The sequence below is a fragment of the Cygnus atratus genome, chromosome 3, assembly GCF_013377495.2.
Source record: "Cygnus atratus isolate AKBS03 ecotype Queensland, Australia chromosome 3, CAtr_DNAZoo_HiC_assembly, whole genome shotgun sequence".
Lineage (NCBI taxonomy): Eukaryota > Metazoa > Chordata > Aves > Anseriformes > Anatidae > Cygnus > Cygnus atratus.
Window position 1 is genome coordinate 60295971 of NC_066364.1, and position 72089 is coordinate 60368059.

At 42.5% G+C, this 72089-nt stretch overlaps 1 protein-coding gene and 1 long non-coding RNA gene across 4 annotated transcripts; one reads left to right on the top strand and one right to left on the bottom strand.

Moving 5' to 3' along the window:
- Positions 1 to 18770: 18770 nt before the first annotated feature.
- Positions 18771 to 25752, bottom strand: SGK1 (serum/glucocorticoid regulated kinase 1). 2 transcript variants are annotated; one of them, XM_035538603.1, is made up of 12 exons: positions 25433 to 25752; positions 24001 to 24076; positions 23489 to 23564; positions 22936 to 23040; positions 22382 to 22465; positions 22143 to 22274; positions 21752 to 21864; positions 21404 to 21527; positions 21004 to 21099; positions 20720 to 20875; positions 20521 to 20610; positions 18771 to 20006 (listed from the first exon to the last, which is right to left on the bottom strand). In XM_035538603.1, exons 1-12 carry the CDS (start codon positions 25464 to 25466, stop codon positions 19839 to 19841), a joined length of 1254 nt encoding a protein of 417 aa, XP_035394496.1. In that variant the 5' UTR covers positions 25467 to 25752; the 3' UTR covers positions 18771 to 19838. The 2 variants fall into 2 exon arrangements, with proteins under 2 accessions (XP_035394496.1, XP_035394494.1); XM_035538601.2 differs by lacking the exon at positions 25433 to 25752 and adding an exon at positions 24211 to 24371.
- Positions 25753 to 26032: 280 nt separating this feature from the next.
- On the top strand, positions 26033 to 34796 carry LOC118243958 (uncharacterized). 2 transcript variants are annotated; one of them, XR_004777400.1, is made up of 3 exons: positions 26033 to 27277; positions 34373 to 34529; positions 34684 to 34796. It is a non-coding gene; the product is annotated as an uncharacterized LOC118243958 (long non-coding RNA). The 2 variants fall into 2 exon arrangements; XR_004777401.1 differs by having other exon boundaries at positions 26033 to 27115.
- The last annotated feature ends 37293 nt before the right edge of the window (positions 34797 to 72089 follow it).

Here is a 72089-nt window from a genome sequence, read left to right on the forward strand (position 1 = left end):
ACTCAGTGAAAATCCTCCCTACCAAGTGACACGCATACAGCTGCAGCAGTGCACACAGCTTCAGCAGCGTCACCCTGAGCTGATCTCCAACATGTATCTCTCTTAAGCTGCTAAGAGGCATTGGGAGCTCAGGACAAGAGCTACCTTCACCATCAAAGTTTGTCAGATCTGGCTTTGTCTCAGATAACTGGTGAGAAAAGCGAGTGGTATTTGGAGGCAGCTTCCTGGAGAAAAAGCAGTTGAGCTACACTGTACTGTTTTGCACTGCATGGTAACTGCAGCTGGCCAGGTGCAATGCATGAGCTTGCAGGTGGTATTAACCAGGCTCTACTTTAGCTGAAGAGACTGCACAGGCCCTCAGATTTGCCATGGCTGCTTTCAGAGACCTCCTGCATCATTCCATCCCTCCGCTTCATCCCTGAGTGACTATGGGTCAAACAGAGGTTTGATAGCTGTAGGCTGCTGTGAGGTTCTGAAAGGAGAGATCTCTGGGTGGCCCCAGACATGGACGTGGCTCCTGCCCAGGCTGAATAGCCCTGTGCACCCTGTCTCCTGCCCTGGGAGATGGGGAACATGGAAAGCAATCTTACAGCCGCCTCAGCAACAGTTGTGTTGTGCCCCTCTTTGGCCCCCTTCAACTGTGCAGGAGAAGGAAGCAAATATCTGTTGAGGCTGAGTCTCCTGATGTCAAGATAGGTCCCTCTCAATGAATCTTATATTTGTGTTTTTTACATTTGAGTACTGCATAGGTTTATTTCATGCTCAAGGACACCTAGAAAGACTGTTATAAAAGGCAGTTATGCAGAAGTGGGGAAAACCCAAGGACAGAGACTATTCATGCCTCTGTAACTCAGCTTTTTTGTGTATATGTACAATACATTGTTTAATACCATTATTGCATACAGTTTCTTTCACACGCCCTCACCTTGTTCAGTACATAGAGCAGATAACATTTAGCTAATAATCATTTGGTGGTCTGTGTTACATCAGAGCTCAGACTGCAAAACCATTGAGCTTGCTGCTACCCTTATAACCTACAGTGTTATTCAGTATTTTGATTTTATTTGTTTTGTTCCAGTCTGTGGTTCAAAGCTTGTAAATGGAGATAAGCCATCACGATGATATGGTAAACTTCTTCCCTATAAAATCCTAGATGGTACTGTAATATATGTAAAAAATTCAAAAGCCTGAATTAACCTATCTTCAAAGCATGTTAATAAGATGAGTAGATAGCATTATCTCTGTGTTGGGGTTGGGGAACTGAGATATATTATTCAGAGTTCAAAAAATCTCTCTTAAATTCAAGTGCCCAGTCTGAGAAACCTAAGATCTACCCTTGTCATTTAGCATTAAACAAGTCTTAATACACACAAAGGCAGTTTCCACTGACTTTGTTTGCACTTGGGAGTCTTGAACAAAGCTGAAAATAAAGTTTCAGGATCCCAGCTCATGAAAAGTGAAAAGATAAGTCTGACAGCATCCTCTGTAGGCCATCTAGTCCATCTTCCTGCCTTAAGAAAAGGTCAGCTATATCAGTCTTCCCTGGATATCTCTCTAGTTAAATTGTTCCTGTCTAACCTGTTCTTAAAAATCCCTAAAAATAGAGATTTCACAGTCTACTCAGGCAGGTCATTTCCAGTGCCTAATTATGCTCCTTGTTAGACTGATGTTTAGACTGTGCTATAGCTAGTCCATCTTTTATCTTTCTGTCCGCAAGGGACACGAAGAACTGCGTGTTCCTCTGCTCTTCGAAGACACTGACTATCTGCTGCTGGCCCCTGGAGTCCTCGCTGGCTCACACTTCTCTTTGGGGAACGCTGCCCAGAGCTGGACACAAGACGCCAGCTGGGGCCTCAGGGGTGCTGAGTAAGGCAGAAAGATTTCTTCACGCCTCTTATGTGTTGCTTTTCTGTTTATATGTCCCAGATGTGATCCTCACATTTCTTTCAACAGTGCCAGTGTCACTGCTCGTGAATAACTTGGGGTACAGTACTACCCCTCGTTCCTTATCTGCAGAACTATTATCCAGCCCATCAAGTCCCATTTTGTAAATTTGTAATCAATTATTCTTACTTAAATGTAAACTTTTGCAGTCCTCCTAACTGAATTATTTCCCACTTTCTTTTCAACTCACTACCCTAACTTTACTCCTGCCCTTCCACATGCCTGCAGCTACCCTACCAGCTGTGTTGTTTGTCGTCTCCCACACAAATTTAATATGCACATCCCTAATGACATAAGTGGTGGAACAGAAAGCAGAAAAGAGAAGCAGATCCAGGAAAGACCATTTTGGAAGCAACAGCAGATTTTTGTCCATTTTGACAATGATTTGTTGGTATTTCCTCAAGTAGAGTTCCTACTGTAATTATTATCTGTGCATTTAAGAAATGAGACATCTACAAACATGCAAACTCCCGCAGAAAGCCTGGCATAAATGACTTCCCCAGCATCACATTGCAGCTCCGTGCTGCAGGCTGGGGCTGGAGGTTGTCTTTTATCTACCTCCAGGCTGCGACATTTCTTTGGTCCTGTCTGTGGGGCAGCAGGATGGGGGCAGCTCTCCCCTCCTAACAGGGACAAGGGCAAGGTCTCAGCCTCCAAACACCAGGAGCTGGGAAGGGAGGACGCATGCATTTGCTGAGGACAGCACCTTGAAAGACTTCAGCTTTTAAGCTCTAGCATGCCTATACATGTCTGAAGTCCTTATTTAAACAAACCTAGGCAGGTTTTTGCAGGAACAGGAAAACATACATTCTTGATACAAAGGTTACCCTTGCTAAATTTCAAGCCATTGGTAGGAGGCAGAATGGGGGAGGAGGACGTGCCAGTAATACTTTTGCAAGTAGATATATTTTCTATCATTGGCAAAATCAGATTTTTTTTTCCTAGCATTGTTTGTGGAGAGAACACTGTTTACACTGAGATTTGCTGCAAGCAGATCTTAAATGCAGTGGACCTACTGCTCACAAGGCTGTGGCTGAGCAGGGTTTTCAAAGCCATGACAAAGAGAGGCCAGGGGCTGCAGAGGTCGGGTGCTGCACCAGGCTGCCACTCTGTCCGGGAAACATCAAAAAGACCCGGGCAGGCTACCAGGGAGCCTAGGACAGGATGCTCAGCCAGAGAAGGAAAGAGCAGGAACTGACAGTCAGTGCTCAAAAGGCCTCAAAAAAACAAGGCATAGCTGTACAGTTACAGCCCAATTACATTTGTTATAGCCATGGGCAGCTACTGAGATTGCCTCGTGTACCTATGAATAGAGGGAAAAAGGCAATCCCTAATCCCTGTCTCTCCTGCTAAGTATATTAACCAGGTTGTCATGTATTTAGTCATCAGAAACCCTGTCCACAGCCAGCTGCAGAGTGGGTACTCGCAGCAGCTGTCCCCACAGGACAATTTTTTTTTATTTTTTTTTTCCCCAACCAAATCTGTTTAAATTTAGTAAACTGGCAAGATCCAGGAAGCAAAGCACCTAGCACCAAAAATCGGGCAGCTGTATTAATACAAAGTGCCACTTGATGTGCCTCAGCTGAAGGCCTGTCTGAGAGAAACCCCGAGTTCTCCACCCTCTGGCCATAGGGAAGAACAACAACGGCAAACACGGGGATTCAGATGTTTTGAAGGAATCATCCACTACGGGTTCCTTCCTTTTATCCACACTCCACGGTTAAATGTGCTATATAAATGTCACGTACCTCCGTTGTGTTAATAATGAGATCATAATCTTCATGCTTACATGCATCCATCCGTACTGGGAGCTCCCAGAAGCAGGTTTCACAGTGTTGGTTTGTGTTTCTTGAGTACAGTCAAGCAAAATAAGTTTCCATTTTATGGGGTTCAGATTAATACAGTTTGAAAGAAAAAAAAATCCATTCCTTTTAATGGGGATTTTTTGGATCTGTCTTAAAAGAACAAAAGATGTCCATTTTTATTCCACTAGATGTCACCAGCACAATATTTTTATACAGATGACTGTGGGAAAGCAGAACTATTCCAGTTCAAGAAGTTCACTTAAGACTTACCAGTATGATGACTTTGGTCAACTAATCATTCTGGAATAACTGGTCATACCAAACTGCATTGGAAAAAAAAAAAATCACACTGATTTCTGTTTTGGAAGATGAGTATTTTTTCTGGGGGAAAGAATAAAAGTCAAAAACAAAACCTTTAAGTCATCACTTTAAGGTTGAGAAAGTTGGAGTTATTTAGCCTGGAGAAGAGAAGGCTCCTGGGAGACCTTATAGCAGCCTTCCAGTACCTAAAGGGGGCCTACAGGAAAGCTGGTGAGTGTTGTGATAAGGCAAGGGGTAACTAAAACAGAGGAGATCTAGATTAGATATCGTAGGGTGGTGAGGCCCTGGCACAGGTTGCCCAGAAAAGCCGTGGATGCCCCATCCCTGGAGGTGTTCAAGGCCAGGCTGGATGGGGCTTTGAGCAACCTGGTCTGGTGGGAGGTGTCCCAGCCCATGGCAGGGAGTTGGAACTGAATGGTCTTTAAGGTCCCTTCCAACCCAAACCATTCTGTGGTTCTGTGATTCTAATTCTGTAACAGTGTTCATGCCATAAAGGATAACTTAGAAAGCTGGATCACACCAAAAAAAAATAAAAAATAAAAAAATTACACACTGAGCATTTATTTTGAAGTAGCTAGGCCACAATTAAAAAATGAAATATCCACTAATAAGAAAGCAAATCAAAATAAGGATTTGAATTTAGATTCTTCACCCCTTCTTCCCTGCTGTCATCTTAGTAAATGAGGACCAGAGAGGATGTTTTGTGGCAAGATCCATTAACACAGATTTGGGATTAGCTCTATAGCCACTTCGAAGTCTGTAACAGTTTTTGGTAGGCTGGCAGATGCCCTTGCCTGCAGTGCCTCTGCTATATCCTCAGGGCAGCAGTGTGGGGATGCAGGCTGTGACTGCAGCAACAGCTTAAACCCTTAGGGACACAGTCAGGCACCGCTTTCCCTGTAGTGCCCATTCACTGGGGCTTGGAGGCTGTGCTCCAGCTAGTGGTTGTCACATCCTAATTGCTGGTGGCATTGCAGCTGGCTAACATCAAATTTACTGTGGTACGCTATGCAACACATAGGCGATCAGAGCCAGGGATGGCAACAGCGGTTGCTAAATCAGCTCCATGTCCCCAGCACATCTAGTGACAGGAGCATCCCAAAGGGAGCACCGAAACTGCCTTTTCCCTACAGCAGTCTGAGGCCTCCCCCAGCTCCCTTCCTGCAGCACCACAGCAATGTTGCAGCCCACTTTTCTTCCCCTGGGGCTGCACTGTGCAGTTACCTCTCTCTGTGTCGCAACAGTGTCAGGTTCAAGCCTTATTAAACCCCTTATCTCAAGGTCTTAGCATGGCCTTGCCTTGACACCTCATCCTATAATAGGACTAGGCCATTACTCAGAGCCAAAGGCTGCGTATATTGGTTCAGTTGCTCGAAGGCTGTATTTTTCCATGAATAATGAAATTTCAGGCTTCTGCGTGCTTTTCCAGAGGGGAACAAGGCCACCACACATCCTGCTGCTCCAGGAGATAAGGGCACACAATAGCCCGCAGCCCTGCCACACGGCCCCGAGCACACCACAGGGAGCTCCACCTTTGCTGCCGGAACAGGTCAGGGGCCAGGCAACGGGAAACAAAATGAGTCTCTTCCCAGAAAGTCATCCATTGCTCGTGAATCACCTGATATCAACGGTAAATGCAGCTGCCAAACTTTGTACAGCTCCAAGCTTTGCACATGAGCAATGGCTTGCATAAACCGTTTAATTTCATGGGCATCTTTGCAGATATTTCCCTCCTCCGTGTTCTGCCCCCAACTCTTTGAAAACCCTAACCCCATTTTTCTTTCTATTCTTTAGTCCGTTTTGGGGTCTACCCACATTCCCAACTTCATCTACTCTATGGCTGTGCTCCACCAAGGAGGTCAGGAGACAAGGGGCCATGTGCTTGCCTGAATCTAGGGCCCACTACAGCCCCCGTAGCTACGGGGCAGTTCAGCTTCTGCCTGCAAGAGAGCAGCGAGAGGTGTCAGGTAGCAAGTGAGTCATAATGCCACACCAAATGTGCTGACTACATTGCCTCTGAGTAAGCTGTTTGCCAAAAAGTAACAAATCTCACTCCTTGCAATGTCCAACTGTGAGGAGAACATGGCAGCGAGCTAGAGAAGGTGGCTACAAGACTTCCAAACATTTATGGTAGCGAGCAATGGGTTCAGCCATCAGGGACAGCAAAATCCCCCACATGCTTAGCTGGGCCAGTCACATGTGGGATGGCTCAAACAGAAATTGAAGCAGACTCTTCCCAGTGCTCCGCTATGCACCACATTTTCAGAAGGAACAGCTAAGCCACTGTATATGTGAATAATTTTGTTCTTCACAGCACTTGACAGGTATCAGTTACCTTTAATCTGTGGCAGCTAGCACCTCTCAGCAGCAGTATCACTGCAATGAAGTCTATGTAGTTTAGGAAGAACCTGATAACGAGCACGATGCTCCTCCAGTTCTCCTCTCAGTCCTTGCCAGCATCATTTTTGCCCTTGTTCAGAGGCCAAAAAAACAGTGTACGTGGCTTAAGTAAGATTCTGGGATGGAGAAAAATTGGCCTTTCACTAAACTGTGGATGTTCACCCTCTTGGTAATTGTTTTTGCTCACCTTTAGCTGCTTGCCTATAAATCACAAGTGGCATGGAGAGGGTGAGCAGGGAGCAATCATTCACTGTTGCCTTGATACAGTAATTCTAATGTCATCAACACGAGAGACAGAAGGGAGATCTGGGAGCAGACAAAGTCTGTGGCCGTAGCCAAGCACCCACGCCATCCTCCCATGGCAAGAAGACATAGCCTGTGGTGTGTGACCTGGCACCCATTTTTCTTGTGAATCAGCAAAGAAGGTGAGAAGTCTGTTGCCAGCAGAAGGTATGATGACAGGCCAGGGAAATGTACTTGGTCAATACTTCATCTAGCGAGCCGGAATATAAACAGTAGTGAAGAACACTGTTCACGCGTGTTGTTTCTGCATAGGCTCACTACTGAAGTGAGCACCCCATGTCCCCTGTAGGTTTGCTGAGCCTAGACTGAAAGCCAGGCTGTCACACCTTGCTTGCTGCTGCAGTCAGAGTTAACTAGGATAAGCACTGATCAAGCTAGTGATGATCCTGCAGCGAAATTTAATGTAGATTGCCAAACCCAGCTCAGAAACAGAACACGTATTTGACCAGCCATGCAGCCTGGCAGCAGCCCCCTGCGAAGGGCTGGGGATGTTCCCATCAGCTTTTTCAGGGAGAGCAGCCTGCAGGCACCTTAAATCTAGCTCAAGGATGCCTGTGCACTCATGCAGTCACATGTCAGCTGCAGAGTGCGCATCCTCCCAGGGTCAGGCTCAAATTAGGGGTTAGGAAATAGGATTTTTTACTTCTAAAACATAATACTACGCCTCCTCCTAAATTAATAGCTGGTAGTTTTGTCATGTGGCTTTGCATGAATCCACAAGGTAAGAGCTTCTTATATCAATTACCTGGAGTGGAGAAAAGTTGTCCAGTTGTGCAGCTCTGAGCATGGTTGAGGCAAAAAGGCTGAAGACAAAAGTACTATGCTCAGAGTGAGAAAATATCAGAGTACACCTCTGCTAATTTCAAAATGCACCTGCAATTAGTGTTTGGTGTCCATTTGATGGTTTTTTTTTGTTTGTTTGTTTGCTTGTTGGGTGTTTTTTTTTGGTTTGGTTTGGTTTGGTTTTGTGTCTACAAAATCTCTTTTATTCTGCTACGAGCATAAATTAATTTATCACATAAATCATTATGGAGATGTCATTAATGGGCTTAGATTTGGGGAAATCAGTATTTATTTAATATAATTCAATAGTTTATATAATCTATTTAATAATTTAATAATTTATTTAATCATAAAATTTGTATTTAAAAGAAATGGATTTAAAATTATTTTCTGATGAAGAATTTATAGTGTGAAAAAAACTATAATCCTCACTCTGAAATATATTTGCAAGCTGAAACTATATGCAAAGCAAGGATGGAGCAAGCTTTGCATTTGATGTAATCAGGTAGCTTCTGAAGTGACTCTTCAGTTTAGGAACTGTCCTTTTCCAGCTGCCTTTTCAGAGTGCAGTTTACAGTAATAAATCAAAAACAAGGCACACTGTACACAGCTAAGCTTCTTGGAAATACCACTTTTGTACTCACAAGATTCTTAACATCCTTTTTATATCCTGATCATGTAATCCATGTATTTTTGTCTTTAGCCACTGAGTAATTTAGCATTAGCACCTCACTGTATTTAGGGGTGTTGCAAAAGACTCCCGATCTATGGCAAACGTTAAGAGGAGACTCTGAACCTGTAAAGACAGATATTCTAAATTTAGGAAGGATAATGGAAAGCATTGTGCTTAGAGCTAAAAACAAAAACAGACAGCATTGTGGGAAGAGATTGCTGTCAATCTAGTTTGCTCTTTAGCGGGGCTCGCCTATTAAGTAGTAATAACCATGATGGCCAAATTGTGCTTTCAGTTTTAACTATGTGAACCCAGGTAAGCTCTGATGACTCATTGGACTCACTGTAATTTATGTGACCGTAAATAACTGAAGATTTTTTCTTTTTTTTTTTTTTTTTGGTCAATCTTACCCTTTTTGAAAAATGGCTATTTTAAAAATGACTGAAAAAAAGTTTGCAGTCTTTCAAATAGGAATAAATTCCTGTTTTGATTTAGAGTCTCCAGGACAAATGTGGAACATAATGATTCTGCAGTGTGTATCTTCTGAGTCTGTAAAATCCACATTTCAGATAGGATAAAAGCTTTCCTATAAATTAAAAGTAGAAGATGGATGTAGGAAAGCGAATGTGGGATGTATGGGTCCCTACTTTTTACATCTGATAGCATATTGTTAGAGATGCTGTCTGCAATTAAAAAAAAAAAATGGGGCAGGCTGTTAGGGCTTGCTATGCCATGATCAGTGCAGGACCTGAATCAAAAGATCCAGAAATAAAGCTGCCTACAATACACTTCAGTGCCTTGTATAATACACTAAGGCACTGTATATGGTAGGAAAAGAGAAGACATGAGATTTCCCGGCACCACAGAAAATACCCTTGTCTGAATCTGAGAGGGACACAGAGACAGGGATGTGACAAACAGCAGATTATATAGAGAGGGTCACCGGCAACTGGGACAATGGGTTTGTAGTCGTAATCTTTGTGAAACCAAATTGCAATTGCAATCTCGTAGAATCATAGAATTGTATGCTACTCGGTGATGGATAAATAGAGAGGTAAAACAGGCCCTATTTTTATTATGTGATTACATAGATTGCTGTTGGATTTTAAACTATATGCAATGTGTATTTTATCTCCACGTGTAATGGCTTTGGGTACTGCATGTGCCCGGGTGACTAACACAGTATACGTAAGTGTCATCCATCAGCAATGAGCACTGTGCCAGCAGTACAAGAGCATGGAAAATTGAGTTCTTGAAGTCTCATCCAGGGTAAGGTATTGATCTCTATTTTTAAATGGCCTCTTCAGAAAGGCAATTCTGGGACCTATGCAGACTTTTTTTTATTATTATTTTTTATTTTTTTACCTGAAGAGAACTTACAAGATGACATGATAATATAAAGGTGTATTTGCTGCAACAGATGAAAGAGCTTAAGCGAAATGACAAAACGGATAGAGAATATATACTTGGCTACACGTGAGAAAAATATCTACTGCTTGGTTCATATGCACTCATAAAATATCAGGGGATAGATACAAATACTTTGTTTGCAATTCCTCACAATTTGTAGATGTTCAGGTTTTGTCTCATTTAAAACTATCATTAGTCACATAAAACTGTCCCCAGCAGAAAAAGGTAAGCATATATTGTCAAAAATTATTCTCACTGTAACAACCGGCATGTAATTTTAAAAGAGTTGCAGGCCTAATTGTTTTTTAATTGCACAGCAGAATCTCAGATTAGTTTCAGTACAGTCAACCTTGCTGTGCCAGAATCAAACTGTTGGAGAGGGGAGAATCAAGCTCACTCTCTTTTTTTTTTTTTTTTTCTTGCTTCAAAATCAATGATATTCACAAAATAATCTTAGCAAATTAAATTTATCAAATTAAAATGTGGGAGGTGCATTCAAACACTTATTTTGAGCATTCCTAGATTTCTGAAGTGACTTCAGACTCGACTACGTAATGGGAAGAAGAAAAATCCTGATGCACGAACATACTTCAGATTATCTGGATTCAATTTCTGCTTATTTGGAAGATCACACTGTTTCCCTCAGAACCTTCATGTGAGCACTATACCTCAAACACAGGAACCCTTTAGAAATGTAGCAGAGTTTGTGAACGTCACAAGAATGTTCTGCAACACTGCTATTGTGGTCCACAACCCTGGGCCCCAGTACGTGAGGTTATACACAGGCAAATCAAGGATGGGCCAGTTGTCTACAGCTAACAGCCACCTGCAGCCTCTGGTCACCAGTTATAATCTCCAGTTACAGTCATTTAGCTCAAAGGGATCAATTTTCTATAGCACAACTGAGTGACCATCAGTGGCTCTGGCATGTCCATGAGAATGGTGACACTCCCATTTTAGTTAAATGAACTGCTAACGAACCCTGTAAGTTTTACCGTGCAGCTTCTGGCAAGGATAGAGGGTAGTCACCACTACTGAGCTGATGGGCAACGGCTTATTAAGGCAAAGTAATTGCAAGCTCTGTCACCAGTTTCTTATTAGGCAGCTCCAGCCAAGGTGACATATGAAAACCAACAGTTGTCTGGCCTATCCATTGCCATGCATCTTGCATAGCTGAACCAGAACGAAGGAGAACAGTGAATCATTAAAAAAAATGCTCATCTGAATGCATCAGCAAGAGCTATCACAATTATTGTATCAGAGTGACTACTGTGTGTGTGTGGTATATTGGAAGCCTCTATAGTCTGGCTCACAGTGATTAACCAAAATATTCTATTATGAACAGTTGGTGAATTATTTTTTACCCAGATGGCAACACACCGTCATCAAATGTTTGGTTTGATTTGTGTTAGCTGTATGGCTTTACTAACAGTGCTCTCACATTGTATGAAAAAATGCCAGAATCATTGAATCATTCAACCATACAGTCATTAAGGTTGGAAAAGACCTCCAAGATCATCTGGTCCAACTACCCCCCTACCACCAATATTACCCACTAAATCATGTCCTTAAGTACCATGTCCAACCTTTTCTTAAACACCCGCAGTGACGGTGACTCCACCATCTCCCTGGGCAACCCGTTCCAATGCCTGACTGCTCTTTCTGAGAAGAAATTTCTCCTATCTCCAATCTAGACCTCTCCTGGCACAACTTGAGGCCATTCCCTCTAGTCCTGTCACTAGTTACCTGTGAGAAGAGGCCGACCCCCAGCTCCCCACACCTTCGTTTCGGGTAGTTGTAGAGAGCAATAAGGTCTCCCTGACCCTCCTCTTCTCCAGACCAAACAACCCCAGTTCCCTCAGCTGCTCCTCACAGGACTTGTGTTCCAGGCCCTTCACCAGCTTTGTAGCCCTTCTCTGGACATGCTCCAGGGCCTCAATGTCTTTCTTGTAGTGAGGGGCCCAAAGCTGAACACAGCACTCGAGGTGCGGCCTCACCAGAGCTGAGTAAAGAGGGAAGATCATCTCCCTGGTCCTGCAGACTATACTATTCCTGATACAAGCCAGGATGCCATTGGCCTTCTTGGTCACCTGGGGCATAGGCCAGCTCATGTTCAGGTGAGCATCGATCAACACTCCCAGATCCTTTTCCTCTGGACAGCTTTCCAGCCACTCTGCCCCAAGCCTGTAGCGCTGCATGGGGTTGTTGTGACCAAAGTGCAGGACCTGGCACTTAGCCATGTTGAACCTCATCCCATTGGCCTCTGCCCAATGACCCAACCTGTCCAGGTCCCTCTGCAGGGCCTTCCTACCCTCTGGAAGATCGACACTTCCCCCCAACTTGGTGTCATCTGCAAACTTACTGAGGGTGCACTCAATTCCCTCATCCCAATCATCAATGAAGATATTAAAGAGGATGGGCCCCAACACTGACCCCTGGGGAACACCACTGGTGACCGGTCGCCAGCTGGATTTCACTCTGTTCACCACCACTCTCTGGACCTAGCCATCCAGCCAGTTTTTAACCTAGCAAAGAGTGTACCTGTCCAAGCCATGGGCTGCCAGCTTCTCCAGGAGAATACTGTGGGAGACCGTGTCAAAGGCCTTGCTGAAATCTAGGTAGACTACATCAACAGCCTTTCCCTCATCCACCAGGCAGGTCACCCAGTCATAGAAGGAGATGAGGTTGGTCAGGCAGGACTTGCCTTTCATGAACCCACGCTGGCTGGGCCTGATCCCCTGGTTGTCTTGCACACGCTGTGTGATTGCACATGAGATGATCTGTTCCATAATCTCCCCGAGCACCGAGGTCAGGCTGACAGGCCTGTAGTTCCCTGGATCCTCCTTATGACCCTTCTTATAGTTGGGCATCTATAAGATAGCATGTCTATAGATGGGTGCCAGGAAGAGGTTTAAAAATTTACATGATTTAGTACAACTCTATGCAGATTTTGACATTATTTCATACAAGAATTACTCCTCTGTGGAAAGTTCTGCAAATGATTTTCTAACGTAGTTAGCATCTTATTTATTTCCAGCATCTTATTTATTTCCAGCACCTTATCTAGTTCCAGGTCTCCACCATTACCTGTCACAATATTTTGCATGATGGCAATGTGCCAAGAGATGCAATGTCACGTTATTAATTTTTAATATATCATGTATATTTCAAGGCAGGCAGCCAAGGTTATAGGTGCTTTAGAAATTGAAAATTTATATATTTTTCTCCTTTTTTTTTCATATTTCTTGTTCTCCAGCACTTTTCATTTTATAGGATGCTTGTTCTTGTTTTCTCCTTATTCTCAATTGCTGATATTTCTTTTTAGTGACTACAAAATAAGGAGTAATATATCACTAGTTATCTGTAAATGATAATTTTGAAATCCATGCTTTGGAAGTATATTAATAGTCACATCTGATAAGCCTTCTACTGGCTTGCAGTGACAGTCGAAACAAATACAGATTTTATTTATTTATTTATTTATTTTGTTTATTTAAGTTTTAATTGATTGCAAGATATATCTGCATCTGCAAAGGTGAAATACTTCAACTCTCTAGTGAGCTGCATGATTTCCAGTTAGTTCTACATCCTTTTATATCAATCCCATGTGCCTAAGATGTGACTCGCTAAATATACATGTATGTTGAACAAAATGTGTACATACTGAATGATCATTTGGGGAGGCGGGAGAGGTTATCTGTTTTCACTGACTGCATTTAACAGTCAGGGAACAGTTGATCTCCCTGGTTGCCTGTTTCTCTCTGTAAACTGTAAAGGGAGACTGGGCAACTGGCTCAGGTCTGACTCACAAAGTGATATGATTTAATTAATTTAGCCATACGCTGTTAACTGAAGTGTGGCTCAATGCCGCAGTGAGATAATATTCTGTATTCAGGGTTGAATAAAATAGTAGTTGGATAATTACTTATTAAGCAGAAATGTTTCTTATAAGGTTTAGTCCAAGTCTACACATATATTTTTAAAATACATCAGTAAATTATAACTTTACAACCAAGCTATGAAAATACATCAATAAATTATAACTTTATAAACAGCTTGATGGACGAATTGCTTGTACCTACACCACCATCCTCTGGTTCTTGAGTTTAAGTATGACATCTAGCCCAGGTTATGTAGTGTGATCCCAACCCTGAAGGCAAGTGACCTGGAGCACTGAGAAACTTTGGACCCAAATCTGGAAATAAAATCACATCTGAGACCCCCTTTGCCATTATCCAATGAAGTCTTGCCCATGGGTTGTTGTGTGGTTGTCACTTAAAAGAAATCAATGCATTATTTTGTGCCTTCAGAAAAGCTAGGTCCCTGTATACACACACATCATCTCTATGTCTTATTTTGGTGTACCTCAGCTCAGTCAATCATTAACTACAGTTGTATTGCATCTATTAACTCTGTTCAAATCCACATAAAGGCTATTTTGAGCATATATAGCTGAATCGATAAAGCACAGTTCTTAGCAGGAAACTTCACTGAATGGCATATACTTTGTATTTGGAGAGAGGCTAGCTGCACAGCTGTCTTCAGAGTGGTGTGTTCATTTACCTGAATTAATGAATTGATTTCCCTGGGAACAGCAAAAAATGATAACTGACTTACAATATATTTTTGAAACTATTTGGTCTTTGTACTATATCTCTACTTCAGTATACTAAAATGAAGTTTGTTTTCTAACTTAAAAATATACCAGTGTAGAAAATCTCAGTATCACGCCACCTGGGAACAGTCATTAGGACAGACTCTAAAGAATGGGAGAGATGTTTACGAGTACTGAAAAAGAGGGATGAAGTCTAAGAAGGCTTAGGCCTTATCCTATAAACCACTTATTTGTGTGCTTCACATGCTACATTCATAAGAGATGGCCTGAACTGTGGGATATCTTTTCTGCATAAATGAGAGACCTTTCACAAACCACTGCATTCCTCACATCCTTGTGCGTCGTGGAGAGAGCTGATTCAGTGAACAGACCCTGACTGAACAAATTGGCCTAGGCTGTAGCCCATTTTCTAAACTGTTTGATCTTCCAAAATCAGGAGCTATGGAAGGAGCCCATGAGCATGCTGCATGTTGCTCTTGCCCGTTGCAGCTTAGGCCTACTCGCTAGAGGACAGGGAAGGAGGCTGCAGGTGAACACTGGTTTTGTAGCAGTTGGCAGTGTGTGCACCAAAACACTAAAATGTAGGGAAATCTTGTGTTTAATGAAATGAAGGAAACTCTTGGGTCAGCTCAAAGTCTGGTGGATCCAGAGAGAGTGATCTTTCAGAGGAGACTTCGCCTGACTGAAGGAAGGGTTTGTCAAGGCTAGCTGAGGCCTACACAGCTTGGGGAAAGAAAACCACCTGTCACCAGGAGGCGAAGCCTGTGAGGAACAGGAACGGGAGTTATGAGATCACTCCTGTGCCTTACTTAATAATATGTTAAAGCAATTGATAACCCAGGTGTAGAAGGACACTGTTTCCCAGCTCCACAAGCAACAGGCCCTTTCGGCTACTGAGCGTTCATGGCCGCTCAGGCGTCCTTGTCCTCGGGAGCGCTGCACGGCCGTGACCACACGGTGTCACTCTTAGTCCAGGTGGACTTTCAGAGCCAGGGCACCTGCTGCCATGGGACCCGAAAGGGGATAAAGCCGGGGAGCAGAGGGCTCCAGCTGGGCGGCGTGGCTGAAGGGGGGGGGCCTTCAGCTGTGGGCAGCTATCGTTTGAGGATCTCTCATAACCAAATATTGGCACAAGCGGTGAAAAAGGTTCAAGGGATTTCCCGTCCAGGCCCAGGCGAGCTGCACAGAAAAGTGCCACTGCAATTGGTCAGTGGTACCATGTACAAAGACCAGGGACCCCTAGGACATGGACATTGGCAGCCTTCAGCCCTGGCTATGGCCCTGACATCAGATTGGCAGCACAGCACCAGGCAAGCTTGCAGTCGGGCTCTTTATGCTACCCTAGATCTGTAGAGAAGCACAGAGGTCCACTTTCACCCACGACTACACTTTTATTATTATTATTATTATTATTATTATTATTATTATTATTATTATTATTCAGGCACATGGGAGTAGGAGGAAACTCCTGAATAAACAATAGACCCCTGAGGTCTTCAGGGCTTCCAAACACTGAAAGTTGTAAAACTTATGTCATGACTGCAGGTGACCAAATGGAAATATGTAGTGGTTATACAACATTATTGTAGTACCCATACCTTTACAGAAATTAGGCAAACTGCTGAACTTCAGTCTCCCAAAGAAGAAAACTTTCATCTAGTGCCTTACCTGACAATAAAGCAATCTGCTGGCCAGATTGTCTCTGATTCAAAAAATAAATGCAGCAGTGCATATCTGCGCTATCTGTTTAAAGTTTTCTTTTTCAAAGGACAAACTTTTTTTTTTCTTTGTTTACTCTCATTTTTTGGAAAGCAGTTTTGGAAGCATTTTTACAGAAACTTTCCAGAGACAGTTCCAGCCAGCATGGAAAATTTTATCTCAGTCTTTATATGTTGGTCTTGACATCAGAAACAGTAAATGTGGGGAGTGTCAGAAACCATCATTACTATAAACCATTTTGTTAGGTCTACCACGGATAACTATAGCCATATGGTATCACATGAACATCTGTAGAGCTGGTGCTACAGTAAAATAGGAGCGTAATGTTGTTGAACATTTGATTTCACTTCTTAGAAGAGTGCAGATGGGCCAGAATTCATCTCCCTCAGTTTAGGTACCCTAGGTAAGATGCCTAATTAGGACTGCCACACAAACTCTTTTCTGAGCCATGTCCCTCATTTTTTTGTTCTGGTATCTGTCAGAAGAAATTTTTCACTTTAGTTGCAAAGCATTACAATAGTCTTGTTTTTCTTAACTTCTGCAGATTCTTTATAAGTGTATGGAAAATGGTCATAAAATACGTTGAGAAAACCTTTTGGGGGACAAAAAGGCATCTCCTGCTTAACTCTCTTAAGATACACAGCACCCTCCAGAAAGTACCTGCCACTTTGTTGATTATACATGGAGCATAAGAAGAATACCATCATCACCAGGAAGCTTCAATTAACTCGCTAAGGGTCATGAAATGATACATGACTTCTGGTGCATAAAGATAAGTGATACAGAATGAACCATGTGAAATGTCTGAATTTGTGTATGTTTGTATACACCATCAATACACTCCATCCAAGGAATGTAAGAGGGCCCTATAGTACTTACCGGACAGGATACAATATAATGTTTGATTTAAGGTTCATTGAGTAAACTGTTCTGCTACCTAAAGCTACCCAAGCCGGTGGCAGTTATAGCACAGCTGACTACCACAGACTGTCTCCCTTTAGGCATGCCTGTAGTATGTTAAATCCAGGCAGATTAAAAACACAGGCAAATTATTCACCTTTGCTACACTGAAAATGGAGGCATTGTGTTGAATATGCATTGCTAACAGTTGCAGGCTTTTGCACAAAGCAGCAGCAACATAATAAGCCTATGCACAGTAAAACAGTTAAAATTACAATCAGACCGGTTGTTTTTTTTTAAAAGTAACCCATTAAAATTTTACTATGTACTTGGTAAAGATGAAAGGCACCAAGGGTACAGCTCTGAGTCACTGAAGTTCCACATTTCTTCATTACTAATGCCTCCAGTGGTTTTTTATTGAAATTGGTAGAAAGTATTTTGTTACGTTAAGGCTGCACTTTTCTGTTTGCATATCTACATGCAGCACCTTGCTAATGAGTGGGAAATGTAAGGCAAAGATAATGCGTATCACAAAACTGTGTGGCATAGCAAGTGCAGTTTCATTTTCTATAGGAGCAAATTCGTTCTTTATATTTTAACACCTCTGGCCTAGAAGGCATCAACACAAAAGATGTTTCAGGCACATGATACAAGTGGAAAACTTTGCAAGGCCTGTCAGCACACTATTCAAAGAGTCACTGAACTCATGAATTTGAAGGTTGTTGAAGTCTGAGGGGTAGGCAGCTACATTTCTTTCATATCCTAACATGATCTGAAAGGAGAGGGGTTTCTTGGCTGCTATAACTTAGCATTTTCAGCTGTGAGGGTGGTTTCCTAGAGACACGATTTATAGCTGAAAATACTTTTTGTTGTTGTTCCTTCATCCAGCAGACAATAAAAGATGGAAAATTACTGCATGTTTTTATCTCAGCAACATAATGAACAGAAATACCATCCCTATGAGAGCTTTGCTTACACTTCCATTAATGCAGTGACATGAGCTACAACAGACTCTGTCCAGGTTTTTCTGAGCAACTGCTCATTTTGATTCTCCAAATTGCTAAGACCACCAACTGCAGTAACCAGTGGACAATGGGAGCTGTAAATAAGGTGCAGGCACTCAGTCCCTAATAGAAGGAAGCCATCCATCACCATGCAGAAAAAGAAAGTGAATGGGATCACTCCAGAAGCTTAATTCTTGACTGAAAGACAGCAAGTCCCTCTTGCAAGCCACCCAGCTGTAGTCAGTAATAAAAACCTGCTCTTTTTAAAAAACAGCTTTTTTTTTTTTTTTTAAAATGCATACCCCATCCAAGTAAGCATGTAATCAGTTGGTGAAATCTGCCCTCCTGCTACAATTTTTGTCACCATTGGTAAATTCAGGGTGCATCGTACCACCCCACATTATAGCAGCAATGTTTGATGCTCCCAGACAGATGCCCAGATAGGGAGCTTTCACTAACTAGCCTTAGAAAAACCTACTTTTAGCACATGTCTGCAGCATAGTGGTAAAATGGCTCAAGTATTTGTTATACAACTGGGCTAATGAGTTAATTCTTTGAGTGTAGTTAAGCTTTGTCTACACCAGACAGCAGTACCATCACTTTGCTAGAGGTAGAGAAAGTCTTTGAGGAGCCACGATGCTACCACACAGGGGAGCCCAAACTGATATATACCCACTCTAACCACCCACATTTATAAGACAAAGTATTTTGGCAAGCAGCATGTATCTTATGTGTGCAGCTTGACAAAATAATCATCACACGCCTAAGCAAAATTATACAGGTATCCTTGCTAATTGGCAACTCAGATTCGTTTTTTTTGTTTGTTTTGTTTAAAAGCTAACTTTTTTCAGGGAGAAAACTTGTTTTTAAAGAAAAATGGGACTTCATGGACATATTTTTCAAGATTTTACTGCAAACCAATGGGTTTGGTCACAAAAAAATATGATACATATAACCATGTTAATTATATTACATTACAATGATAGTATACATTACAAGTAAGTCTGTAAGTTTAAATATACATCTAGAGTTACAACTGAATGTACAGATCTTTTTTACAATACATACAATCAGGAATGAAAAGCCCCCAAAACCCAAAACCATAAATAATGCCCATTTTACAGATGACATCTTTTAAACAAAAAGAAAGGAAAATAAAAAAAAGAAAAAAAGAAAGAAACCAACAGCTTTGACTGACTGCAGCTGGGGCATTTTGGTCCATAAAAACCCTTTCTAAAAATAGAAATCTTTTCATAGCAGCAATGCTTTCTTCAAGCATTTGGATACAAGTAATTGTGAGCCCATTTCAATAATTTTAGTTGACTGTATAGATTTACAAAAAAAATTTCAAAATTACACTTAATTTATCTTCCAAATATGGAAGAAACAAACAATGCCCCACATTGTGGTATCCTGCAAGTGTCACATTGATGCTTTACACTAAGTCCATCTGTAGTACGCAGACCACACGCATACCATTTGTTCACATAGTAAACCCACATAAATGAACTAAGAAACACACTCTGCAACAGGGAAAGCTTTGGAGCTAACAAGATCTCATCAGAAAAAGGCACATTTCATAATATCCTCATCACGTGCAGATAGATCTTCAGGCAAGGCTTTTCAGAGCATGATTTCAAAACTGCTTGTTCTTACTCCTACAATCTGCTGTAGCAGCCTATGGCAGCAGTCACTTATTTTTCTTTCCCAAGAAGACAGCACCACTTCGGGGGAAGAACGAATGGAAATGAAAAGCCTGTAACGCTCATTCAGAGAGTGATGTGCTCTTCAAAAAAGCTTCCAGCAAACAGTGTAGTTGAAATTAAGGCTGCAAAGCTGCCATGGTGGAAATGTGCAAATTCTGTTTCAAAATGACCGGTCAACTGGCAGTTCCACCAGAAGGCCAAACAAAACCAAAAATAATAATTATTATTATTAAAAAGGGAAAGAAAGAAAAATGTTCATAAGAAAGAATCCACGGGTGGGGCATATGAGAAGCCCAAAAAAGCCTCAGCAGCTTCTTTGACACTGGCAGTGATGAGGATGCTGTCTGGAGACTGGCCAATGGAGTTGGGGACTGGCTCATCTGTAAACTCAGGATCAAAGTGCCGCAGGTCACTGGGGCCACTCTGTTGAAAGGAGAGAAATGGAAAGGCACAACATTTAGAACAAGTCTTTCTATTTTCTGTAAGTGCACAGTTCAATTCAGAATAGGACAAGCACCCTTGATCTCAGGCTACCATCTCTGGGCAAGTTATTAAACTGACCTGAAAAAGTGCTCAGACATGTTGGTATCTGACAAGCCAAATGTTACTCTGTGCTTGTGAAGCTACCTCCTTTCTGCACCTTACTTTCCTCTTTAGTAACATGGGGATAATGGAGATAATTTTAAAATAGCCATGCAAATTAAGCATTTGTCAGAGGCCAAAAAAAAAAAAAAAGCCAGCTAAATTTAGACTGTCCATCAGCAAAAAGTCAGCTACTGCTTATTTTTAACCTTGTCTAGACAGCCACAAGGAAAGGAAAAGCTGTGTTTTCCAAACACAGCTACCTGATTAGTTCCCTCTGGCTTCTGAGCGCCCCACAAAGACATGTAGGAAGCGAAGACACTTTATACATTCTATAATTAGAAGTGATACGTACCACATTTGGGTTAAAAGGGGGGGTAATCTTCTTATTAATGAGATCATCCCAGTTAATTGGGGAGAAGAAGATGTGACTCTTAATCTCCATCTGTTACGGAGAAAAAAAATAGATTAATTCAGACCCCAGCTAATAAGTAATATGACCTAGTCATCTTCCTGTGCTGTGCACACAGAAGAACTTGCCGCTTGGCACTTACAAAGTCTTCCTTGGCGCCAAGCCTCTTTGTCCTATCCTTCTGCAAAAGGCCTTCCAGGAGATGTCTAGCAGAGTTGGTAATATTTGGCTTCAGCTGCAAGGGTTTGTTCAAGATGTTATCATACATTTCTGCTGTGTTCCTGCTGTAGAAGGGCGGCTGTGGGAACAGCAATGGAGAGACCAAAGTTAATGAGGCTGACAACATGCGGGCCTGTGCCTTCTGAGAACACAGGGAAAGCTCAAGAGCAAGCTTGTTTGATCTGCCACCGAGGGCTCGCTGCTTACCAGGCCATAAAGCATCTCATATAAGACTGCTCCAAGGCACCACCAGTCCACAGTCCTGTCGTAGGGCTGCTTGTGCAGAACTTCAGGAGCAAGATACTGTGGAAGAGAAGAGAGCCTTGTTAGCCAAAGGGATCTTTGTAGTCAGGAAACTCCCTCAATGCTGAGTGAAAGCAGCTTACTGAAGCCCAGCATATCTAAGCTACTGGAAAGATGCAAGTACTTTATAAACAGGGAGACAGCTTGAAAGCTGTTCTCTCCCTAATCAACAAGCTCTCTGTGTCCCCCATGTCCTCACCACAGCCTGATATTACAAGACCCATACTGCCTCCCACTTGCCTAACCCGCTGTAAAAATGCACAAGACGCGTCACTTCTCACTGCAGGCTGAGGACTGGACATACCTCGGGTGTGCCGCAGAAGGTGGAGGTTGTGCCGTTGTGCTCTATGTTTTCTTTGCAGAGTCCGAAGTCGGTCAAGACAATGTGCCCTTGAGAATCAAGCAGAATATTCTCCGGCTTCAAGTCACTGTAGGAACAGATGAAAGAACAAAAGTGCTCGTTAGAAGAGCTAGAGCAAGAAGACTGTCTACAGAACTTCAATAAGCCACAAAAAATGATTAAAAGCTATTTTGAGCTAATATTGAGGTCAACTTTTTAATGCTTACTAAACAAAGGACCTGTTTTTTTTTTTTTTTTTTTTTTTTTTTTTTTTTTTTTTTTAAGTCTAACAAGCAGAACAATGCTGCTTACCGATAAACTATGTTCAGGGAGTGCAGGTAGCCCAACGCACTGGCAATTTCAGCAGCATAAAATCGGGCTCTTGGTTCCAGGAAGCAACGCTCCCTCTGGAGATGGTAGAACAACTGCAGGAGACAGAAAGAACAAAGTTCTGTAAACGGCGCCAAAGCCTGTTAACAATGCACTTAATTAGACTCAACATATATAGCTAGGGAGAACAATGGCAGGAAATGGCCTAACGATCCTTTGGTAGTTCAAAACTTGGCAGGCTGGAAACGTTAACTCTAGTAACTTTTCCCTTATGGCTTTTCCCCCTGGAACTCTTATTTAAAAGGAAGGGGTAAAAGCCTACCCTACCACTGTCACATGATAGGAAATGGTATTTAATTTTTTTGCTGCTTACCTCTCCACCATTGATGTAGTCTAGGACAAAATACAATTTGTCTGCAGTTTGGAAGGAGAAATGAAGTCCGACTAGGAAGGGGTGTTTCACATTTTTCAGCAGGACATTGCGTTCTGACATAATGTGCTTTTCCTGAAAACATGAGAAACCATTAATGTTTAGCAACAGTATGTGCTGAGCAATAGCAGTAGAAATGTATTTGATGGACATCACAACAGCATCACTAAGAAGCAGCTTACCTCCTTCTTTTTCAGGATTGCTTTCTTCTGCAGGACTTTAACAGCGTAAAACTGCTCTTCTGCCTTATGCCGTGCAAGGAGAACCTGAAACAGGACAAATTCCCAGAACTGAGCAATACGAAAATACAGAACAAATTGTAAGCAACGGGAAACAACACTTTCTGTTAAACGCTGAGCACTGCTACACTCCTCCAGTTCACCTTGCAAGCTCTTTGCTGGAAATGCCTAAAGCTATCACCACTCCCACAGATAAATAAATCCAGCCCTGAGCTTTTACAGCTAGCGTCATTTCCAAGAGTAAGGCATATATTCCCTCAAGCTGAAGAAGCACCCCTGCCTCCTCACTCCCTTGCTCTTTTGTGACTCTTAAATGCAGTACTGGGCTCCTGCTCCCTGCAGCTCAGCAGTGAGCCAGGCACAGGGCAGCAGCACATGCCTGGGTCTGTTTTAAACGACCACCGTTCACCAAAGCCAGTACAGGCACAACCCTCAGGCATTACATACAAGAGCTGAAGAAGAATAGTCAAAACTACAGTAAAAAAAGTTAAGTTTACCTTCCCAAAACTGCCTTTTCCAATCACTTTTAAGAAATGGAAGTCTGACGGTTTGGCATGTGGGTTTGATGATGGACCAAGATTGATCTGCTGCGAAGGACTGGGCTAGAAAAATAAACATGCAGAAAATACATTTATTAAAACAGCTTGGTGGTGAGAGGCTCAGCAATGCTTCTCTTTTTTAAAGTACAGATAAAGTGATCACAAAGAAGACCAGCCCTCTCCTTATCACTAAAAAATTTAATCTAGACATCTGCCATTAAGTTAAACAATTTGGTACTACCCAATAAAAGTGTAACAGCAGCAGTTTACTTAAGAATTCTTTCTGAGGTCTTAGCCACATTCCATAGTGAAGTTCCAACTAATAAGCTTTATTTTTAAAATCTTCTTCTCCACTTTGGGAAAATGTTTCAGTCTAACTTGATTACTCTCTTTCCCAGCTACATCAATGCTATAAACTGAAGTTACACTCGTTATGCTAATTTTGCTATGCTTCTATTGCCGGCTCAGTTGATGTTCTAAAAATGCTTCACAGAGCATTAAATCTGCTTACCGGAGGAGAAGGATTAGCGTTCATAAGTTCAGGCTCTTGAGGCTGGGAGATTTTCAGAATAGACTGAACTTCAGGGCTGCAAGGAAAAGAGCACGCATAATCAGTCACCGTAAGCGTAAGGCACATCTTTCCGCCAGAGGGCAAGCAAGTACCGCGCTGGCAAAAGATCAGTTTTGGCTTGTGTTGTTACAGAAAGCAACTGATATAACCTATTCGGCTTGAGAAATAAAATCCCTCTAGAGAAAGTAAAATCAGCCGCACAAAGAAATGTATTTATGCCGTAAGTACAGATCAAAACAGGGACGGGGCTCTAGAAATCCCATCCGACTCATCTCGCCCAAACCCAGCTCATGAAGAACTGATGCAAGGTGAGTAATACTACCTCAAGAACAGCAATTAACTCTTCAGTAACAGTCATGCCAGAGGCATTAGAGTAAACAATTTTTTTCCTAGGTCTCACAAAACGTAATGGTATTTATTACTGAAACCCAGCCGAAATGTCTGATACTTACTGCTTGCATGCATAGGAGTTGGTGGCTATCTTCTGAATGAAGTCATTCAGCCCCATTCTTCTCTGCTTCATGAAAGCTATAAAATAAAAGGACAGGAGCGTTAAAATTTTTAAAAATAAAAAAAAAAATCGTGAATCTGTTTGCCTGTCCTGTATATAAAAAAAAAAAAAAAATCACACCACCCAGCAGCATCCCCGCTGCCCGCCTCACCGATGAGGATGGCCACCATGCCCCTCATCTTGGCGTAGGTCAGGGTGGGACCCGACGCCTCGGCTGCCTTCACTGTCATCGCACTGGGCTTGGGGGAGGAAAAAGATGCCGGGACAAGGAGCCGACTGCGACCAGCACCGCACTGACCCGGAGCGGCCCCCGACGGTGCTTAAGTGGCGGCGGAGCGGGGCGGGACCGGGGCGGGGCGGCGCCTTTCGTCCCCCCCCCGACGGCCCCAGAGGCGGCCCCCGGGGCCGTCGGGGGGGGGACGAACGGCGCCGCCCCGCTGCCGGCCCCGGGAGACTGATTCCGCCCCCCCCTCGCTCCCCGCTCCGGAGAACAAGATTTCCTGCCCGGTTTGCACTAAAACAAACAAATGTCCCTTCTGTGCGCTGCCCTGATCCCGGCCGGGCCGTTACCGAAAGGGAAAAGGAAAACAAACAAAAGCGAACCAAAAAAAAAAAAAATAATAATAATTCTTTTTTTAATGCCAAAAAGGGGAAAACGTAAGGGAAAATAAATAAATAAGTCCCGGTTCCCTGAACTTGGAGGCGGGGGGAGGAAAGGGCTGAGAGGTCTGCTGCTGGAAGTGGTGGGGAAATGACAAGTGCAGCACTGCAAACATCAAAAGAAAAAAAAAAGGAAAAAAAAGGGGGGGTGGGAAGGAATTGCCCCTTTTGCTTCCTCTGTTCATTACCATTCGGGAACACGGTGTGTGGGGCACCGCTGCCGTGCCCCCCCGTATCCCCCGGCCCCAATACCAGCCGGCCGCTGGGCGGCATCCCTTGGCAGCCGGCCGCCCGTCGGGGGGTGACAGCAGCAGGGACTCCCCGAGGTGGGCGCAGGTCTCCAAAAGCGCCTTACACCGAGGGAAGAAGGAGGGAAAGGGGTCGGGGTCCCGCCGGGAGATGGGGGGGATCCCCGGCGCCCCAGTGCGGGCGCAGCGGCGCCGGGGAGGGCAGGGGCGAGGGGAGCGGCTGTTGGGGCTCTGCCTGCTCCCACTTGTCGCTTTCCTCACTCCTGTCGCCAAAACTGCCACTATTAGCGGAGGCAGAAATTAAAGAGAAAAGGAAAAAAAAAAAAAAAAAAGAAAAGAAATGGGAAAGAAAAAGAAACCCTAGGCTCTGCTACATCCCCCGGTGCCCCGCACAACCTGCCGCGGGTGGCGGCGCCCCCTCACGCCCCCTCCTCTCCCCCCGGGTGCCCCCCGGTGCCCAGTCACCTTTCAGCGACGACTTCTCCTCCTTGCCCCTCATCTCCGCCGCGGGGCCGTGCTCTGCGCTCAGCAGCCGGGGGCGGGCTGAGGCCGGCCAAGTGCCCGGCCCGGGGGCAGGGGGAGGCGGCGGGGGGCGGAGGGGCCGGGCGCCGCTGCCGCTGCCCCGCTTACGAGCGCGGTGCCGAGGGCGCTTCGGGAGCGTTATAAACGCGGGCACGGGCCGCCCCGCACACTCTGCCCCGTTGCAACATCGCCCTCAAAATTACTGTCATCAGCGGCAGCCGCGCACACCCCGCCGCGGGGGGGCCGGCCCTGCCCTCCGCCACCCGCCCCGGCCCCGCGGCGGCGCCAGGAGGCGCTGCCCGCACCCGCTGCGAGCCGCCGCGCACCAGACCCCCCCCCCGCCCCGGGTCCCCCCCCTCTTCCCCGGCCGGGCCCCGAGCCAAGGCGGGCGGAGGAGGCGGCCCCGGGTCCGCTCCCGCCCCCGGGCGCCGAGCCGCGGCTGCCGGCGGCGCTTCCCCGCCGGCCGGATAGCGCCGGGCCGGGCACGGCCCCCAGCGCCTTCCGCCGGCAGCGCCCCGGCGGCGCCCCCCCCGGCCGCGGGGCTCCGCCGCGCCCCCCGGCCGCCGCCCGGCTCAGGACACCGCTGTTCGTCCATCCGTCCGTCCGTCCGTCCGTCGGTTCGCCCCCCCCCACACGCGTCCGCTTCCGCAGCGTGTACGGGAGCAGTGGCTCGGTACGGTGGGAGGCTGTCAGCTCCCAAACCCGGGTCTCAGGAGCCCGGGGTGCGCTTAACAAGCCCCTAAATTGCGTTTTAAAGCTTTTCCCGGCGGTGGCGGCTGCAAAGCCGGTTGGAACGGAAGACGCAGCTCAAGCAAGGGAAAGGTGGCCAAGAGGCATCCCGTTACTCAAGGGTCGGCTCTTCTGGAAAAGGGTCGGGCATTGTGCAAATGTCGCCGAACTGCAAGGGCTTGCATCGAGAGTTTGTGTAGTCGCTGATAAGTAAAGACAAGAGAAGAGCCAAAATAATTAGAATGATGTTTCCCACTCCCGTTACGTTTCTCCCTGAGATTAAAATTCTGACAAATTGTCCTGAGCTTCTAAAGTTTTCAAAGAAAAAATTAACCATGCTTTTTCAAAGAAAAATGAATAAAGTAAAAGGTGGACATGCAAAATGAAGAAGTACATGGAGACTCCACACCAGGAGTATGAACAGTCGCAGAACTACTTGCTGCAGGATGTGCGCACACCGAAGTGTGGGTGGGCTGGGTAATGGCTGGGTGAGTGAATGGCAAAAAAATACTTGAGGGCAGTGGAGTACAAAGGCAGTGTGCCTGACCCAGAATGTTCCTGAACCACGAACTCCCGGGAGCCAGGGGTGTTTTGGGGGCGAATCACTGAACAGTTGACTATTCCTGCTGTCCGCCTTAGAAGGGACTGTTAGCTGTTGCTGGTAACCCCATATGCTGGGCTAAACGGACCCGGGGCTGAGGTCTTCATTCTGATACTGCCTGTCTTGAGTGGTGTGGTACTGGGTCTGTGCTCACAGAATTTAACCGACTCACAAAGCCCCAGGTACTGCTGCTTGGTGGCTAGAAGAAAAGAAGAGAGAGAGCCGATTGGATTTTGTAACATAATATGAAGCATGACGCTGCCAAATGGCTCGGTTCCACGTAAAAGTAGCACCAGGTGAGCAGGCTCTCATCAGCCTCCTCACCATGCCAGCATTCAGGCCAGGGTCCTGCTGCAGGGTGGTGAGAAATGCAGAAAGACACAGACTGCCGGACCCTTGGGCGATGCAGGCATAAGGGCAGAGCGGGCACGATGCGCTGGCTTGCCTGTATGAGGCAGGTATGGGTAACCCTAGGGTCCTGCTAGGGACGTGCCCAGTGTAAAGCCTATGGGAATGTGATTCAGTTCATCTTGAACAAACAGGCACATCACCAGTGTGGGCCTGTGCTGTTCAAAGCACCTTCAGAAGCTGCTGGCTGGCCTGTGGAAATTCATCTCCCTTGAGAAGGCTCACTATTTGGGGGGATTCTTCGTCTGCAGGGGATGGGTGTTAGTCCCGCCTGGCAGTGCTCCCTGGGTGCACAGAAACTTTCCCCTCTTGCCCTTCAGGAAGGTCAAAGGCTCCAGCAGCCCGCATGGTAATCGTAATTTGTGAGCTCTCTTCCTCTGATTCTCATTGTACTGGTACTCATTGTCCGCTGCAGGGCAAGATTTACACATGTCCTTCAGTGCCTCCATCCTTGAGGAATTAGATTCTCAGATAGCTTCTGAACTTCATTTTGGCAATGAATTCAGTGCTAAAGGAAAGAATTCCTGCTTACTTATCTCACTGAATATAGATGTTAGGATGTGGCAGGTTGAACTGTTCCTAGAACTGCTTGGCTGACTCTGGACGGAAGCTTTCCCAAATTCTGCAAATATTTTCAGCAATATTTGGGTTCGAGTTAATTAAACAAAGACGGAATTCAAGCCTTGGACTGCAGCAATGACACTGCCCCCAAATGCAAAAGGAGATTGCACTCCTAACAGCATCTGCGCTCTGAAGCAAAATCTCGAAAGCTTTTATTTTCCTCCCCTAAATCCCCAACAAACAAGTTCTTGCCTCTGACCTTGTAATTAAGTTTCATGTGCGACAGCCAAAACTTTCAGTCAAGACCTTCAGGCTGTCCCCACAAATGGTCTCTACAAGTAGCAGCAAATAGATAAGGACTGAATAACAGCTTTAATAACAACCCAAACAGAGATTTTAAATCAGGAGATTTCGAGTGATGTCAACAGGTCTGCTAGACGTTGTTCTGACAGGAGGGTTATCCACTGAAACCTCTATTGATCTGGAAACATCTAATTGATTTCAGTCTCATATTTTGCCAAACACAAATTTGGAACATCTTTTATTTTACTTTTCTGATGCGTACAGAGCAGGTTTACTGCATTGTCAATAAGAGGCTTTAGTGCCAAGGGATTACGCTCACAGGATCACAGAGTGATGCAGGGCTGTACTGAGAAAAAAAAAAAAAAAAGTAATTCCTGTCCTTGTAGAAAGCAGTGGAAAATTACAGCATCCTTTAGATGCACTGACCTCTAGTTAAAAGAGCTGATAAACGATGGCCCTAACTTCCATTTTAACTCCAGCACACTGATTTGAGTCTAACGTAGTCGTCCCTGCGACTTTATGAGCAAATGATGCTGGCATTTGCATGTCTTGCTCTGAGTGTGCCCCCCAGCAAAATATATATATATATATATATATATATATAAGTCCTTGCATTATTGAACAGCCTCTCTAGCTTAGCGTCCTCATAAAAGCAGGTTAGATGACAGATACTTGAATTCATTATTGTTGTTATGAACTTAAAATAATGTGCTGTGAATGAGTAGAGTTTGTTCTTATCCGAATTGAATAATGCTAGTATGGTAAATTAGGTGAAAACATCAGATGGCAAGATGATAAAAAGGGCTCATGAGAAAGATGATTCTTCATCATGCTGTAAAGTTTCTCTGCTGCTCTCCTTCGGCCACAAGGCATCCTAATGTGAGCAACAGGTATGTGCTCCAGAAGGAAGAATGTAACAAGCACTGTCTACTGACTCTAGCACTCGGACTTCCCTTGAAAACTTTAGCTGTTGAAGGGTAATAGCAGAGATGGATTTAGGCATTTTCTGTTGAGAGTACAACTCGAGCAAGTTTCCCTGTACCTCTCGCTTAAACATATGTGCTAAAATACAAATGATAACTGATCTAACCTAGCAATCAGATCACCTGTCTTGCCCCTATCGCTTCATCTAGTGTTCCACGAGGTGTTTTCTACCATGATATCTCAGTCCCTTTTATGTATTTACAAAGCCCCCATCATCATCATTGTAGTTCGTTATCTTAAAAGGAAGATCTCTTTAAGCCTGTAAGCCCTCCAGCAACCTTGAGTTAAGGTACTAAATGCCATAAATAGTGAGCAAATTAGTCAAAGAGAGGAATTTTTACTAGAGAGAGGTTCAGTTGGCTGTTAACTTGAAACAGCAACTTGAATTCCCTGAGGTGAATTGGATATGCAAACGGAGGTATGCTAAAGGCAGGCTCATGCTGTCAGGTCTCACTGCTTTTCGTTTGGGTGATACCACCCTGACTCTTGCCATCGTGTCAACTGCTTTAATATTCCTTACTATTTCTATGAGGTTTTCTTTCAGGAGGCTCTCAGGGCAGAAGGATGCTCACCATGCACGTTAAACCAGGCTTTATTTGTGGGGATTTATCTTCAGCGATGGGAACACATTTATCCAGTTTTAGGATGTATTTACTACCTAGTTATCTGGTTGTTTTCAGTGGGGTTATTACCTATTTCTCAGGGTAGAATAATTAGTCTAACCTAGAGGGTGAGCAAAGAAGTGTTAATTTTGCCCTAGGCAAATGGTCCAAAGCAGGGTCCAAATATGTGTTTTTGTATTCATATGCTATACATTTACCCTTCTTAAATTTGGGCATTTGAGGTGGGCATATAGTCACCAAGGGTACCCACCTTGGTCAGAAGAGAGAAATAAGCACCCTGGAGACCACTCAGTGAATCTATGGCCTGAATCGGGCAGTGCCTAATGTATAGTTGAAGGAATTGGGGCCTGAAACCCACAGACAGGTAGTGGCTCTTTTGAATCACAGGTGTTGTTTTTTTTTGTTATATCCGAAGCTTCACTTGTAAAAGACGTGGAATTACTTTAGAGGATCATGTTGTCAACATGCCTGGAGAGAGCTGAGACTCTAGCCATTTTTTCCCTGATTTATATATATTTATATAAAAAGATAAAATCTTAGGGCAAGTTTAAATACCATACATGGTATGCAGAGATTCCTGGCATGCCTCAGTTCAGTCTAGCTATGGACCTGGAAGAAGACTTGTAACATTAGTATAACGCTCCATTGTGCTCCTCAAGGATCAGTTATACATCTTGGTTTCATGTTGGTATCCCTGCATGGTTCTGTGTTGTGCTGGACAGACAAGACATACCAGCTTTCTTGAAATTAATTGATGTTCCTTGCCTTGCGCTTTGCCTGATAGCATCTCAGTGTGATCTAGAAGAATTACTTCTATTTTATACAAGTGGGAATTAAACCGCAGGGTAGACAATGTGCCTCATCCAAGGGAAGTCTGCGGCAGAACTGAAAATTAAATGCAAAGTAAACTTTCCCCCACTCTATTAAGTGGATTAAGATTAGGACAGATGATCTCCAGAGGTCCCTTCCAACCTAAACCATTCTGTGATTCTGTGATTGCTCTGTAGCACTATATATTCCGTATCTCCCAACTATATATTCCATATCTGCCAACATCATACGAGCTGTTACATGCATTGTAAGTAGACAATTTAGGATGGCAAGATCACTTTCAGCCAGAGCAGGCACTGCAGGTGCCTGCTGTACCTTGGTGGATCTCACCTAGATATCTAGCATTACTGTAGGCCTGGTTCCCTTCCCAACAGTAACAACCGCCCACAAAGAAATACGTGGGACTTAGAAGCACTGACAACTGAAAACTGTTCTTGTGGTTCAGGAAAGGATCTGAATCCAGATCTGTGGGGAAGAGAAGGCTCCATATCTGTATCTGCATTTAACTGGCAACTGGGAACATCACCTATCTCGGAAATGCCAGGAAAGTGCTTTTCCCACAGCACAGGATCACCACAGAGAATATTACTGTAAGACAAAAAAGTCCCACAGCTGTTTCACAGGCAGATACAGAAAGAACCAGCCACAAACATCTGCAGCTTGAATTTCTTTTTTTCACTTCCAGATACTATTTTCAAACCTGCGCAGTCATTCACTATGCTGTGAATCTCTTTGTAGTATTCCAATTAGCCCAAATCTTTTTAACACCTTAAGCCCTAAAGTAATTTGGGAAGCTTTGATATGGGTTTCATTTACTTTGATAGAAGCTGCCTTTTTTTTTTTTTTTTTTTTTTGATAAGTGCTTTACATGATTAAGAAGAAAAGAAAGAAGAGCTTAATTTCAGGCAGCCAAGCTCAAATGTTTTGGCCATAAGTTTACTAGACTTCAGGGCCAAAAGGAGCTACTAGAACATTTGTCCTGGCTCTCTGCATAACACGGACTTGCATTTGCTCTTGCATATATCAGGTCCAGCAACTTTACCTTTAAAGTTTCTTGTCTCTTCCTCTTAATGCAAGCTTGACTATCTCAACATTTTCATCCAGTTCAAGGATAATCATCAGGAGGTTTTGACAAGCACAGACACCCACCCATGCCTAATCATGCAGTCGACCACAGGCTGTGAGTACATGACCTTTCCAGCCTTCAGCAAGGGCTTCCTCACCCCGGCGCGTCTGCAGCTGCTCGTCAGCACCCACAGGGTGGGTGTTACTAGCCCGTGGGTCAGCTGGCAGGTCTCCACGGGGAGCTCCCACTGCCTGCATCAGCCAGCCAGGTGATGAGCACCTGGGCAAGGCCTCTGCAGCTGGCACAGGTGGAGCTGGAGGCAGGCCCAGGTCCCAGCCTGCTTGGCCATCGTGTGAGGCAGTGAGCGCAACACCGCTGATCTTACACGCATTGGCTGCCCTGTCATTTTAACCTCATAAAAAAGGGATGAAGATGTGGAAGTGTGCCACTCCGAACAGTTGCTGCTACTTCTGTAACATTTCCCATCAGAACCTTACAGCACTTCGATTTGTTCAGGAAATATCTGCATACGGGAACGGGGAACAGGAGGTCTAGCATATGGGATTACTGCTGAATGCAGTGTGACACTGACCTCCATATCTGCAGTGAGATGAACACAACACCTTCCTGCTCTGCTGAGCTGAATATCGTGTCAATCTTTCGTACAAGACAGCTTTAATAATGCTATAGAATATTAGGAAAGGAAAGGAAAGGAAAGGAAAGGAAAGGAAAGGGAATGGAAAAAGGAGAAAGGGAATCAACAGTCTCTCTGTTTTGTTGTTGTTGTTGTTGTTTGTTTGTTTTTTAATCAGGGGACTAGAAAAAACAACAACTAGAACTTGGGCGTGTTCCAAACATGTCTCAGCCTGTTGCAATATGGGAAATATTACGAAGCGCTTCCTATTTTATAGACATCAGAGTTCTTTAGAAATAACAGATAATGTTTCAGATGAGGAAATTGAAAAATAAAAGTGCTAAGCAAATTACTGTACAGTGAGACAGAGGATCGAAAACAAAGCTTTTGGTATTGTACCATTTATGTCGACAAGTGAATCACTGAGGGTGAATACACAATTTAAATCTGGAAAGTCTATGCACAATGTAGCTACCGATGGCAGCTTTAGTTGCTTTAGTTGCTTCCAAAGTATAACATTGAGGACTTTTCCACAGTTATATTAAATTGTACTACTAGTACAATATTAGCAGTTTTCACTTAGCCATGATATTCACTTATGCTTGTTTTTATCCAAAGATCTTTAAGCCCTCACACAAGCAAATACTAACAGTGACATTTCAAAGCATGAAGACGTGGGGAAGTTGGGTTACTTGGGTCATTGTCATATGATGAGCCCAAAATAGAAAAAGCATCTTGCAGGGCTTGTGACTTCTATCCCATGCTCCCCTGTTCAGACATACAGCCCACCTCCTGCGAGGCGCACAACTAGACTGGCAGTAGTTCTGTTCATTTAGTGACTGACCCAGACTGACTGACTCAAAACAGGCGTTGAAATCTCAGCTGTCGGACTCTGAATCAATAAAATGCTGTCCTCTCTCTGTGTTTCCATCAGATTTGCAAATAATGCTCTAGTTTTGACCCATTTCCTAATTTTGAAATTCTTAGTGCTTGTCACAGAATTGCAATAAAGGCAGACAAGAAAAGAGCAGAGATAGCTAACAAATTTCTCAGAAAGGAAGAAAAACTATTTGTGCCAGTGTTTGAGATATGGAAGTATAAAATGCACAGAGCTGCATCTGTCAGATTCGGCTGAGTAGTAACTCTGTATCTGCATAATCCTTTTTTGATTCCACTTTATCTGCTTCAAAATGGATAGTGCTCAGCTTTGTCTGGTGATATCACTCTGAAGTGTTTTTTACAGAATACAGTCTTCTCATCTTTAGTATTATGTATACATATGTAGTTATTACTGTGATCATGTTTTTCATTTAATATGTATTTATTCTCTCTTATTTAACTCTTCTAATTTGAACAGCATACATAGAACTTATAGCTCTTTCATCTAGTTTCAGGTCACACTGATGAAAGATCTGTAATCACTCAAGCCCCAGAGCAACAGCCCTGGTTGTTCCAAGTGTTTGTCTGTAGGTGCTGCAACCACAACTAGCAAACTTCCAAGTTGCTTAGGCAGTGTGACCTGAGTCATAGAATAATAGAAAAGGACTTCTATTCATGCTTTTCTGTTCACTGGAACATACTTAAATGTACAGTAATGACTAATGGAGCAGTGAACACAGTTGTTGAAGACAGCTTAATAGGAAAATGTGATTTGTTCAGGGCGGGGGGGGGGGTTGTTAGGATTTTAGAAACTGTGAGAACCAACATTGATTCATTAATATAATGAGGTTTTCTTTCTTAATCCACATTTTTATTCTCAGATGTGGTGTTTTTAAATATAAAAGAATTTTATGGGACTGAGACATCAGATTCCATTTTGTTGTATAAACCTATTTCTGGCTTCTGGGATAGGAAAAAAAGAACTTCTCTGAGTGTTTCTGAGTTTCTTGTGTCTTCCCCTTTAGCGGTGTCTCTCCAATTCTGTTTGTTCATGGGTTGTTTAGGTTTTTGGAAAACTATTCATGGACCACCTTGTGCGATACAACTATAACATTTTAATAATTAAACAGCTGTAATTAAGCGATGCTTTGAGTGTTCACTCACTTGCCTTTTTCAAGAATGTTTTGAGAATATTATTACTTTGATTTCCTTGTTATCTTTGCTTGACTGATTACTTAAAATAAGAATTGTGACCACTTTTCAGGTCACCACCTGATGTTTAATGGACTGCTGGCACGGCAGAGGCCACAGGCTGAGAAACACCTGACAGTGACCATTACTGCAGATGAGATGCTGGGTCAGGCAGGACTTTGATTGGACCAAAATGGCAATTCAGATGTTCTCAAGGCAATTTGAGAACGGTAAGCTGATTAAAAACTATTTTATGTTTTCAGTTTTATCAATATGTTACAGCTATTGACTTGTAAAATTCCTCTTTCATCACTCATGATCATTTTCCCAGAAGATCTTTAAATGGCTTTCAAAATCGAATTTTACTTTGAATTGGCTCTGCAGGAAGAAAAACAGGCTTCCAGGCCGTATGCCATCATTTACCAGCATGGCTCAGCATCCCGACAGTTCCGTGGGGCCGACTTGTAAGAAATGTGGAATAACTGAGATGAACAACTGAGATGCTGAATTCATTTCACAAAGCAAAATATTTGGACTGCTAGAAAAAGAAAAAAAAAAAAAGGAACTGGCGTGGGAGTAAGTGGGGAACTCCATATAGAAACAGGAAGTATCGTGTGGCTGATAGGAAACGAGTGCAAAGCATCTGTTTTGGTAGTATTTTCGCTTGTTTTGGGGGTATTTCCATAGTGAACTGGAAATTGGCCTTGTGTGTAGGTATTACTTCACTGATGAGCGAAAGGAAGGCACTAATTTGGAGCACAGCACAGCAGCTGTCAGCATTACTGCACAGCAACACCGCACAACAGCTGAAGGCCACTCGTGTAAAACACAACATCCCACTGAGGCTGTGGGTGACTGTAGAGCTGCTCTGACCTGCCATAAAGTGTAAACAGCCCTTTGACTTCTATAAAAACAGAAAGCTGTCTTCCAGGCTGCCTTTTCTGACTAGGATCACTTCTGCCTCCAGAAATGCTGGGATACAACCCCATCGACACTACAAAAACTACAAGGCAGCAAGGTGAGAACATGACGAAAGCACTTTGTGATCCTGTTTGGCAAAGCCTTTACCACATGTGGATCTGACAGGAGGGAAGTGTAGCTCTCCTGTTTCCGTGATTGTTAGCTGGTGGCTGGTCTGGAGCACACTCCCAAGCCCTGTGGCGTCAGGGCTGTTTGCTCCTTTGGTTTTGTCACAAGATTGTTTTTTTTTCTTCACAGAAGTCAAATCTAAAAATATGACAGTTTTACTTGTGTAAGTGAAGTTCTACTGAGGCAGTAGGTCTTGAGCAAGCTGTTTGTCAGACCTCCGCAGAGCTCTGGGGAGGGTAGTGTGCTGCCCTTGATATGATGAAGTCATTTTTAGAGGAAGTCCTTGTACGGACGATTTACTCATTGCTTTGGAAGATTTTAAGTAGCATTTCCACCAGGACCAATTCATATTCCAGATTTGACTTTCATTTTTTCAGTCATTCCTCAGTCATCTGGGAGGTGGAGGTAAGCTTGGATATGCTGGTGCGATTGGGCACCACTGAAAGCTCAGACAAAATCCCTGACAGAAGGCTATTTTAGACCTCCCCCTCCATGTCAGAAATGTTCTGCTTTTACAGAGTTATAAAGGGACTGAAATAAATGAAAGATATATTTCAAGGTTGTCATGGTAAAGCTCCTGAGAAACATATTTAGTGAGATGTAGAGCCAGACAATTGTTTGGAGGGCTCTTTTTGCTGTTAGCTTTCCTCTCTTTGAAGAATGAAACCTGTTAGCTTAAATGATTTCAAATACGGCCCATCACTGTTTGCTAAATAGATCACGTTAATTTACATTTGTCTTGGATCACAGTGTTACAGTAGTGACAGGGGATAATTTGTTTTTAACTCCATCTTTCTTCTGTTTTTTCAGAATCACAAAATGGTGGAGGCTGGAAGGGCCCTCTGGAGGCCATCTTGACCCCAACCCCTGGTCAGGCAGGGTCACCCAGAGCAGGTTGCCCAGGACCATGTCCAGGCAGCTTTTGAAGATCTCCAAGGAGGAGACTCCACAGCCTCTCTGGGCAACCTGTGCCAGTGCTCCGTCACCTGTACAGTACAGAGGTGCTTCCTGATGTTCAGACAGAACCTTCTGTGTTCCAGTTTTTGTCCACGGCTTCTTGTCCTGGCACTAGGCATCACTAAAAAGAGCCTGGCTCCATCTTCATTGCTCTTCCCTTCAGGTATTTAGATACGTTGATGAGACCCTCCCTGAACCTTCTCTTCTCCAGGCTGAACAGTTCCAGGTCTCAGTCTCTCCTCATAGGAGAGATGCTCCAGTCCCTTCATCATCTTCATAGCACTGTGTTGGACTCCTTCCAGAATGTCCATGTCTCTTGTTCTATGGAGCTCAGAAGTGGGCACAGCACACCAGGTGTGGCCTCGCCAGTGCTGAACAGAAAGGAAGGATCAACTCCCTTGACCTGCTGGCAACACTGCTTGATACAGCCTAGGATACCAGTGCCCTGCTTTGCTACAAGGACACATTGCTGGCTCATGTTCAACTTGGTCCTTTTCTGACAAACTGCCTTCCAGATGGGCGGCCCCCAGCTCCTCCTTGGAGTGATCTTTTTTTCCTTAATCTTTTCCTGCATTTCACTTTGTTTCCTCCCTCAGACCCTTATTTCTTCTTCACTGTTCCTATTTGAAGACAGCACTCTGAAAGCAACATCTTCAGCTACAGTCACCTTCAAAGGAACATCATCAGCTCAAAGTCATCTTCAAAATTGTTTAAAGTGAAAGAGATCACTTTAACATATTTTTATTGCATAAGGTAGAGTCAAATATAATTAAAAAATTGCCTCCAGCCAAGAAGGATGTTAAGAAACTGGAGAGAGCCTAGTGGAGGGCTACCAGAACGGTCAGGGGGTCTATTGTACAAAACCATTGAGAACAGGCTGAAGAGCTGGGTTTTGTAAGAGCAGGATTTGTTTATTCTGATAAAAAGGAGATCAAAGGCAGTTGAAAGCAGCCTAGCCCTACCAGTACTTGAAGAGGAGCTATATTGACACCAAAATTTTCTCAGTGGTAACAGGAGGTGCAAAAGGGGGCAATGGCAGCAATATCAGTGTTTGGTCTAGACATTATGAGACAAAATACCCATCTGAGGGTAGTGCAGCCCTTGAACAGGCTTCCTTAAGAGAGGGAAAAATCCATGTCCCCAGAAATTTCTAAACCTCAGCTAGGCAAAGCCACACTGACCTGCTCCACTGTTGGTCATAGGCTGGCCTTGGGAAGGGATGGGATGGGATGGGATGGGATGGGATGGGATGGTCCCTCTAAAAATCACTATAACACTGCAAAATGAGGTTCTTATCCTCTTAAAACATGTAGTGTAGAGTCTGGCATGCTCTCCATTAGTTAGCCAGTCCTTTCTGAACTACAGGTGGGTTTTTTGTCTGGAAGAAGAGAAATTTTATTTTCTTTTGAAGGGAGGGGTAATATAAACTAACCTAAACAGTTTCAGTAATTCTGGGATAAGTGGAATACTTGTGAATACTTTTCTTTCTTTGAATTGAATGTATTTCATGAAGGCAGTGTCCCCTTGGTCTTCATTTCCCATCAAAACTCTATATTCTTGTGTTTGCTGAAAGATGTTCAGGCACAGAGTAATGCTGACATTCTAGCAAATATGCTTCCAGCAGAGCAGAATCTGTAGTTTCTGTGGTTAAAACTGCATTGCAATTCTGATACATCTGTCACATAGCAACAAATGTAAGAGGAAAAAGTTTGTGTGAACGGAGAAGTATCTGTCCTTCAGTCAGGCTGCTCCTGAGCTGCAGAGTGATTCTAAATGTAGTATTACAGATGGCATTATACTTCATCTTAAAGGATATGTATAGATCTCAGGGCATGGTAGGTCACCCTGTATTAGAACTTGCATGATCTCAGATCTACAAACCAGTGTCTTCATTTTTAGGTAGGCAAGTAGAGTCCTTAGTTTTAGTGAGATGATTTACATCCACGTGATTATGCATACGTGTGTTTATATAAGTTCTTTATTTGTTGATTCAATATTTATGATTTTTCTGCAAGTTATTCTAATGAAATCTTTGCTCAAATAACAGTTTTGTTTGTTTGTTTTGTTTTCTGGGATTGTCCACAGGCACCCAATGCCTTTTGTGGAGAGGTGTTTCTTTCACAGTTTCCAATTCCTTCTCAGGAATAAATTCACTTATCTTAACTTGCATGTCTTAAATACTTTTTTTTAGAACATAGGCTGTAAGCTACAATCTTGTATTTGCTGCAATTACTTTTAACATACTTGCATACCTCATTTTTTTGTGCAACTATATTAAAAGCAGCAATTTTCCATCTGTTTTAATTTGCAGCAAATGAGTTTATGCTGCTTTGTTTTAGGAAGACAAGAGCTTGTCTTCTTCAGTAATTATCTCCAGACAATGCTGGTTGAATGATGTGATAGGCTAAATGAAAATGATAGTTTATCTCAGGTAAACTAAGCAATTTTGTTCCAACATATTCAAGTCTGATTATAATAAAAGGCTTTGAATTCATTTCCCTAACCACTGAACTGGTGTTCACAAATTGCTTTCCCATGTGTACAGTGACAATGCAGTTATAAATATCTCCTTTAGACTAAGGAGGATATCAAGAAAAAATATGATTGTTGACATTACTTAAAATGAAACCTTTTCATACTGGCTACCAGGATCACTTCTTATTCTCCTAGTTTCTGGGTAGCGGGAAGGTTTTTGAGCTTTTCATACAGTTACAGACATAAGTCACTGATACAGTTTAGGTAAAAAACAGTTGACAACATAGTGTCTTCTTCACATGAACAAAAGCCTTCCATCTCCTGAAGGTGGCCTTCTGTGTAGGAACTGGAAAAGCAGCAGGTTTCTTTGAAGAAGGCTTCCCCTCTTGCCTCAAGCAATCACTCTCTCTGCCTAGGGCCTTGAAAGGTAGCTAGGGGATAACGAACAGCAAACCATAGTTAGCCCTTCTCTCCTAAAATACTTTTATCTCAGAGTATTTGCATATGTGGGAAAAGAGCTAAATGTCTCCTCAGTCAGATTTTTCTGTTGCAACATCCATTTCTGCTGCATGATGGTATGGGCTGATGAATACCAAAGTGATGGTATGCAGTGTATGACCTTGTTAGTTTTCCCCCTTTCTGGACAAACCTTACCCTTTGAGAAGTGCAGTCTCACAGATTTCTCTTGCAAAATATATTGCAGAGAAATATGATACATATAGTCCTCGCATTCACATTACAAAAGACAAAATTCTGTCTTTTTTGTCTGATTTCATTGTAAGGAACCAACTTGGGCACAATCATAATTTCAAGGTCACCTTTAGAAACAATAGCAAAAAAATCAGAAAAAAATAGAGCAACTGAGTATTTACATTTTTCTGTGGGGGCATCAGTCAATATGGCCTTTTTATGATTTATTATAATTACTATTAAGTTTCCTTCAATGCCTATAAAATACATAACAATAGTTCTCTTTGGGCAGGAGCCAAGCAATCCAAATGAATATCCAGGAGACTCCTGATACGCAGCTTCTCTTCTATGCCACATTTTCCTAGAGCTATTATTCTCTATTAATCTTGCAATGACCCACGTTTCTGTGTGATTTATTGCTTAGCTGCATAACTGCACAAAAGGTTTGTGGATGATGCCCCTCATATTGCTCTTCAGAAACATAACACTCCTGCAAGGCCTGGAGTTTTTTTCACTGGCAAGACTCCAGATAAAACGGCGCATCCTTTCCATGAGGTCTTGCCAGCCAACATGTGGATCCCTGCAGGGAAAATGGGACCTCAAAATGAAGAGAGCTGCAGTTTAGATACTGGCTGGAAAACACAATGTGGTGGAGGAAATGTAAGGGCAAGATTAAAGGGAAGATCTGGATATCCTGCTGGCACCTGGGAGAGCAGTGGAGGTGCTGCCTTCTTGTCGCTCTGCTGTTTTCTCTGGTGGCCTCTTTTTTATCCTCTTTCCCTCCTTTGCCTTTGTTCCCCACCACTGTGCCAATGTAGCAGTTTCTCTAGAAATCTTATCTACTGCCACACTCTGGGAGAAATCCCTTTAGGGCCTTGGTTTGACTCATTTGGGTCTGGTCTCCTTCACCGTATTCTGTGGTAAGTCAGACCCCAGATTTACAACTCAACAGAATGAGAAGTCAAAAAAAAAAAAAAAGATAAAAAGATATAAGTACTTAACTCTGTGCTATATCTGCACAAATTTTGCAAGAAAATGGGACTCCGAGGACAATAACAAGGATTGGAACAGAAAAGAAAGGAGTAGAGGGGTGTTGAGGAATCTCTAGCACTGAAAGTTAAGAAGCTAAACCCAGCTTGTCTAGCCTTCCTTCATAGTCAGAGGAGAAAAAAGGACACAGATAGAGACTGATTCTTCTCCTCCTCAGACAGGAGGAGAAGACCTCTTTTAGGTCAGAAGAACTGTGTCTGTTCCTCTCCATGCATTGCCACAAAAACTGGAGTGCCAACCTGTGACACGACCATCCACTTTGCAGAGGTCTGAAGTCAGGTGATAAAATGGTTTGGGTTCGTATTTGGGAAAAATTCCTCAGAGCTATGAGTCCTAGGAACACAATTTTTTCATCAAAAAATGAAAATGGGTGGTCACCACACATCTTCCAGATTGCAATGTTCAAGCTGACACAGAGGTCTGCTTGTCGCCTGCCACTGGTGGCTGCTGATCAGCTTGAGACTCCTGAATGTAAATCTGCAGTCACCTCACACACCTTCAGCTCGGACTGCTACATTTCTTTTTCATTGCCATTTCAGTATGACAGAAAGACTTTTATATTAACTGCAATTAAACTCTATTAGACCTTTGATCTGCTACCATGTTGTAGTGTCTAAATGAATACATTAAAAGAAAAATAAAATGTGAAATAATTATCCTCTGTAAGTTGCAAAGCTGAATTTCAAGCTGTGCTTTGAGATCAGTTTCATCACATTTTTAATTGTGCTAGCTTTTGTTTCAGGGGAGGAAAAAAAAAAAGCTTTATTGGAAAAGATGAGGGCAAAATAGAACAAAGGCTGATGTTTCATTAAACTGAGAAATGCCACAGGCTTGAAATTGTAATCTTTAAAAGTTCTCTATTAAGAAATCAGATTTCCAAATTGTTGGGCTTGATGAAGTAAAACCTTAGTTTTCTCAAAGAGACGTGCATTGGCAAGAAAAATACCAACGCTATTTTGGAGATCAATTTAAAAAATATTGTGCTGAAAGATCAAAATTAACCTAGTATGATGGTCAGTTGATGTTGGAAAGTGAGAAAAAAATGACCACCCTGATAATCAGTCTGAAAAACAAAGGACTAGTTTCCACTTAGCTTGCTGAATGAGACTGAGGGTCTGTTGGAAGAGAAGCGTGGGTTTTATTGGTGCACACCCAAAGGGCAGCTCTAGCCCTTTGTGCCAAGGGAGGGAGAACAGAGCTGAGGACGGGCACTGGATTGGTGGGCGCTCCTCTTCCCTGCACTCAGGTGAGGTTTGGGAGCTTTATAGGAGAATGGGGAAAAACGCTGTGCTTCTCCATTTTGAACACAGGTATGTTTAGGATTTAGGATTCTGCTTCCAGTCCTCACAGGCAGCAAAGAACACTGAATGCTAGGGTAGGGGCTCCCAGATGGGGCTAGCAGCCCAGTTCTCTTAAGTACAAATTCCACAAGTGCAAAGAGAAGCTTTCAGGCACTTCCACACGAGAATATCGACCTGGGTCTTCAGAGGACTGTTTTTGTGCCCAAAACCTACTACACTATATTGTATGAGAGTGTTGTGCTAGTCAGGTAAGTAATAGATCTTGGTGGAGGGTGTTTTTTTGTTTTGTTTTGTTTTGTTTTTTTTTTTACTTCTCAAGAAGAAGAAACAATGACTTTTACTGTCCCTTCAGTATTTTGTGCACACAGTGATTGATTGATTGATTGATTTTTTCAGTCTGCTCTTTTTCCGTACAGACTGTTTTCAATTTCGCTGCATATTATGGCTTGCAGTGCAGTGCAATCTGCAGAATTGTAAGATGGAGCTGTAAGACAAGGTGCAGCACTAGGGAAAATTTCCAGCAAATGCCCTAATTATTACATCTCTGTCTCTCTGGCTGCTATTCCCTAGAGGAGCCATATGTTTTCATTGCAGAAAGAGACAGTCCATCCATTCCCATGGCAAAAGCAGATCTCCCCATGCATACTCTCTGTAGATAAACTGGCAAAAAAGAGAACTAAACCTCAACATTTTATGCCTCTATTCCCACTCTGTTCAAGGGAATATTAACTTTAAAGTGTAGCTGAGAGCCACATAAAATTACCAGTGTTATCAAGTGCAATAAGCCTGAAAACCCAATAGACTGATTATCTGTTGGTTTGCCTCTTTGGTAATCACTGATATCTGCCAGAGTGAATACCAAGATAAGTGCAAAATGATATCAAATTTAAGCAGTAGTATTCTGGAGACCTTTGGACTAAGAGGCAGAAAATCGGGCCCAGCAGGTATAAATATATGCAAAAGAATCACAGGATCTCAGTCTCAGAAAAGTCCCTTCCTCCCTCCCTCCCTCCCTCCCTTCCTTCCTTCCTTCCTTCCTTCCTTCCTTCCTTCCTTCCTTCCTTCCTTCCTTCCTTCTTAATAGAGAGTTTCTAGCCCTCATGGTGAAATATGGTTGAAACAAACTCAAATTCAAACTAAGGGTTCACCATTTTGAAGAACGAGAATGGGAAGGAAGGGGTGAAGAGAAGAGAGAGAGAAGGTTACCACATGACTGTTGAATGTCTCAGATGTAATACTATGTTTAACTTTGAATGCTGATTTGAATGAATGCTATAGAGATAACAATGAGAAATAGTATTTGGGAAGCAGACTAGTTAAAAAAAAAAAAAAAAGTTTTGTAGCCTGAAGACAAAATGACTGGGAAAGCTCCCAAGTTCCTTGGCTTAAACTGGTTGAGTAAACACTGTAGATCTCATTTTCAGTGATCATTAATATAGACCTAGTCAGTATGAAGGTCAAAAATCACACCACTTGTGGAAATCTAGCCAACCTCAACAAACACAAAATGAGAGAACCGACTACACCAAAGGTCCCCATCACCCTATGTGGGAAGAGATGCCTTCATGAGCATGCCTGCTTGGCAGGGTGCAGAGCCAGGCAGAGACACTGGAGCCAGCGTGGGGACCTGGGAACAGAAGTGCAAGAGCCAGGCCAGCACCTGTGTCCCCGAGGAGCTCATCCTGGGTTACGTGTCTCTTCTGCTACCTTAAATAATGACACTTATTGCCTAGTCATGACTTTGATGACGCTTTTCTTTGGGGTATTTCTGCCTAAACATTCCCTTCTAAACTGGTAAAATGTTACTCATCTAGATCATGATCTTGCGAGGCCCTTGACCCTGTCAGACATCTGGGAATGACTTGGCTGCAGTAAATTGAGGATACACAAGCATTTTTATTAGGGTGAGTTAGCAAGCACAGAGCTGAGCTCATGAACTGCATTATTTTGGGCCAGGGACAGCTGATTTCCAGTTGTGTGTGGCACAAATAACTACAGCAAACCTGTGTTGGATACGCAAGTGGCACTCCCTGCTCAGTTGCAAAATGCTGTAATGAATTGAATTGAATAGACAGGAGCAGAGAACTGGAAATAAAGTGAACACTATTGGGAAAGGTGCTGCCAACCTAAAGCATTCCGAAATCATGAGTCCAGACAGTCTCCCCAGGTTATAAAACTGGATTACACATAACTTTTAAATAAAAATAATAAATGGTAAGTTCTTCTTGCTCTATGTTTTCAGAGCTTCCAGGTGCTTCAGACTCACATTTTCTCTTCAGCCACAAGTATTAAATATCTAAACATCAGCAAGTAAGGATATGCAAAGGAAACTTGAAATATCATGAAAATCATCATCTAGTTGTAAGAATTGGCAAAACTCCTGTAAACCTGGCACTGTAAACCAGAGGCATTAAGTATCTCAGATTTTTAAGCTTTATTTAATAGGCACTTCAGATCCAAATTATTAAGAACAATTTGAGATAAATGATGTAGAAAAGTAAGAGCTGCTTCTTGCTAACAAGTGTATCTTTGAGCTCAGTGAATGTGTGTGGAAATGCAAAGGACTTCAGGGACAGTCTCCTAAGTCCTGCAGTTTTCCTTTTGCATTGGCACTGATGTGGGGAGGGCATTTCCCCTCCATGGTTTAAGACCCGGTGGAGCTCTAAGGAAGGCAGAGCCGTCAGTGAAGCAATGTCTTTTTGGCTGTGCCACTGTTCAATGTTATAAACAGAAATTCCAGATTATCCACTGGTGGAAACCATAGCTGGCAAGCTTTTGCTTGTTTCCATTTCCTTTGCAAACCCAAGAGATACATTATATATACTTGTATAAGATAAATAATGGGAGAATTCTATAAATGTTAGCTGTGGTTTGAATCTGTAGACAATTCATACACTTCTTTTAAAGGTCACAGTAGGCTTAGAACTACTGCTCTTTTATTAAGACAGATGGATCATTGATAAAGCTTCTGAAGATCATTTGGAGAAATTATTTAATCTCATGGTTATATCCTGCCCTTTTTTGCTCCTTATGCTCTGACCAAGGAATTATTTTGCCTGTTGCAATCATCCTCGGGGACACACAATGTTGCCATGTAAACACAGCGCAAAACGGCCAAGTCGTAAGACTCAGTCCACTCTGGGTTTGGAAACCAAGAATTCAAGCTTTTGCTTCAAAGCAGTTTAAGTCCTCTGGCATAACCAAGAGCCGGTATGCAAGTAAAGTGTAAAAATTCAGGACCCCTTCAGTCCTGTAAATTACCTTTGACTGCACTTGTAGAAACCTGGAAAGAAATACGGCATTAGACCTCGAATAGCATTCTTACAGGAGCCTAAGAATTGGCTACAAAGCTTGTTATGGTGATATAATCGGGTTTCAATGAAGTTCGCTTAATTGATACGGTGAGGTAGCTGTTAAATGCTTCTTAAGCAGAACCATTGGAAAACATTTAAAAATCAAAGGTGAATTAACATGTTGCACTAAGTGCCCCAGCCACCAGTCAGTACAAACTAACATTGAAGGACCAGTTTAAAACAGTTGTGTCCTGGCAGAAGTCTTTAAAGTTCAGATACCCTGAGATTAGCTCCTAGAGCAGTAGATCATGAGCACTTTTTCCACTTTCACTGAATTTATCCTAGATGCTTCAACAATCCAGGTAAGAAAAAGAACAAAAACCCACACCTCCACTGCCAATAAATTTTTGATAAAGCTTTTGAAGATCATTTGGAGAAATTATTTAATTGCACAGTTATATCCTGCCCTTTTTTGCTCCTCATGCTCTGACCGAGCAATTACTTTGCCTGTTGCAATCACCCTCAAGGACACCCAATGTTGCCATGTAAACACAGAGCAAATGCCTAAATACTGCATTTGTAACTGGGTCATTTCACTTGTAGCCAGCTCTTGACCCAACTGGAGGAACAATTTCTGGCAGAGAACAGGCAGGAGCAAGTAGGAAGTTCATTTACAGCTCTTACACTGCCCATGCTGCTGACAGAGGGGTCAAGTGGGTCCCTGCCCTGCTGCAATTCAGAAAGAAGAAAGCATCATGCAACTTAGCTAAATCAGCGGAGCTATCCTGGGTGGACTCCCATATTTTAGAAAAAGTGTGTTATGACTATAGCTAATGTTGGTTAGGAATCAGTGTAACCTGCAACATTTACAGACCACAGTAGTATCTTACATTTAGTGTGTTTACTTAATTACATGTATATCTAAAGTGGTTTCATAAAAGTTTATCATCTAGATCAGCATTTTTTCTGTATGCACAGAAGCTAAGACTGGTTATAGGTCAGGGGAATTATACAGGAGCATTAAGCATTCAAAATCAAAGTGAGGAAGTGAAAGATTTCCTCCTAATGGGGACAGAGGCTTCTGGGATGTTTCCCAGAGGGGCAGCTGCAAAAATGGTAAAGAGAACAGGAAGAAAATCCCCAAACAGTTAAGTGAAATCTGCCTCAGGATCTGACAGATACTTGCCATGCATGTTTACCAGGACATTTGCAGTCTGTAGCCACAGCATTTTTTCCTAGCTTAAATGCAATTTTAACATGCCACCCAACCACAGTACCAAGACTAAATTAATCTGGTACACTTTTAACTTGTAAATAAGATCTAGGCTTACGATAAGGCAAAATGAAATAAAAACAAACCACAAAAACAAACAAACAAAAGCCCCAAAACAGAAAGGCAACAGGGTAAGAAGGGTGTGTGTGAGCTCACTTTCTCAGTTATTCTGCCTGTGTTGTACTATCTTCCTTCTTGTGAAACCAATGCAGCTCCTCAGACGCAGGGCCTGGTCTCCATGCACCCGCAGGGCTCTGCCTGGCAGCTCATGAGAGCTCTGCCCACACAGCAGGTCGACGCCGAAGCATGGCTGGTGGTTTATCCAAGGGATTTGCTATAATACTTTTGTTTCTCCTCATTATGCCATAGCATAATTCCTCAGGAGCCCTTGTGCAGCACATTGTGTGCTTCAGCCATCGTACGCAGAAGTTGTTGTTGTTGCTGTTGTCCAGCAAACACACAGCAGGCAACAGCCTGCATCTCATTTCAACATGAAAAACACCCTCCAATGAAGCTTGGCCTTGGGAAAAGGACCACAGGCCTGAATGAAGTTGTGGACAAAACAGCCCTCCACACCCCCCATGTGCAGCCCAGCCCCTACCTGTGTCGTCGCTGCCCCAGAGGGGCCGTGTTTCGGACCTGGGAAGCGGCTCTCCCCTACCGTGGGGCTCCTTTGCCTGCAAAACAGGAGGAACACATTGAGTCACCAGAGCTGCCTCTTACACTGCGTTGTTGTTTTACAGCACTGAAGACCAAGATTATTTTCCATCTGAAGAAAACATGGCAGGTGGCAGTGCAAGGCCTCAGTCCAGCTGTGTCCGTAATCAGGGGCAAACTTATGAGGTTTCAGGTACTGTAATCTTCCAGAAAGGATAAAGGCTTTGTGCTTTATTACACTTTGACTTGCATTTTCCCATCAAAGTGTGCATGTTGACCTTACCTCCGTGGACCAAGCCAGTTGCCCCATTCTCCCACCTTGGCCCTGCTGAGGTGGGGAAGGGGTAAGAAAATGGCAGGTCCTGGTAGGGTTGTCTGCTGGCACAGGGCTGCTTGCAGAGAGACACTCAGAGGCCTGGCAGGGAAGGCCTCAGTGGGGATGAGTTTGGGGGAGAAGCACAGTGAACCCCTTCACATACCCTTGGTATGGCCAACCTGGGAGCTACAGGCCCCTATTGCCCTCCTGATTAACATGTCATCACTCCATCCTCATCCGTGCTAGTATGGTACATCTGCTTGCACTCTGCACCTCCCTTACTCATACAAGAGGCTTGGATCAGAGCTATGAAAGAATCTGGGAGAACTGAGAGCAGGAATGTCCTCTGGCACCACTTTCGCAAGGGCACTGGCCACTGACCTCAGTGCTGCTGCTCCTGGGGGACAAACTGACTGTGAGTGTGGAGACAGCCTGTAGGACCACACATTTGCTAACCCCCTCTATCCCAAAGTGCTTCACAGGCTCTCCACCCTACCAAAATACCGCATCCAGCATCAGGACAGAAAGCAGCAGCCAAAGAGGAAATGATTTGCTACAGAAAAACAAGGTAAAGAATTGCCACTAAAATCACAGGCTACACTTTTATTGTCCAAAAAATAGTAGAAATTTTCTTGCTAACATCAAAACTTAAATACGTCTTCATACAAATGCAATGTTCTCAAAGTCAGTAATCCTGACGGATTAAAGAGCACATCAGTATGAATCTGGGGCTCAGGCAAATCACTCGAGTAGACTTCAACTCCGAAGTTCTTCACGGTTTTAGTTTAAGAAATACTTTCATTCAAAAGATTCCCAGCTTAAATGGCAGCTTCACCTACTGTTACACACTCTCCAAAAAGGTGTGAAGCTTTCTGGAGGATGCCCAAGGCTGTAAAGCATGGAGAGATGGCTCACTTTTCTGATGACGTATTTCTGACATTTTATTCAGGAGATTAAGCACTTCATGAATAACAAGGAAGAAACATTCAAGACGGCCACTGTTACAGCCCCTGCAAAGCTCTGTGATTGAAGTTAAGAGCCAGAGGGACAGTAGGACTGAAGTAGCACAGGAATAGAAAGCAAGTGTGGATGAAGGGAGAGTCAGAGGAAAAGTGCTTAATTTGATGTATTCCAGGCAGAACTGTGATTATGCCCAGAAGAACACAAGTTCAGAAAACTCAGAGAAAAGCAATTAAGGAAAAGGTATGGATCTATCCCTACAGAAAAGCATAACTTTGCATATATGCAAAACAATATATGCTAAAAATATATTACAAAGCCATGTCAAGGACAAAAGTATAATGTGCACAGTGTCCATAAGCAATAAAAGGCTGAGTGCTGAAAGCTGCAAACTCTGAACTCCATCTCTTAACAGAGCCCTGTAAAAAGGAAAACTGTCTTGGTCACCTTGCCATAAAACAAGAGGCTCTGCAGTCAAAAATGTGCAAAGGTGAAGTGCTGAGAAGTTGTACAGAACATTTCCTGACTGAATATGACACAACTATCAATGATATCTTTTAGGGGCCCCAGAGCTATGGTGATTGCCACAGCAGAGCAATACACAGCAGTTAGAGGGAGAGGTGGACTACACATATGCAGCAAGTCCTAAGGAAGCATATTTATGCTAAAAAAAAACAGAAGGGAGGCCCCTCTTACTAAAAGCAATGACTCCCAGCAGCATCACACAGGTTCTTGGTCCATTCTCTAAATATAGGAATTTCACATGAAGTATAAATTGCTGATTCTCATGTCTTAACATGTGACAAAAAGTACAAGGCAACCATACTCACAGAATAAAAAGTCTTTTTCAGGTGCTTCATTTTTGTTATTTTCCCCTTAATAATACTTGCAGAGGAAGAGTTTTGCTTTTTCTTTGTGACTTAATAACTATGACTTTCATGGTGTTTGGAAAATGCTGGGTTGTCTGTTTCTCATCTGACTTTGCTTAAGCCTAGAGTTCAATGAGGAGGTAAACAGTTCAATGCTAGTGGCCAAGTCTTTGTGCTAGCTAGGTACACTTAAGTCACAGCAGATAAGACATCAACAAGTCAAATATTTAAAAACAATATGCATACAATAGTGACTCACTGTAGAAAACAGCACATTCTTTCATTCCATGAAGCACAACGTCTCCCTTCCCACTTTTCTAGTACTCCGTTACTGTGACCATAAAAAGCCAGTCTCCCTGGTGAGTGGCACAGCTCCCACTAAGCCACGTCCTAGCAGTCAGCTGTGGAAAACTGCAGCCTCCAGTCTGCAAGAAGTAAACCATGTTAGAGGATCTGTCTCTGAAGTAGAGTTTAGAGGCATTAATCTGTTTCAGCATTGCTGTGATCTCAGTGCCACTGGGAGAAGATAAAGGGAAGTTGAGGTCAGAAGTTCATGTGTCAGTGCAAGCAACACTTGACTGATTTTCACTGAATATCAGTGCTTTATATATTTTGTGCAAACATGATGTTAATTGCATGATCCTCTTTTTCTTATTTTAGGAAGATTAAAAAGACAGCAGTCTTTCTAAACCTTAAAAAATAGCAGCTGAAACACCTCCTCTACTCTTTTTTACTGAGGCACACAGTTGTCAGCCACAATACCTCTTGGTGTGCCCTAAGTCTGGAGGCTGCCTGGAAGACAATGATAGGAAGAGAGACAAGGCAGAATGACTGCCTGTGGTTGCATGTGCTTTTAATGGAAGTACTGCTATGTTTAGCATATAGCCAGTCCTCATCTGTTCTGCTGAACCAAGAGTCAGAGAACTGTGATCCATCTCATTCATCTCAATGGCAATTTAAACTCTCAAGCCTAATCTACACATCAACATTGTTAATTATTTCATTGCTGAACATCTCAACAGAAAGCACTCATTAATGGCTACATATTCTGTTCACTTGAAAGGACATCAATACCAACAGCGGAAGCAGAATACATTACCTAGACTAAACACCACAGCCACTTTGTATGAAAAAGAAAAAAAATGTTGCTCACAGATACCAAATGATGCTCATTTATTAAAGTTATATGCCTTCACTGGTGCTTTGTGGATTTCTGTAGAAGATCTACCCTATTGAGTAAGATAGTCTTGGGATCCAACACATTTTTGCTAGTGGGATGACAATGTTTTCACTTGAGATTCTCAATTATCCAAATAAGTCACTGATTTTTTTTATGGCACTTAATATATTCAGACTTACAGCTTCACTCCTGGAGACAGTCCCTTCAAATGAAGAGAATGACAGGATGTGACAGGGCTGAGCATACATTATCTCTGTATATTGTGCTTGTGAAATGCTAACCTAAATAATGTTACTGACACTAAAAAGTCTATAATCAGATTTTAAAGGTAATTATCCATTAAAATGAATGGGAGCCATCCACATTCCTCTTGGTGCAACTGCTTCAGCACTGCTGAAGTCTCGGCAGTATCATCCTCCCCAGACTCTGCTGTCTCTGGAGCTAAGCCATGTTGCCACAGGTCCTAAGCAGCTACCAAAATGCCACAACGGTGTCTAGTGCCCAGGAAGGGCTACCACCATTTCAAGTGACTGCAGTCAGCCACAGCATCTGAAATGAAAGTAGCCTGGACTGCTCTGTGCTGGTGTTCAAAGCAGGAACCCTAGGTGAGTCTGAAATCTGAAGTTTACCAAACCAGGGCATGGCTATTGCAGTGCCTTCCTGGCAGGTGCTCCCAGGCAGATTCAAAAGTTTACATAGGTGGAGCTCTAAAAACTGTGGGCACTCTGAGCTCTGCCTGTGGGTGGAAGAAGCACTGATGTAGATTTCCATTAAAAAAACAAAACAAAACAAAACAAAAGAAAACAAAGGAAAACAAAACAAAGGAAAACAAAACAAAACAAAACTTGCAGTGGGATTGTTTATGCTGAGGTCAAGACAACTTGAAGGACCAAAATTAAGTGAGTTGCAAAGCTGAGAGAAGCCGATTGACTGTATTTCTTGTGCTGCAAGACTGTTTCTCCAGCCACTGTGTTTCTCCACCCAGCACTCTGCATCAGAGGCCCCTGTACTAGGCATAATGGACTGCGGGATCCCAGAGCTGGAAGCACAAATTTCCATGCTGTTACTACCGCAAACACACAATGCAGATGCTAATTAATACACCCGTCTACATTTCTGTTCTCCTTTTCTGGCTCTCAGAAGGATTCAGCCTATGCAAAGTCCCATGCTTGTGTTATAAAGGTCAGAAACGACATGCTTTTTAGACAGACGTCTCCTTATGTCCTAGATCATCATTTCTGAAGAGGTACACAGGCAGGATGACAAACCTGAAGCCTCACTGCCCCTGCATTGCTCCATAGATGAAAAAAGCATATTTTTTTTCTTTTTCTTTTTCACTTCTTTTGGTCCCTCCACCTCCACCCTTCAGCTTCTCTCCTGCTATGCTACTTTCCAGAAAGGCTGATCTTTCTTATGGGAAATGTGTTTTTTCAAGACCTGGAGATAAGACTGCATAGTCTTGTATGAAAAAGGACTTCCTTAGTAAGATGAAAAGAAGCCTGGACTACAGCAGCATAGGCAGGAGATGGATTTATACATGTCTGAGGAGAAAAGGGTTACCTAGCTTTGCAAAATACTTTTCCTTCTCCAGAACTCCTGTACAGATACCCCAGTGGGATCTGAAGGATTCTTTCCCCAGAGAATAACAAGAATAATGTTCTTCAACTGCATTACTTATTTATTCAATCATTTCCCATCACAACTTTGCTATATAACAAAAAAGCACTTGGCACAGGTGCTTGTTATTGAAAAAATGTCCTCCATTCATAAAAGGAATGTTTTATTCAGGCTGCAACTTTCATTTGCAAAAAATATCTTGGCTTCACCCTGGCAATTGTCAAATTGTGGGAGATCTTACTCACGACAAAGTTCTGTTCTCCTGAGATTATCAGAGAAGGGAGAAGCAGAGGTTATTGCTGCCCTGAGAACTGACTTAAAGCTGAACATAAATGGAGAGCTTTGGATTTAATAGAAGAACTACTGAGAATGCAAGATTTTGTAAAACTTGTGAAGATTAATACAGGTCCAATCTATGTTTGAGTGGCTCCCATTTAACCTGCAAAAATGTCAGTCTCCAATACAATTGCCATCTGGCAAAAAATGCATGTCTTATAGGACAGAGAGGGTTAAGTGTGTTTTCCACTTGTTTCTGAGCTGAGCGAATCATATCCCAGTCCAAAGCCAAGCTCAGGGACATAACTGAACAAAACTTTATGAATCACAGCTTTTGTGATTCATTGCCTTCAACAATGCAAAACAGAGCTGTATTTAATGATGTTGGGAAACAGTTCTGTTTGAATGGGACCAGCTGATGTAACATGTTGAAGGACTGTGTTGTGGCTTGCAAGACAGCAGGAATAATGAAACTGCAAACCTGCAGTGCAATGCAAATGCTGCACTAAAACAGCTATGGATTCATACGGATTCACTTCACATTGCAGCTACATCACCCACACGTTTACTGAAAGAGTCCTGCCTCTTGTATAAACAAAGTCACGGGGGAGCATCAGTGAAAAACAGCACTTTTCCTGCCTACACTTACATGAAATTTCATCTCTGCTTTATCTATGTAGAAGTACACCAGTCCAAATAGCATACAAATGCTATTTGTGTAATAAAGGCCTTGCAGATTGCTCATTACAAAGCAGCAAACAGCTGCTTTTATTATGGCCAAGAGAAGGAAATAAGTGAGCACTGGAATAAGCAAAAAACTCTGTTTAAAAATTCATGAAAGTCAGAATATTAGATCCAACTCTTCTTACATCAGATTTTGGTAGAGTTTTAATAAGGATTCATATCTGTATCTGTGCTTTGCTCCATGGGACTAAATAGGAATCCAGAGTCATTCTGAATTTAGTGGAAATTCAGGAGCATGTGCATTCAGAGTTACAGTCACAATTACAGTAAACTCAGAAGTAATCAATACAATGACCTAGTCTGATATTCTCCATGACGCAGCTACAGAACCTTGTCAGGTTTATTGCTGCCTCACCCCCTCATCTCTAGCATTATTTCTTAGGTGTTCTGGAGTTCAGGATTTCAAGTAATGGAAAATCTACCCTTCTCTCTCTCTTTTTTTTTTTTTTCCTTTTTTTTTTTTTCCTCATTGATTGTTTTTGCTTGATCTTCCAATCACAAGATACTTCTATGTTTTTTCTTTGAAGAGCTCTGTATTACAAGTAGCTGCTCCACCAGGAAGATGTTTGTAGGCTATGGTCAAGTTGCTTCTCAAACTCATTTTTCACGAAGTCATCATACCCTTTAATGTCTTTCAGTGAGGGTTAAACAATCTTGCATTAAGCACAAGGAAAAAACACACACATAGTTCCTAGAAAGTATCAAATAATCCTAAAAATTTAAGCACTTGCAGTTGCATGATGGTAACATATACATACATCCTAAATGAAGTGAAGAAAAAAAACCCTTTAATTAACATTAGCTGTGTTTTCCAAAACAAGGTGAAGTGTTACAGAAATGGAGTTCGTGTTTAGATTATCAAAAATAGGATTCATTAACATTTATCTCTTTTTATGTAGATTTTAGTGGAACAATCTAAACACTACAATTTAACTATCAAATTAAGTTAATGCATCATATTTTATAACAAAAGTGCCTGAAATAATTTTCAGTGAGTAAACTCTGTTAAGTAACACAATGGAGTCAAAAAGTAGCTTTATACAAAGCTGCCACAAAGCCTGGCATGAGTGAAGTACATTGGTTAGAGAGGCTAGAGCTTCCAGAGGTTCACAGGGTCTGCAAGAGTTGTGAATATCTTCCAAGGCTCAGAATATATTTCCCTTTTTTCCAGAAATCAGCCTGGCAGTGTCCTAAGACTGGACTTTCTGGTCCTTGCTGGCTCTAACCGGAGCAGAGTCACTCAGTTGTACATTATCCTGGTCTCATCCACAGACAGTGAGTGCGGGCAACTGAATATTAACTGAATTTACTCCAGGTTTGGTTTAAGATTTGGGCAAAGGTTGCAGTCAGTTCTCACTTTGTCTGAACTAGTTCTCTGCCCTAGGTGTTAAAGCCTCAGAAATAATCAGTGACCCTTGCGTGCTGCCAACTTACTTTGACCTGCTTCTGGCCTGACCAAGAAGCATTTTTCCATGGATAAGCAAGTGAGATGTCTCAGCAACAAAAACCTACCTACAGTGATGGCTGACATTCTCTAGCCATTCCAGTCATATAACACATATTGCCACAGAGAAGACACAAGCAGATTTTGCTTCAGACACTACATGCACTTACTCTGTAGGCAGTTTACTGATCCTTTAGACTATATCCTCACTCTATCCTAGGCACTGGTATAGAAAACTAGTTGCAATATTGCATTGCTCTGTTTTTCTGTATGTGGGAAGAAATAAAATCAGTGACCACTTGTGCAGCGATGGGTGCTTTCCACAAGCCAGAGACAACTGATAATCCGTACAATCTTGAAGTCCTGCACTCGTGGATTAGCTGGATAATTATTATGTCCATTTCACAGATGGAAAATCTAAATACCAAAGAGGTTGAAGACTTGTTCAAACTTAAATCCCAGTGGAGAAGCCTTTTCTCTTCTGCATGTTTTCCTGATGCTCCTTAAGCACCCAGGAATCCTTTTTTTCAAGGCTTGTGGTTCTGCCATGTATTTGAATATGAAGAAACTGAACTCAATTAAGAGACAGTGGATCTCATAAATCCCCCTAACAGGACTAAGAAGCTCTTTATATATATGGAGTTTGCTCAGAAACAGGGGTGAGTTACTCAGGAACAGAGCTAAGTGTGTCTCTGAATGATTACTTCTATTGTAGCACAAGTCTAGGTCTCTGCCACTTAGTGAGAAGAGGTGAAGGATAACGGCTCCACTTGTGTGCTGGGCCCACACAGAGCCAGCTGTGTTTTCCAGCTGTTGAAAAAAACAGGACTGAATTATCTAAGGGGTGCTGTGGGTCGTACAGGCCTTCCTTAGGCTGGTAGTGGCCAGGTTTCCAATTCTGGTCCCAAATGCCACCATAGCCTAGCCCTTTCACAACCCTTAGCCCCAGGCAGTGCCTGCGCAAGCATTGTGTACATACATCTCAATCCCTGCATACAAGGACACTGGCTGGTGCAGAAGGGAGGAAACCCTTCCTATAACCTTCACTGAAATGCAAATGTATTTATACATAAAGAGGAGTGTGAAAGGTGAGGAGGGTGGAGGCTCAGACAACTACCTTGGCCCACCAGGAACAAGAGCACAGTGTGCCCATCAGCTCTCCTGATGGATCCAGACTTCCATTTACATTGCTTGAGATGTACGTATCTTGAGGAAACCTCATGAACTTTGCTATACAGACAGCTTAGATGTCCTATTAACTTTGCAGTGTTGTTATTTCCATAACACCATAGTTCAATGTTGTGACAGCAAGGTCAAGCACATCTTTTTATAATGAAAATCTATCTGTTGTGCATGAATTAACAGGCCATACTTATGTCTGATCCTTTTTTTCTTAATACCTGGTTATTCTTCCCTTCCCTTTTCCTGCTAAGGAATCATTTGACCTGAAAATAAAAATGAAATGAGGCTTGTTAGAAGCAATGAGTTTTTGGAGGGTGACTGTCTACCTGTGCTGTACATTAAATCATATTTCCATTAATTTCTAACAGCTCAGTGACATGGGAAGGAACTGATCCTGTTCTCTGTGTAAGACAACGGAGACAATATCACTCTATCTTCAGGGATAGAAGGGTCACCTCTTGGGAAAAAGAAAAATGAAAGGACATTCTAGCTGGCACAGGCTGTGGCTTCATTCATGGTGAGTGTGAAAAACCAATTGACATTTTAGCTGCCTGACCTCTGTTACAAACATCTGCAGGGAAAGAAAGCAAATTAGGAAAATGTGTCCTTTTTTGCTTGGGTTCATTTAAGGTTGCAGTATTAGTTGTATGTGTGTGCAGAGAAAGAAATGAAGCAGAGCTTTATTTCCGTCACTACAGTCAAGCTGTATAGGGGATATAAACGGATGTCTACGTAATGCCAGTGCTGCCTGTTGTGTGTGTTCAAAACTTGAAATGGAATCGTATGCAACCATTACAAGCCCATGTTATCCTACGCCCACATTTTGCAAGAGGTGGTGGAGGTGGAGTGATAATGGCCTGATAATGAGGGCAGTGATTGTTGTTTGCTATTTAGAAACAGGAACAGAAACTAAAATAACTTGAGCAAATAAAAGTGCTTAGGCTATGATACGTCAGGGGCGTGATTAGCTCTTATCAATGTGTTCCTTTTAGCTCTCCTGACAGGAGCCAAAAGTGGCTGGGTCATTCATGTGGGTTAGAGTTAGATGAACTTTGTATGTGATGTATGTTCACTGCATCAGACCCAGCCTGTGATATCCTTTGAGTGACTTCAGTACAAGCTCACACAGTGTTAACAATGCTAGGATCATTTTCCAATAACTTCCCGAGTTTGGCTTGCCAGACAGTGTAGGTGCCCCACATCCTATCCTTTCCTGCTCTTGCTGTCAGCTATCCTGATTCCAACACAGAACATACATGTTAGTATAAACATACATGTTGGCATTAAGACATGCCTTGGAGATATTGCTGGTAAAGAAACTCTAAAACTGTATTCTACCCAAGAAATAAATTGAGGGACTCAAGCTGTACAGTTCTATATAAACACGGTTCTTATCTGGATTGATGTTGTTTACACTGGACAATCAGAATCCAGTTTGGCTGGAACCTTCCTTAAATCAGATTAAAATCCAATTTATTTTTGCTCCAGTTTCTGCCCACAAGATAGTCTTTAATGTAGGAACAAATAGGTCCTGTGTTCTCCGCTGTGGTCTGTGCAGTCTGACTTTGCATTTGCAAAGGGTCTTTTTTTTCTGAACAGTTTGCAGTTTGATATTTGGTAGTGTGATTATTAACAAGACTCGAATCTTGCAGAAAGTGACTGGCAGATGACAGCCAAAAGTTCGATGTAAATGTTCCAGAGTGTTTAATATGCAACTACTTGCATGTTTACTGACCATATTTATTGGTCCTTAGCTTCTGCTGCTGTGGACTGTCTTTGCCATGGGTATGAGGAATAGGGGAAGAACAAGGGACATCTCACTGTTTATTGTTAAACATAAAAGCACTAAAACTGGTCCTCTGGATGTGTTTATACTTTCTCTTCCAACTCTATCTCTAGTCATAGCACCAAGAAAAAGAGGACTTGTTACACTGGAAAATATTTCCTTATTAAGAAGTGTAAACAACCCTTGCACCTCTGGAAGGCAGTTGCTTCTCATTTCACAGTACAACTATTTGCTTGCATTCAGAGTTACATAATCAGATATGGGAGTGGTGGCTGTTTGTGTTCTCTTTCATAGCTGTGTACCTCTCTGATGCAAAAGAAGGACCCCAGTTGTGCTTAGGCTGTCAGAGATTCAGCTTTTCCATTCCTTCAAGGGATGTGTAGCATGCAGGTGGTCTTTCCAGCTCTCTGCAAAACTTTAAAGCATCTGTAGCACAACCAGTCTTCCATCATTATCATTCAGGCTTTCAGTAGGATTAATTGATTTCTGAATTGTGGCTTTTCTCCAAGAAAAGCCTATGTTTCTTCCCTAAAATAACTGAAACAGCATTCTTAGTGAAATGATAAAATATGATTCTAACCCACCCGAATATGGCAACAATCAAGCTGGAGCCAAACAGATTTTGAGTGAAAATGTGACAGAATTGAACAAGTCAGTCATCATCAGCTTCAGCACAAGGCTGCTGCCAAGACATGGAAGATTCAAAACTAACATACACAGCAGTTTCACTGAAAGAAAAAGACCGAAAAGACAAATATTCCATAATGGCACCAGGCACATTTTTTTTTCCCTAAAGTTCCTTACAAAGCTGAGAAATTGACAACATCTTTTAAAGATGTGCTGACAGCTGGTTGGGGAAACTGGCATAGACTTCTATATCCACAAATATTCCTATAGGCCTTACTTACAGCCTTCCCAGTATTGCTGGAATGAAGTGCAAGGAAGAATCAGGCTCTGAATGAGATACATGGCGCTGATACAATCTGAGTTTTGTAGTGAGAGACTTGGGGAATATCCAAATCACTTTTTTTTTTTTTTCTGTGCTCTTCCACTTTAGCGGTCTTCAGTATGTGCAAATGTAGTAAAAACCCATTTACAGCCTATAGCAGCCCTGCAGCTATGAGAGGACAAAGGGGATAAAGATTGCAAACATTGCCACCATGGGCAAAGGCCTGGGAGGAAAAGCAGGATCCAGATCTGTCTGTAGAATATCTTCTGAATTGGGCGTGAAGTGCCCCTCCAATGCAGAGGCAAAGCCCTGATCTGCAAGTAGCTCAGGAAATGGCCTCTCTGCTGTTGGCTTTCATGGTCCAGTTGTGCCCGTGATGCAGGTGGGGTCCTAAAAGTGTCACACTGTGAAGGAGGAATCACTTCAGCATAACAAATGTTTGTTGGTGCATCAGTATCTTCCAGGCATTGAAGCTCAGTTACTGATTTTCAGAGTCCTCCCAAAACTGTAGAGTGTGGAAAGTTACTGTGCAGTTGAAATGTGAAGTGATATCCTGGATGTGTGATGTGTCAACAGCCATACAACCTGTGATAAGAACTTTGTTTGCTGAACTATTATGTCAGCCCCATTTCACGTGGCTTTCAGAAGTTGGTATGGTAACAAAATCTCCGGCCTTCTTGAATGAGGAGCATGCATACAGCTTCTGCTCTGCAGTTGGCACAATGGTGGCAGAAATTTTTCCATTTCCTCTTCAGGACAAAATCGCAGTGATCAAAGTTGAAGTATTTGAAAAGCATTTCCCCACCCCCAAATGCGGTTACTATATTTTCTAAAGGGAATATGAACCAAAAGAACGAAGTGAAATCTAGTTATAACTAAATAGCCTCCCTGTAGAACAGATGCTTCCTTTTCATAGTATTGCCCTGTGCACTTCCAGGGAGGGCATGATACAGAGAGATTATTTCCTTGAAAAAATTATAATCCTTGGAGGTCACTATCGAACAGTTTCAATTCCAGTTTTTTAAAAAGGGGGTATTATGAGACATAATGAGCAATAGTTCCTACCGGCACTAACAGCTCCGAGTGCCCCAGTTTCTGAGATTCTGGCTTGGGATCCTACACAAATCCCTGGCACACGAGGGGTGTTTTTTGGATCCTTTCTGCAATGTTTTCAAAGTACAGCTCAGCGCATGTGTGTCCAAGAGAAAATGGCCTAAATTGCAGGTCACTTCTGACAACTTAGCCAAAATCATTTTACATAGTCAAAACAAACATTTATATAAAATATTGCTTTGACATGTTTCGTATATAATAAGCTTAGTTTACTGACACATTTATTTTTTTTTCTTTTCAAAGCCACCTTCAGAGAGATCTGAAAAACTTGTAGCATTTCAGCGATGTGAAAGCAAAGCTAAATACAAATACAGTGGAAACTGCAGACTTCCAATTCTGAAAAACTGGTGACTGAAATAAGGTACATAGAATTCTGAAATTATTCCAGTTATAGTAACTGGATTTTAAAGATACTTTTCATTTTAGATATATGATATTTTTATTGACAGAGTCTTACTCAACAGGTTCATTGTTTCGTGCATTTCCCTTTGGTGCTTTGAAAAGAAAGCAAGTTTGTTCTTTCCATCTGTAGCCATTCCCTCAGTAGCTGTCATTTAATATGTAAAAAAAGAAGGATCGTGTTGTATTTCTGTATGCATTTGGCTATGCGTGCATCTTTTTTTTTTTTTTCTTTCCGGAGATGTATCTTGGAGTTTGGAGAATAGTTTTGATGAAAAGGCAGCTTTTAAAGTTGAAATATCTCTCTCAAAAAGCCTTGTTTACTGTAGGCTCAATTAAAAAAAAAATCAAACAAAGGAGGGAGGAAATCTGTTGGCATTAGTTATCTACCTCTTTCCTTTTGAGAGTGTTTTTTGAAAAGCATCTCAAGGACAGCGATCCTTGTTTTAATCCAATTTCTTGGGGCTGAATACAAATGCTCCAATTGTGACAGGTCTTGGTTTAATTTCTCCCCAACCTAGGGAAATCAAATCTGTTTCTCCCACTTTCAATGAGACTGCCTGAATTAGAGATGGTTACCTGTTGTTAAACACCTGGCCAGTCTCAAGAATCAGACCTTCAAGAAGTGAACAGGAGACATAGGTTTCCTTCTCATTTTTACCTGTGCTTCACTCAGCAACTGCTTAACATAGAAAAAATCCTTGCAGCAGTAAATGGAGCCCAGGAATCTTCTAACCTGAAGATTGTTCAAGCAGGCTGCTGGGTTTTGTTTGTGCTCTTAAAGAGTAAGACAGGTGCAAGAAGAGACAGGAGGAATTAAATCCTCCACTTTCACCTAAACAAGCTTTTTACTGAATAATAAGTAACCTCGCTGCCATTCAGCGAGACCTGGACCGGCTGGAGAGATGGGCAGGAAGAAACCAAATGAGGTTTAATAAGAGCAAGTGTAGAGTCCTGCACCTGGGAAGGAACAACCGGACGTATCAGTACAGGCTGGGGGACGACCTGCTGGAGAGGAGCTCTGAGGAGAAGGACCTGGGGGTCCTGGTGGACGACAGGTTGACCATGAGCCGGCAGTGTGCTCTGGTGGCCAAGAGGGCCAATGGGATCCTGGCGTGCATTAAAAGGAGCGTGGCCAGCAAGTCAAGGAAGGTGATCCTCCCCCTCTACTCTGCCCTGGTCAGGCCTCACCTGGAGTACTGTGTTCAGTTCTGGGCTCCCCGGTACAAAAAAGACAGGGATCTCCTGGAAAGAGTCCAGCGGAGGGCCACAAAGATGATACGGGGCTTGGAGCATCTTCCCTATGAAGAAAGGCTGCTAGAGCTGGGTCTGTTCAGCCTGGAGAAAAGCAGACTGAGAGGGGATCTCATCAATGTGTATAAATACCTGAGGTGTGGGAGACAGAGGGATTTGGCCAACCTCTTTTCAGTGGTTTGTGGGGATAGGACAAGGGGTAATGGCCACAAGATAGAGCACAGGAAGTTCTGCACCAACATGCAAAAGAACTTCTTCACAGTGAGGGTGACGGAGCACTGGAACAGGCTACCCAGGGAGGTTGTGGAGTCTCCTTCTCTGGAGATATTCAAGGCCCATCTGGATGCCTACCTGGGCAGCCTGCTGTAAGGGACCTGCTTTGGCAGGGGGGTTGGACCCGATGATCTTTTGAGGTCCCTTCCAACCCCTTCAATTCTGTGATTCTGTGAACAGTGAGAAGACCATTCGGCAGTGGGAAGGTTATTTTGTTCCCCTCCTATGGTACTTGAAAAGGCATCTAAATTCTAGTCTCAGACTTTCAGTGTTTTCCTCAGACTTGCAGTGCTGGAAACTTTCAGCAATAGTATATGGGAGGTACCCACTCTTAGCAGCTCTTCCTCTTATCTTTCAAGGACAAAAGTGGATCCTATTGCACTCTCTTAGAGACCATTTTTGCATGCTAATCTTTCTTCATGGTTTGGGTAAATACATCTATCCCCTTTTTGTGTTTCCTTCATGCTTGCTCAACACCTTATGTCTCTTATAAGATAGAAGATTTAAGTATTTAACAGTAGGCAGTGGTTTCTGCTCCAGAAGACAGGTGTGGTAATCACGTGCTATCACACCCTTCTTAAAACATTTATGGGTTTTATCTTTTTTTTGTTTGGTTGGTTTTGGTTTTTAATCTGTCCCTAAATTCATTTATCTACAAAGAAAACAACAACAACAAAAAATCTTTGTTTCATGTGAAAGCAAAAGCCACATGGTTTCACATGACATCTCTCTGCTAAGGATTTCTTTATTAGAAGGGTTTGGATTCATTTTCGGTTCCTTAAAAGTGGTAATTTCTAAACATTTCTAAAGCCCCATGGGTGTGACTCCCCTTGCTTCAAGACTCAAGCGTCTTTTAAAGAGGTCAGATGGGGTGCACTCCTACAAAGCTCTTTATCAGGAAAACGGTATTTTTTCTCCAACATTAATTCCTCAATCTACGCAAAACCACCAAAGGATGTTAAAACCAGTGCCTTCATTGCCAGTAAGGTTCCAAAATAATTCTGAAACAGTGTGTTATGAGTTCTGAGCATTTTTGTTGATCTATTTTAATTATAATGTCAATAGGGTGTGATATAACAGCCATACAAACTTTTGTGCAGCTGCACTGCTGTTTTGGAAATAATTATCTTTCCATTAATGCAAATGCTTGAAAAAGTCGACTTATCTTGCCTCTTTCAAACAGAGACCACGTTACAGAAACTCTTTTAAAACATTCTGTACTGACTACTTGGAGGGGGTTGAAGATTTCAGAAAATGGAAAGGGAATAATTGGATACAGTGCACTTGCACTGTATTAGATAGGAGACACTGAGGAGTCCTGGGATCTGGGAATTGTATTAAATAACCTTAAATAAGCTTCATGCACTGTATTAACTAACGTTATAATGGGATTTACAGAATACATTACTTTACTACAGAGGTCTTAGCCAATTATAACCTCTCAAAGTGGAGAGTTCTAAACAGCAGGCTATCTGGAAGACAGAGAAATAGTGATACTTATTTATGAACTGCAAAGGAATGCGATAGCTACAGTGCTAACAATAAGATGAGAGCAAAATTATTCGCTATGTTACTCATACCAATCAAGACACTTTGGATGTCTTTTGATATCTTGGAATGGACAGACAGATGCCTATAGAGTAGCTGGAGGAAGAAACAAACCTTTATGGAACAAGTGCTTGGATCGGAGATGTATTTCTTTAGAGGGAAAATGACATATGAGACTTACTCCTGTTGATCCTCAAAAGCACAGTCCAGGCATGCCGTGGAATGACCCTGGCACCCTGATCTGTGTGAGGAGGAAGGGACATGAGTTGTCCCGAGGAGGTACTCTTTAGCAGGGGGAAGTCCTGGAGGCTTCAGCTCATGTGAGCCTCCTCTCCAAGCAGTCTGGCTGGTGACATGGCCCTGGCCCGGGCCAGGTGGCACAGGTGGCCTTGCAGATGATTCTGCCCTTGCGTTACCCCCACTCTGTGCAACACCTGACTCCCCTGACTATGTTATAACATGGCTTATTGATCCCTTGATGGATAGGACTGAATATTTTTTTTTTTTAATTCCTTCTTAGCTAGCACTCAGCTATTTTACTGACCTAGTCTTCAGCTGCCTGGATTTGGTTTTACATATGTGTGTGTAAGAGTGTTGTTTTATCTTTAGTGCTGTTACTCTTTAAAAGAGAAGTATTAATTGCCTGTCAGATTGTTTTTATGACCTTGTTACACAATGCAACAGACTCCTTTATTTATCTTTTATGTAGCACTGAATTATCTTCAAAATGAGCTATTTGAGGCAATGGTTACAAGATGGGCAATAAACAGATTAGAATCAAACTCCAATAGAAGAGTGTATCCCCAATCCTCCCCACTAAATACTGCCTTTGAAGACCAAATGGATGAAACACAGGGTTAGGCTGTAAGAAATATGTTCCCTTCAAACAAACTACTTTTTGAATGGTTTTGTTCACCTTCTTTTTGAGCATCACGTACTAAATGTTGCCAGAAGCAAGATTCTGAAGAAATAAAGAACATTGTTCCATTCTGGTTAGCAAATCTCTTGACCTGATGTGTCTCACCACTTGCTCAGAAATGTGCCTTGTCTGTCCTGTATGACAGGACAAAACTAAACAGAAATCTGGCGTACTGTGTCTGCCCCAGATTCCTCACACTCCCTGCGCTGTAATTTTGCTTGTTACTACCACTGATGGAGCAATGAATACTTTTCTCTGGTTTCTCTGTTAGCAAAGTTGTTTGGATCTCTGAGTGGAAAAGGTGCTAGATAAACACCAGATTTAAAAAAAGAAACAGAGAGAGATGTCATTTCCAGTGCAGGTATTGTGGAAACCCAGTGGAAAGTACAACAAACCATTTTCCAGCCGCAGATGTCCCTAGGGAAAAATTCTGACAATTAGTTTCTTTAAAATAGGAAATATTTTAACTATTTTCAGTAGTGTTGAACCCACATTCAGAAAGGATGAGAGAATGTATTTAGACTTTGATATTTACTTGCCCAATTAATTTACCAAATGTATGCCACCTGAACAGACCTCTGATGGACACACAAATGACTGAGTGCCTCACTGCACATTTGTGAAGCAGATGACTGACATATCACATCATTTCTTTGAGTCACGGAACTGATTTATATGCTCCATGCTATAGACATCACTTTGTCAGTTGGGACCGTAAAAACCCCCACAGGCAATTGTCTGCTATTCAGTCTTTGCCATTCACTGAAATTATACATAATTTTAGCCTGTGCATTTGCAAACTGTGCTTTGCCATTTCCATTTGAAAACGCTTTTGTGTTAAACATTTTTGACTCGTCTAAATAAATATTATCCATAATAACCCTATATCAATCCATTACAAAACCGTGAAAGTACGTACTGCATTTAGATTTAATCCCTGAAACAAAGCCTGTTCCCACCTCACTTGCATGCTGTGTTCACAGCTGATCCTCACAGCTGCTGAAATAAGAACAACAGAGAAATCTGAGATTGCTTTTTATCTTGGTAAAGCTGTAGGATCTACAGTGAAATCACATTTGAGTCACCAGTCTTTGGATAGGCACATGAACAAATTCCTAAAGTACAGACACCTATTGGCAGATACGTAAGCCTCTGCGTATGGGTGGAGATATGTATTCAAATGTACTCAATTCCAAATTCCATCAAAAACCCATTAGCGACACATTTATATCAATAGCTAAAAGAGCTTTAGTGCAGTCAGCTAGAAAGAACTATTTCGGAAATAGCTGTAAGCTGTGCTGGTGAAAATGAGTTTCCCATTTGAGACTGTCATCTTGCAGTATTAAGCTACAACTTTGACTTGTGATGATCCAGAAAACATAAGCTTTGTGCAGCCAGAAGGTGCTGAATGGAGAGAAGTATAAAGTACCAACATAACTGTTCTAATTGCTCGCCTTGAACCACTCACTTCTCTAAAGCCCTCTTTCATTTTCAGGCAGTGCTATAATACATTTACTGGAGCAGAATAGGATGGGTGGGTTTACTTGTATATGAAAAAAAGTAAAATAGAAGCTATAGAGGTCCAGCGGCTATGGATTCTCACGTTAAATTACATGCAGTATACAAATATTTACTTTACTGGTTTTAACATCTTTTTTCCTTTTGATTATGTTGGAAATATCCTTTCCAATACAACACGGACCATTGGAAACAGGGTTGCTCAGGAGAGCAACCTATGTGTACCTATGTGTACAAGGTACAGTTCCCAAACTCGGTAGACTAAGCTTCCACACCCTCATCTTCCAGTCTTAAGGAGTGTAAGATTTACATAAAATATATAAATATATTGAAATATAAGTATATACAATATACTCTGAAATCTGGAATATCTAAAGTCAAAAACATCCTACACATGAATATATTAAACTCCAGATTTAAGTAACTTTGACTTTTCTATTTTGGCAGGCAGTTCCAGATCCTTGTTTCTCTATGTTTCAAGAATGCTTGTAATGTTCAGTCTTTTATACCGTATAATAACACATTTTGTCATTCTATCTGTGCTACATGTTAGTTTAAATAGAAACCTTTCCATTGTTTCTCATTTTTGCTTTCCAGACCTATTCCCACTATTTGTTGCAATGGAATAGGCAAAAAGAGGGCCATAATTTTTCTGGAATGACTTTAAGAATATGTTTATTTTCTTACCACAGCCTAATGGCTTTGTCCTTGTTGCAAGAAGGAACAAAAGGAACACTAAAACGCACTGAGAATGAACTTCAAAAGTGCTTCCTCAATTGCTGTATGGGGTGATCCCAGCACACGCAAAATGACAATATTTCTCCCACCAAATATCATCCTGAGCTGTAGGTTCATTGTGGCACTGGCCTCTTTGCTCTTTGGCAATCTCTTCCCAAAGGACTATACTTAGCAGGGACTCTTCCAGCCACTTCAGATTGGATCTAATTTTGTAGGCTAAGGGAAACAGTTTGGATTGCAAGGCCTTTCCCAGGCATTTGTTGCCCTGGTATCACTAAGTATACAGATGTGGTATATTTGTTTCCTGTCCCTTCCCCTACGTTTCCATCTGGGGCAGAAATAAATCCAATAAATGGAGGGCTGTATTGCTTAGTGAACGTGTAGAGGGGCTGCTTTGCTCTTTGTGGGTGCTACCTGCTGAGCTACACCGAGCTGAGGTCTTCAACAAGCTGCTCACAAGAGGCACCCAGGGCTGCCTTCTGGAATAATCACAATTAATTTAAGATCCTGCAATGTGTACCGAGTAGTTCTAATTATTCCATCAAAGTGCATTATGGTGTTTCTGTCTTTATCAAGTGTAATCTGCCATCAGGTTGTTAATTTGCCCAGGTTTATTAGAGCCTCTCACAGTCTTCTCCAGATTTCAGCTCCCTGAACAATTCTGTTATATGAACTCTTTTAAACTTGCTTTTCCTTTCAGATAATATTTTGTTCCAGCATTTTTCACATATATTCATTCCAGGATTAATTGTCCCCTATTGAACCTTCAGGATTTTCATGTCCTCTTTTGCATGTGCATATTTTTGTGTATTAACTAGTGCTTAGTGGGGTATAAATTACAAGGTGCCTCATCACCAACACAGATCATTAAAAATAGGAAGACTTTTTTCCAAATGTGTGAGAAAATCATCTTCCCCTTAAAAGTCCAGTCAGGTCTGTTCCCACACTCTTTCTTTATGTGAGTTAGTCAGCTATTTCCTTTTCTCTTCTCCATACTTTCTAATCCATTGAAGACATTTTTACAATGTCCCATTCTACAATATATTTCACCTGAAATGTATTCTTACCCCGTTTCATATGCAGGTTTCTGAAAGATGTTTGTTGTTTATAGGAGAGTATCATAAGTAGAACTATCTCAAATAATTGGCCAATCTTTGTCTTGCATACATTTTTTTAGCATTCCTCATGTCTGAATCAAGACTTGAAATATGGTAAAGTGCTGAAACGTGACTGAAATCAAGAGCTCTCCAATCTACAGGTCCTTCAAGTGGTTTCTAGCAGTAGAATAGATGCCTACTATCGATCTAATAGTGTGATCCAGAATTGTCTTTGAGAGCAATTATTTTCCAATAAGTTACAGAGAACTTGTCCAAAAAGGTAGCAGCATCGAATTCCCTGCAACCCGACACTAGGCATGGATTTGCCCAGCAGGGTAGCTCCCTCAGCAACCTCCATCTCCTTTCCACTCATGTTCCCATCACCGTGCCACTGCCAGCCCCACAGCAGCAGCAAGAGGGTGAAGAGACCAAAACCATTTGAGGGTTTTGCCCATCAGACCCACCATACCACGCCTGATGTGGGGACAGATGGCTCCTCGGACTGAAGGGGCTCAGTGCCCTGTTCAGCATCCCCAAGTCCCCCGTCACGCAGTTGTGGCTGTGCTGGACAAGCACGCATGCTCCCAGCCATATAAAGTCACATTGCTCAAATGGAATAAACGCATTAGTCTGTTCTTTCCCTTCTCTCATCCTTTAGCCAGGGGCAGCACAGAGTTTTTTTTAGGTTTGGAGAGAAAAGATAGCTCTTAACATTCAGGGCTTTGGTCTACAAGATAGAGATGTGTCCGTGATGCTTCAGGACAAATGCCAGCTGATAGATAGGGCAGCAGGAGCCTTTTTAGAGAAAGCTGAAAGAACAGAACTAGCCTTGAACCTAGCTGTTGGCTCTATCTGGGGAAAAAAATATTTTGAGCTTGCTAACAAGGTCTGCTATCTTTTGTTTATTTAGAGGAAGGTCTGAAACAAGGGCATGACAATAAAGTGTAAGCAGCATATACATATCTACATATCACGCAGAGTACGAAGGATTTTTATTATTATTTTTTAACTCAGATGGGTAAATCTTCACTTGAGAGATTTAACTCACAGCCAGTTTTCACCATGTTCACTTTGAGTTTAGCAGAAAGTTAAGCAGGTCTAAAAAGCCTGCTCTTTCAAAACCTGCTTGTTTACACAGGGGTATTCATTACTCTGTGCTGCAATTTATTTTGAAATGAAATTTACCCTCCTCATCGAGATGGTGAGTTTTATACAATCTGAAGTATGTAGATACACATGCAAAAGCAAGGGATGGCTATTGTAAATCATTACCCTGGCAGTGCTCCAAAGCCCTCAGGGCTTCAGCTGTTACACTGATAGAACAGATAGACGCTTTACATAGAATTAATCCAAGTCAGTTACAAAAACAATAATATACCTATTTAAGTCTTGTGAAAATTAGCATTGCTTTCTGGAAATGCTTGAAAATTATCTAGTATACAGATGTACAGAGATAATACATGATCATGCAAATAACAGTGGGGACTTAGAAGAAGTCATTTATAAACTCCAACTGACACATGCCTCAATAGAAAAGCCTGGGAGGGTGGAAATGGAAGCATATCATAAAAAAAAAAAAAAAAAAAAACAAACAAACTCATTATTTAATGAATAAATATAATAAAAAGACTTTGTTTCAATATAGCCTTATTTATGTTGTCAATTTTTAAAGACTCTACTACATAATTAGCATCACAGTAAATGAGATTTAGAGATCTTTCCTTTTTTTTTTTTTTTTTTTTTTAATAAGAATAGAAACACAGACACATTTTCCCTTGTGTGGTGTGGTTTAATCGAGTTATTTTTTATAAGGCCTTTTTCAAACTGATCAGAATAGTCTGAGATGTCAGAGAAATCTTGTTGCGTTAAATAAGCCTTTAATACTATTTCACAGCTGATTACTTTGTGAATTAATTTGCCCTTGAGCAGAAGGAAATGGTCAGTGGGACCCTTGTGTTTGGGCATAGTACAAAGGAGCTGTAATTACTGTATCAGTACCTGGTGAGAGTACTGGAAAACAGAAGGATGAGTAATGGAGAAAAAGAGACAGGAATTACATAGCAGATGTAACTGGTGTATCCCATACTACCTGCTGGTTTAAGAGACCTCTTTCTCTCCTCCTTGAAATGCAGACCATCTCTGCTCAAGTTCATTGGTTTGAAGTGAAGGGAGTTATCTCACAATTATGCAGTTTTTGCCATTTGTAACCCCTGAACAGATTCTCACCCAGCAGCTCTCTTTAAACCTGGAAAAGGTCAGGCCCTAGCTCCTTCAGTCTTTATTATTAAAAGCTTCCTGTGTGGTTTTGCTGTAGAGAAAGAGGCAGTGACCTTACATTTAATCTCATCAAAGACTCTGTGCCGTAACTTACTTAAAAGACTCCTTATGCAGGGTAGCTTTAGCCAAGGAGTCTTTCGCCAGACGATGTTATTTTTAAAGCAGTGTGCAGAATATCCCTTTGCTGCAGACTCCAACTGCTGACTAAGCAGCCTCTCCACTGCCTGGAGTAACAAGAACCGAGAGGTCTGAGGGGATCTGTGCTCAGCCAAATCTGTCCCATATGCATGCAAAACCCGGTTGAAATCAGTCATGAGGCCGTACAGCTGTATAGGAGTACGTGTGATTTATGGCAAGGCAAAGGATTTGCAGAATCCTCCCTCTTTGGTGGTTTCATTTTTTAATGCTTCAGCCTGAACAAAGTTAATTTTCTATTAATGAAACAAAATAGAGTAATTAGCTCCTCAGCTTGTGCATATGTTTCCCCAAAACGCTTTTGCTGGGTTTCTGAAGTGCACAGGACTTCCACTTTTAACCACTGTTAGAAGTTCTCTGTTTAAAAATGCAGCAGACATATCATGAAAAAAATGTTTCTGCTGTGAGCTCTGTACTCACGCTCTGTTAAATGCCTTGTCACATTTGCTCTGCTTTGTACTTGGAAAGATACGTATTTGTTTGCTTTTATGTTTGTACACCTCTCTGGATTTTGTGCGCGGTCTCTGGGCAGGGATGAGTCTGTCAGGGATAATGGCTTCTGAGCACAATGTGCTGTTCTGCATTTGGCTTTTCTCCACAAGGATTAGGTGGAGCTGGACGATGGATGAAAGGTTCAAACTCTGTCTCGGAAAAGCCCCTTCTTGGCCTTTTCCACTGAAAAGAGTCACTGCATCATTCACTTCTGGTTCAGGAAAACTCCCTAAGCCAAATTACTGTTCCTAAAGAGGAAGTGTCCCTGGAAGTGTGCAAGGCCAGGCTGGATGGGGCTTTGGGCAACCTGGTCTGGTGGGAGGTGTCCCTGCCCATGGCAGGGGGTTGGAAGTAGATGGTCTTTAAGGTCTCTTCCAACCCAAACCATTCTGTGATTCTGTGAAGGATGGGGGCAAAAAAGTGTTGCCTTGTACTTGCAGCACAGAACGGAAGGTCCTGGTTCCTTTCATTACCTTGGAAAGATAACTTCACCTCTCCACGCCTCAGTTTATGAAAAGTAGGAAAATGCTACTTAGAGTTATTACCAATCAGTTTGAACACTGTGAGGCTAAACCGAGGCACTTCAGCCTTGCACAGCCCCGCTGTTGGTGGTATGAAATACACAAAGCAAGCAGGTGGGAAGGGAAGCCTGGCTCACCTTGCTGCTTGGCTGGCTCTCCCAGGAGCAGGACTCAGCCTCCTGTGGAGTGATGCCTTGCTGGAAGGAGTGGTCGCCCAGGCAGGTCTGGCACAGGGGAGCCTCCAGCTCCGAGTCCCCTGCAGGTAAGTGCATCACAGTGGACCCCGGGTATTTGAGGCTGGCGTTTGGGTGCTTTTCCACACTAACCATCGGGCTCTTAATCCACCTCCGTACCTGTTGACACAGAAAGAGATCATGGACTCCCTTTGCCTGCTTTATGGCAAAAGCTGGGATGGAGCAGCAGGGTTTCTAATGTGGATAAAGGCACAGATTGGGGAAAATAATCAGATATAATTGTAGGATCAGATACCATATAGGTTATGGTGTGTCAGCACCACAGGGCTCTTTTGGGCTGAGAATCATTTGCTGCTTTGTGCAAGTCTGTCATCAGTTTATCTACAATAACAACTTTTCAGGCTTTATAAAGATATTAAAGTATATGATAGACTGCTGAGAAGAGGAAAACAACTACCCGAAGCAAGTACTCCCAGCCTAGACAGCTCAATTTTCCTTCTTGAGAGAAAGCAGCCTGTTTTTGCAGGTATGAAATAGTAATCGCATAAATTGTCTGCAGTCCCTTTCCAACAGAAGTATCTTTTGTTCATATCTGACCTCGCATACCATCTCAACCTTTTCTGTGCCTCCTGCTGCTACATTCGGGGGTCCGTTTCTGCCAATGACCTGCTCTGGATTTTGGCCCCGACCCCTCTAAGCTGCCTCCCCCTGTGTCTCCTTTTCCTGATCTCCCTGTGCAGGACGTGGTGCGCTGCAGCAGGAAGCACCTGATTCACAGGTGCAGCACACTGTGTTGTCAGGGCTTAGTGTGATCCCTGTGCACAGTTTGCTCTTCCTTTCACTTCTCTGACTGTCTCTTTTACGGCATGTGAATTGAACGTGCTGCAGTTTCTAAGTGAGGAGCCAGAGACTTTCCTGAGCTGTTTTTCCAACCCATTTTTTGCAAAGGAAGCAAAGAGACAGCGGCGTGGTCTGTGTTACATTTGCACCCAATCTGTTCAAAACACAGTTGACAAACATACATTTATCTCCGTTCCCATTTACTCTGCCTTTTGGGTGCAGACAGTAGGAGCGTATGAGGACACGTGCTATCAGGACTGACTGCTGGACCAGCTCCTATTTGCCCTGTGAGCTGAAACCTCTG

Coding starts and splice junctions, on each gene's coding strand:
- SGK1 (XM_035538601.2), bottom strand. CDS start 24,289: ATGACAGTGAAGGCAGCCGAGGCGTCGGGTCCCACCCTGACCTACGCC. Junction 22,275..22,381: donor CAATCCTGAAAAAGAAGGAG/GTAAGCTGCTTC, acceptor TCATGTTTTCAG/GAAAAGCACATTATGTCAGA. Junction 20,007..20,520: donor CCCCTTTTAACCCAAATGTG/GTACGTATCACT, acceptor TCCTTTCAACAG/AGTGGCCCCAGTGACCTGCG.